Source organism: Gobio gobio (genome assembly GCF_949357685.1).
Source record: "Gobio gobio genome assembly, chromosome: 2".
Classification (NCBI taxonomy): Eukaryota; Metazoa; Chordata; class Actinopteri; order Cypriniformes; family Gobionidae; genus Gobio; species Gobio gobio.
The window spans coordinates 59950353-60020451 of NC_137098.1; the positions used below are offsets into that span (position 1 = coordinate 59950353).

At 39.5% G+C, this 70099-nt stretch overlaps 2 protein-coding genes across 2 annotated transcripts; one reads left to right on the top strand and one right to left on the bottom strand.

The window, feature by feature from the left end:
* Positions 1-4786: 4786 nt before the first annotated feature.
* Positions 4787-8678, top strand: cd248a (CD248 molecule, endosialin a). The gene has a single exon (XM_079803277.1). The coding sequence runs from the start codon at positions 4962-4964 to the stop codon at positions 7125-7127; it is 2166 nt and encodes a 721-aa protein (XP_079659403.1). The 5' UTR covers positions 4787-4961; the 3' UTR covers positions 7128-8678.
* Positions 8679-36618: 27940 nt separating this feature from the next.
* sstr1b (somatostatin receptor 1b) lies at positions 36619-37737 on the bottom strand (the record flags this gene model as incomplete). Its single annotated transcript, XM_079810903.1, has 1 exon — positions 36619-37737. One exon carries the CDS (start codon positions 37735-37737, stop codon positions 36619-36621), a length of 1119 nt encoding a protein of 372 aa, XP_079667029.1.
* Between the last annotated feature and the right edge of the window lie 32362 nt (positions 37738-70099).

Below are 70099 nucleotides of genomic sequence, written 5' to 3' on the forward strand. Positions count from 1 at the left end.
TGCAGCCATTATTTCACACAGTGGGACTTGGAGTGGAGGGGGTTGTTTTCCTGCTCTGGATAGTCAGAGCTCTGGCCCTCAGGGGTGTGTAGGGGAGGGTACACAAATACCCTGACATTTCACTCACCCCAGTGTTAATCAGACTTTCTCCTCACTCCCTTAACCAGGGCCAGACTTACTACGGCATCTCGCATCAAAGCCACTCTGCTTCTTCGTGTGTGTTCTGTTCGAACTTGGGCTGACTGCGAAAAAGAGCCTGTTTTGTCCCTTAAACCATAACGACTGGTTTCCCAGACAAAGGGTGTTCTGAGTTTACTACTGTATGTAATGTAATTTGTCAACAGGGTTTAATCAAAGCTGTGGAAATCTGCTCAAAGAGAGTACAAACTTTTTAAACTAAAGCCACAACACAACGGTTGTAGCTTTATTTCATTGCGTTGTGAACTTATATATGCTTTTTTAATTCCTTTGTGTTGTGCACTCCTGGGCCAAAGTACTTCTGTCCTGATTTCTTCGAGGGAGGGTCTATGGGTGGGTAAATGTATGGGCTTTTTCAGATCTTATGATCTAATGGACAAAATTTACATACGAACGTATGGACGTCTGAGATGTACACTGAGAGTATGCAGCAGCTTTCATTTCTGCTCTGACAGCTGCAAGATCACGCCGAACACTGTGAGTGTGTGTTAGAAATCAGGACAAAATCAAGTACTTGTTTCATCTTCAAATCAAACTTGGGTCTTCAGCCAGTAAAGTTTAAATCCCTTCTGGTTTGCGCGCTTTCCATAATGTTTACGCATTAGGTCAGTAGGCGTCTTTTGTGGCTGTTTGAACCACATGAGCATTTCCACTACGAAAGCAATTCGGTCGAATGCTTTTTCAACTACCTCTGGAAGTGGTCGGAATTGGACAAGCTGAAAACGTTTAGACCCCATTTACACCTGTATTTAGCGTCGTCCACTTGTGATCGGATTGACCAAAACGAATCTTAATACCAGGTGTAAACAGGTCCTAAAATACAAGTTGATACCAGTAAGGAGGACAGTGTTTATATCTGTGCAAATTTATTGTGCCTTTCTAGCATTCAGATCGAGTCAGCCTTTCATCTGAATCAAAAGACCTCCCAATGCTGTAATACTTAAACACAGACGTTACGCACAGTGTCTTAACGCGATGTATTTGATCCATCCAGTGTGTCTGTATGCTTGTGTATGTAGAAGTAGTTCCTGACCTAGAAATGTATCTTTGGGATGACCACTTCAACTGAATTGGATTTGAGAATTATGGTTCAGGGAGAGGACTTTCCATAAGTGCTCTCAGAGACTGAATTATGAATTTTAAATATGTCAAACACAGCCGCATAAGACTATACATCCTGCACCAAAATCCTTGTTTCCAAACACAGCTGCGAATGTTGATTGGTCTGGTCATTGTAAATAAAACAATATTTTTTTCTCTCTTTTTTTTTTGTGGAATACTTTTTTAAGACTATGGAATTATGTGTGTTTTAGAGTTTGTAGTGCTCTCTGTATGGTGAACCATTCGCTTCAGTATCTTAGAACTAATAACATTAGAAAATGATTTCATTTTTAACACGGAAAAGATACAAAACAAAACAAAAAAATGGCTTTAAAGATGTATATTTTGCAACAGTATTTACCGCTGTTAAATGCGCTCGTTGTATGTGCGTACATGTGATGGTATTTTTATCAGCTGAGAACTCGAGAAGAGCTTATAAAATGTGAAAAAAATGCAGGAATTCCACCGTTGCACACAAATGAAGATCTACTGCAAGGAGACGGCGTTTCCGATGCCTTTACTGAACTGTAATGGGCAATGTAGCCTCTATGACGAGAAGAACCAGGCATGCTTAAGCATTTTCTCCTTTTTAGGGTCATATCTCGTGACATTACATCCAGTTTTTGGTTCGTTTAGATGTCTTTCGTCTGTGTTGCGTTCATATTTCAGTCGAACCGCACCAGAGTTTGTTTGGAAGCGCACTGAGACCCATCTTTTTAGCGGTCTCTGTCTTTTTGTTTGATGCACACCAGGGTTCGGATGGCAGCGTTCACACTTATTCAAATGAACCACACTAACATAGCAATCGCACCATGCAGGTTCATTTTAATCGAATCAAACTTGGCAAGTGTAAAAACACACTAAGTCTGCTTTTACTTTCCAGAGGTCCTAAACCGAAGCAAACAAAACTTCTGCCAAGTTTCTTGACCACCGCCAACATCATGAGAGTACAATAGCAAGACATGAATATCTGTTGTATAACAGCTCATTATTATCTTCTCGGCCCTAATCACAGCTCTAATTCATATAATTATCACATGCAAGAATTAGAGACACTGTTTACAGAGCAGCTAGTGGGTAAACAGACTCAGTTCTGCATGATATGACAGGGTGACGGGGAGCAGCTCGAGACCTGACAACAATATTAAGAACGAGGGATCTTGAGGCCGGAAAAGAGCAAATGCGATTTACAGGTGGTGGGCGGACTGTTCCAGGAAAAAAAGGCAAATAAATGAAAGAAAAAAATACCCTGAGGATCTTCTGTGCTGTCCCGAAGATTTGACCTTTCTTCGCCTCAGTGTACCTGGGAAATGGAGTTGTGAGATGATTGTTTTGTGCATCAGCGCTGATGGTGAGACGAAAAGAAAATAGAGTGGTAGCAAATTTAGTAATCAAACCTATGCTGTTTTCTCACTATTATCATGACTTTCAAGTCCGCCACGTTCTTGAAATCTTGTAACAAACACTTCTTGGAACATGTTTTCTTCTCTTGATTCTTGGATTTGAATTTATGTTTCATTTTGCTAAAGATGCTAGTGTAGATATTACATGGATCCAGGATTGTATTTTTCACATTGAGTGTTGCCATGCTAATGATTAATATGTTCTTGTACAATATTTACAGTGTATGAACAGATTTGTCCAAGCTATAGGATTGTCACAAGTATCTTGTCTAACAGTGAGTTTTGCATAGATGTGCATCATTTTTTGTGAAAAAAAAAACTTTAACCTTTAGACACCTCTCCAAAAAGTTATGATGTGAAAGCTTTGCTTTTAATGATTGCACAACAGGAGACAAATTGCTTGGTTTAAGGTTATGTCAAGTTTTGTGAGTCTTTCTCCATGTTAACAGACAATAACAATAAACTCTCAGAAACACTGATGCAACTTCTTGAAATACTTCACTTGCATGAAAAAGTTATCTTATCGGTTGTGTTAGGCGTGTGCTTCTTCTGTATTTCATTCACAAGAGTGAAATTTTAATGATCTTTTAGAAATCCAGCCATTTCCTCCTCAGGCTGCTCCTGTGTAACCCCCCACAGAACCGTATCCCCATTACGACCACATACAGACTGAGACCCGCACCTCAGTTCCCCCCCCCCCTTACTGTTTTCTTAACAAAACAAGATCTGCTTTTGTTCCTTACGATTGTAGATACTTTAACCTCCAGCATAACTAGGTCTGTTATTGTTCCGGTGCACAGTGATTGTTGATGTTGCAGGGTTTTCACAGGCAGCTGGCAGACTTCAGGTAATTTGAGTTTTGCTGTGCTCAGTAGTCAGGTATGGACAATACTTGCTTCATTCATCCAGGTTTCTAAAAAAGTGTACATTTGCACATTTACATTAATTGAAGATTGTATATTTATAGTATTATATATTCACAAAACAATGTCCATTAGACATTTTGAAACGCATATAAATGCATATTTTTTTACATAACATTAAAAAAACATTTGTTTAGCTGCTATAACAATGTGTGTGTAATTCATTCATTTAATACAATGTATTAGTACAATGAAGATTCATACTTTATTTGAATATTAACATTTGTCTTCATAGTTGGTAACACATATTATCTATTAACTACGACTTTTGCCTCAATAAACTCCTAATTTACTGCTTATTAATAGTTGGTAAGGTAGTTTTTGTAGCTTTTAGGTATTGGGTAGGATTAAGGGATGTAGAATAAGGTCATGCAGAATAAGGCATTAATATATGCTTTATAAGCACTAATAAACAGCCTAGTATTATGCATGCTAATAAGCATCTAGTTCATAGCGAGAATTGAACCCTAAAGTAAACTGTCACCGGCCAGTTTTTAGAGAGGTGGGGAACATTTGGAAAATAGAAAGCTTAAAAACACAATAGCTTTTACATGGCATGAAAACACACATTTCCCACAGCTCCAGTAGAACCAAAGAGAGACCAAATGCCCAGAAATACAACAGAAACAATATGAAAAACTGGAAAGACCAGAGAAAAGCTGGAATAAAAAGTATTGAGAGATGGGAGTGGGACTGTTACAGCAGACACAGTCTTTGTTTAAAATCTCTCTAGTTTTTGTTTGCTTTTTATGTGGGTAAAATATAAGCATTACAGTTATAACTTATCCTGCATTGAGAGTTTGGTGGGGGTGGAGAGTCACATGGGGTTGCGGGGGGTTGTACAGCAGGGGTAGAGTCCCAAACCATTTCCATACATGCTCTTATGAGAAACATACGTTACGTTCTGGTGAAAAGGCACAGAGACTGCTGCACTTCCCCCCCAATCTCCCCAAAATACACACACACACACACTGGCCCTGCCTGTGCCAAAAAACATCTTTTTCGTCTCCCCCTTCTCTTCAGTCACTCCTACAATTCTTCCATCTCTCCAACCCTCTCTCTCTCTCTCTCTCTCTCTCTCTCTCTCTCTCTCTCGCTCTCTCTCTCTTTTGCTGGAACGTCAAGGGTGAGATTGTAAGTTCTCAGCTTAGGCACAGATCTCTACTGGACAGGACAGAGAAAGGAGGGTGGAGAGAGAGGAAAAGAAAGAAGGGAAAAGTTTAATACAAGTACAAGAAAAATGGGCATCTAGGGCATTAAAGAGTATTTTAGCACATTGAAAGCCAGCTTAAAAAAGGGAAAGAGAATACAAAGGAAAATAGAGTAGGTGTGAGGTATGGGCTGTCCGGTTGTGTGTGTCATTCTGCTGTCCTCACTACTGTGCCTCTACGGCGTGCAGACTCTGGACTTGAGAGAACGGGATGCGCTCTGCAGCGAGGATGGGTGCTATGTACTCTACTTTCAGCGCAAGATCTTCTTGGACGCCTGGCGGAGCTGCAAGGAAAAAGGTGGGGACCTGGTCACCGTCAGGCATCCAACGGAAGCAGAAATGGTGAAGGAGCTCTTCTCCAATGTGGAACTGAGACCACACCACAGAGGCAAGGCAAATATCTGGATTGGCCTTCAGAGACAACCCCGACAATGTTCTCCAACCCGACCCCTGCGTGGCTTCTCGTGGATCACTGGAGATCAGGACACCCAGTACACAAACTGGCTAAAAGAGGATTCGGTCAGTACCTGCTCTTCCCCACGATGTGTGGTGATGCCCTACAGCACTGCAGCCCATGAGCAAGGGGATAATCTAAAATGGAAGGACGGACCATGTTCGATTTCAGTGGATGGCTACTTGTGCAAGTACAACTTCCAAGGCATGTGTACATCTATTGCTAGTGAGGGAGGTGGGAATACACTTTATAGTACCCCCTTTGACCTGCTGAGTACCCTCTTAATGCATGTCCCATATGGATCAGTGGCAACTGTACCATGCCCTACGATGGATGACCAGATAGTTCTGTGCACACGAAAGGAGGATGGAACTGTAGGTTGGAACAGGGATCCTCCATTTTGCTCTGATGTGACTAAGACAAGCTGGTGTGATAAGGACAACGGAGGTTGCCATCACTTCTGCATTGAGGATGACTCGCACAACTACTGCGATTGCAAAGAGGGCTTTCTCCTGGCTGAGGATGGGGTAAGCTGCTTTCCGTCTGACCCTTGCAATGGGGCTCCATGTCAGTTTGAGTGCTTGCCTGTAATGGACGGCTACCGCTGTGCTTGTCCCGATGGCTACATGCTGGCACCTGATGAACGGAGCTGTGTAGATGTCGATGAATGCCTACAGAGTCCCTGCGAGCATATCTGTGTAAATGCACCAGGAACCTTTGAGTGTCGCTGCCAGGATGGATACCAACAAGATGAAGAGGGTGTCTGTGAAGATGTGGATGAGTGTGCGGATGACCCATGTGAACATGCTTGTGAAAACACATTGGGTTCTCATATTTGCCACTGCCATCTTGGTTTTGCCCCATTGCAAGAGGACCAGAGTCGCTGTCATGATGTTGACGAATGCCAAATTGAAGGAACATGCGAACAGATGTGTATCAATTACGAAGGAGGCTTTGAGTGCTACTGTGAAGAAGGTTATAATCTTCAACTTGACCAATCTTCCTGCATACCCATCGGGGAGGACCTGGAGACTTCCACAACAACTGTCTCTAACCCACTGATTACTCATAACCCCGTTTGGGAACCAGAGGATCCTGTCTACCCTTGGACCCCTCCATCTGAGTCTGATTGGGAAATACCTCTGAACTGGCAGACTGAGCTGCCCAATGTGGAGACTGTTCCGACAGACCTGATTTGGACGACTGAAGCGGAACCTGAAACGACTACACCAACTGAAAACTCCCCTGAGGTCATTAATGTTGATGGTCACCTTAATCCAGAAAAATCAGTTCCTAATGCCTTTTTTCCACCAACCATTTCGACGCACACACCAGACTATTATGAGGATGAGAGCACCACGGTTCCCACAGACCTCCCTTCCTCCACAGCTTCAGGCGGGGCCTGGAATAGGCTCTGGTTCAGCTCAACCCAAACAAAGCCTGAGACACAGGAAACTGCTAAGAACCCTCTTGACCTCCATGGAGATTTTGAGCCTTATGACCCAGACCATGTTAATAATGACAGGTATGATTATGAATCAACCACCTTTGGTCCAGGGCAGCAAACTTCCACCCTGTTCCCAATGCAGTCACGAGGAATAGAGGAGGTCATCGTTGAGGATGAGCCGAGCCAAGGAACCAGCTGGTTGCTTGTTGGACTGCTAGTGCCGCTTTGCATTTTCATTGTGGTGATGGTGGTCCTGGGCGTTATCTATTGTACTCGCTACACAGTTAAACCACAGAACAAGAACACAAGCGATTGCTATCACTGGATTGCCGGTGCTGGTGATAAAGCGGCTGCTGACATATCTGGTAGCGGAACTAAGTCCCATGTTTAACTAAGTAGGACTGTGACTGGACAGTGTGAAAATGTAAATAAACTTTTTGTAACATCACAGTAGTGGGAGTTCCCAGAGGATTTTATTGAGGATAGCACCCCACCCTTTCCCTTTGACATATTTTTATCCATAATTATTTGTGGATGTTTATCTGGACAGTTTGCTATGAGGAATAGAGGAATGACTCTAAAACCACTAAGCCTTATTCTCTGCTTTCCTCCCAGAGGCAATCAAAATTGTTCTACTGTTGCTCACACTGATCTCTTAGTTTGCGAAACAGTTGCTTAACAGTCACATGGCAAATAAGAGAGCATACTTAATAGATGAGGATACTTGCTTAAGCAATGTGTGTTATTTATTTTTCATTTGAAGGAACTTTCCATCTGAAATAGCTGTGCTTGTGTCATCCAAGATGACATGTGCCTAATGAGTCATGTCTTCAGAGATTTGTTCTGTAAGGAGCCTTAACTTCAGTCCAGTTTGATAATGTTAAGAAATTGTTTTCCCTGTGGTGATCCAGACCAAGAAAAAGGCTTTCTATCATATGTGTTAAATGTTGTTGCCACCAAACTGTGCCTAAAAAATGCTTTTTAAGCATTTTGTGTTTAATGACAGTAATTGAATTGCTCTTAAAAGCAGTGGTTTTTAATGCTGCGTCCCAATTTGCCTACTACGCCCTAAAAGTATGTATGCTCTTTTTGTGAAGAAAAAGTACATACTTTTGAGCGTGTAGCAAAAGAGTTGACAAGCTTTGGGACATACTATCACCTCATACAATTGTGTCTTTATGTCTCTGTCGCATCCTGCCACCGTAAACTGGCCTGTCAGTCATCTTGTCACAGTTAAAATCCTCCACATTTCATTTCATTTCCTGCTGTATCGGAGAGAAATGCAATAGCACATTGTTATTGCAGATGAAATATAACACCTTTTTTTATCAGGTTAAGCTGATTATTAGTCACTCAAACCTTTATCACAGTCGGTCATGCATATCCACCATATTTTGTAGTTTTTTTAAACACAACGTGTTTGTAGTTCTGAACTGAATCCTCCTCCAAAGCACAATGGGTTGTGGGCAATATTAGCCTTTATAGTGTGCACGGATCACGGTACCGGAAATAGTAGACCATTCGGGGACTTTTGATGTACTCTTTTCAACGTACTATGCTTTGGGAGACACTTATTGTAATCTCACATACTATTTAGGATGGACAGTATGGACATTGGGACACAGGGCTGGTCTGTCTCCCTAGGAAAGAGGAGGACCAGGATTGAAAACCACTGCTTTAGAGGTTAGCATGCATGCAGACAGTCTGGTCATAATGTCACATTATGATAGTGAAGTTGGTCATAATTCACAAGCATTTTAAAACGTCAGAACAAGCAGCCAGACAATGGTGTACCAATGACTTTTCTATGATCAGTTTGTAGTGTCATGTTTTGATATGCCAATTGAAGGTGAGGTATGGATAAACTTGTTCAAACCATGACATTTCCTGCTTTAACTACTTCTTGATTTTTTAAAAAACTTTATTAAAGTACTCAGTAAGGCTTAAATGTTTGTGTCTTTATTTTTTGGGACATGCAATACTTTTGATGCCATGGCTTATACATGCCTAAAGAAATGTTGCTGTTTAATGTGTAGTATTTGCATCTTTTTAGGGTCAGGATAAAGATAGGGCTTACTCAGTTATATAAAAGTGACTATGCCTCCATCTTCTCCTTTTCACTCTTGATCCATGTGGATACTGAAGGGATTTTCAGTGACTGACAGTGGTACTATGGAGGTATACAGAACACATGTCCTGTACTCCGTACCTGCTGATTATCCAATCAGATAAATCTGGACAGACATCAGAGGGCTTCTTACTGTCATGCTGTGTTGTGGATAATTGGCATACTCAGCCTTCACATCATCACAGGAAAAGCACTCTGGTGTAATCGCTCGAAAACTGACAGCTTCCTACATGTTTTACTGTTGTGGTTACAGTTCTGTGTGAGATGAGATGACCTTACATTCATCATAGTTCAAAACTGAGTTCGGTAAGATTTCTTCTTCTTTTTTTTTTTTTAAGAAAATAAATTAACACTTTTGAGCAAGGATACAATATATTAATAAAAAGTGACAGTAAAGACTTAAACGTTGTTTAAAAAAATCAATTTCAAATGAATGCTGTTCTTTTGAGCTTTGTTAATCAAAGAAAAAAAATTACGGTTTCCACAAAAATATAAACCTCCTTAGCTCTGGGACCATTTTCAGGGATTTCTGCATGGATTTGGCTTACCCAAATTGAAAAGCTTCCCATACCCACATACAGTGGTCTAAATACACAATTTTGGTGTCATTCTACAGGAAACCCTTTGAAGTTACATAAAACACTGTTTAAAGTTATAAACATTTAAGTTTATGTTGTCTGAGCTGTAATAAACCAACCAAAAAAGAGGCGATTTTTGTTTTTTTGGTTATAAATTCATTTTTGAATGAATTGTGCTCTAGCACCCTGCAGACAGTTTTGGCTGTTTCCACTAGATGGCGGCAAACACTGGAAAAATAATTTTGTCTATATCATGTATGCAAGATTTATTCAAATGTATCTGAAGGGAGGAATATTACCTTTTTTTATGTAATTTCCGCCTTCCCAAAGTCTCCCAATATACAGTGGTATAAATGCAATATCCCAGTGTCACAAAATTCTTTTTTCCAGTGTTCCAGTGCTTCCAAAATGGTCTGCAGGGTGCTAAAGCTCACAGGGCCTGAGAAATACACTTTCAAAAATAAATTTTATAACAAAAAAATAAAAAAGCGCCTCTTTTTTGAAGGGGTTTGGGTACAGCTCAGACAGGATATACTTACATGCTTATCACTTTTAGCAATGTTTTAACTTCAAAGGGTTTCCTGTAAAATGACACCAAAATTGTGTATTTAGACCACTGTTTGTGGGTATGGGAAGCTTTTCAATTTGGGTAGGCCAAATCCAGGCGGAAATGGTCCCAGAGTAATACTGTATAATGTAAATAAGTTACTTTGTGTAAAACAAATGCCAAAGTGATGCATATAGAAAGAAGACATTCTAAGCTTTTAAATGGTACCGCATACAGTATGAGGTCAGAGCTCCTCCACAGACATTTCAAATTTAAAGTATATATTTGATGACGCCATTCCGGACCCTTATCAGGGTGCTTGGAGTTTGCACAAAACTGGTTTCATCACTGATAATAATAATAAGAGTGGTAATTTTTAGTATTTAAATAAATGCAACCTTCTTTAAAAAAAAATTAAACATTTAAAAATATTTTACGATCCCCCAATGTTGAGCAGTAGTATACTGTCACAGTGGCCTCCCAAAACTTACTTAAATCACGCTTAAAATCTTTGAATTTCATGCGAACAAGCATCTCCTAACAAATGATGCCGACTATTTTCTCAAAACTGACACATTTTTTGCTGTTACATTTGACCAAGTGGTTTTAAGGTGTCCTTGCAGAGTAACCAGAAAGTGTCAAAAAAATACTTATATATTTAGTATTTTTCTATTTTTTGCTTAAAAAGTGCATCTTATGTTGCTTTAAAATAAATGCTGCAATACTTAAATGACAATCATAAGTGTCCAAATACTTTTGCTCAGATGTTGTAAAGAACGAACAAAAACTGCATTATGGCTGACTATCAGTATCTGATATACTTAATTGTCTGTATGCAAATTAAAAGCATCATTTTGTAATTATATTATTTCTTAGGAAATATATCAAACCGTTTTATAGCCACATGCTAATAATCATTATATGTTCCCTTGAAGGCATTTAAGTAATTCTTAAAATAATCCCTTTAAATATTGTAATCAAACGTCATAATAATTAATGTGCGTTTAACAAATGCTTGCGGTAATGAGTTTTATTTCAAAGGCTTGCAGATTGTTTGTGTTTGCTTGTGCCCGCTGGCACTCTCACTTTCAGCCCAGTGATAAGCAGCTGGCTAAAGATTTCAGCAACAGACTCTTCAAAGGAACATTTTGGAGTAGCCTATATTATGGCCTTCCCTCATTCCACATTCCACAGACGCCTCTTTTAAATTCAGCAATGCATTGGGAGGGGGGGGGGGTGGACCGATTTCTGTTATGTATTCCAAAGAGTGTTCACCATCACTGGCTTAGCTGTGTGTCTGTGTGCGTTTGACTGCATGCATAACCAGTCTCATGCTTCCCTGCCTTTCCCGATAAACAACCTGTCAGCTATATTAATTAAGGAAGATTTATTATTGGAGCACCATTCCTACATTCCATGCAACATATAGAATCCGAAGTCAATTTTATGCCTCGTTTCCAGCACCTATGGACGCTGATATGGCTCATTAAAAACATCCGTGATTTCACTCTGACATTCCATATCCCGTCAGACATGGAATATTGGCAAATGCGCTTAGCATGCCTTAGTGTGTTGGGATGGACAGAGAGTACTAAAGTTTTATTTATTTGATTTTCTCAGTATCGAGAAACCTAGCAAGCTTCGCTCCCTACATGAGCTAAATTCCAATATTGCCATGTATTATGGAAGAACATTAATGTGGTATTGATGAGTGTGTTTGACGTCAAGGTGTTTTCCTTCATTCTGTTCATTTTCATCATTCCAGTTATTGATTCATATGTGAATGTTCAGTTCAGCTATAGGACTTTTTGGCCATTTGAATGAATCACGTACAGGCGGGTGTCAGCTGGATGTTTCCAATACAAACAAATCTCTGCAAGTATCCTTATGGACTCACTTGGCTGCCTGCTGTAATGCTTGTCCTATGGTCAGTCATGTGTGAAAATGCAATGTGTCAGAAGTTTGAGGAGGCAAAGTGCGAAGAGAAAGGAAGATCTGATGGCCAGGGAATCTAAGAGGAGATTCAGAGAAGGAAGGAGAGTTGTGTATTTTGCTCTTCTTAACCTAGTTGCTGTAATATGGATCCAGGCTGAATATCTCTGCATGCCTGGCTTCTAGTATATTCGTTTGTTTCATAGCTTTCAGTAAATTATTCAAAAACGATAAAAATTTACATTTCGGCAGATACTTTCTTAACCAAAGGACTTTTACCATCATGCATTATGTATATGAGTAAATGGAGCTATAAAGGGGCTGCAGAAATAAGATGAGATGTAAAAAAGAGAAGTATCTCTCTGTGAATGTGTGATTTGTGCATTCATGTAGCATGACGTGTGTTGAGACTTAACTAAGACTAAACTGGAATAAGGTTGATGCTGTTTGGTGTTCAGATACATTTTCTGTGCATAAATGTTGTAACAATAAAAGACCTTTTGACATAATCTACGTGACAAAACAGCTAGACCTGTCGGACGTGTCTGCAAGCTCTATTGATTTATCCAAATGACTTTCTGTTTTGATATTTGTATTTACAAGCAGGCATTTTGACATAAAATGGCCACTGAGTATTGAATGTCTGTCAGCAAAGATCTGTTGGAGTGTAAATGTAAATGTGCGGGTATGTGTGTGCATTATCCATCACTGATTTCCTGTCACCCTTAAAAATAAAGGTGCCAGGAAGAACCATTTTTGGTTCCCTGAAAAAGCGTTTTGTGATTTATTTTTTTCTATCCATTTTATAACCTTTATGCACTACAAAGAACGTTTTGTGCAATGGAAAGGTTCTTTGGACATTAAAAGGTTCTTCATGAAACCATACACCCCGCCAAAGAACCTTTCTTTTTTAAGAGTGATAGAGTTAAAATTGCTCAAAATGGTGGAATTTTACAACCTCATAATCTTATCTCAAGTGAATCTTTTCTAAATCTCCTAAAAAGGCAGACCATGTTTCTGATGTAAAATTAAAAATTCATATGCAGTTAAACTATATAAATATCCTCCATGCCCAAAAACATCATCAGTCAGTTGTAGGAAGTCTGAAACATTTCATGCTCCTGCAATTTTCCTTTCAGAAAAAGGCAGATCAGACAAAATGCAGTCATGCCCTATTTTTCTAAAGCGCTTGGATTACTCGCCAAGATCATGAAATTCCTTCTGAGTAGCTTTGCTTTGATCCGACACGAGCATCACTTTCTCTCTCCAAGTCACTGAGGACTGCCATTTTCAAAGCTTTTTTTCTGTTTTCAGGAAAGTCAACCGACACCCCAATCCCAGGATCTTTATTTTGGTTTTGTTCTGGCTTCTTAAAGTGCTAATAACACGCCTCGTGATGCCTTGTGTTTATGGGACAGAGGATTTTAAAGATTTACAATTAGATATTTTGAAGATCTGGTTCATGCCATTCAAGGTCTATCTGTTTTCACAAGCTGCTGAGCAGATGTGTATCATGGGGGTTCCCAAGCAGACGCCTTTGAACTGTCAATCAACCATAAAATCAGCTTGATTTTCCATGACACATTGTGTAGCAACAGCAATTTTACAAACAAATAGGACATGACTGCATTTTGTCCGATCTGATGTCATTTGTGTGTGTGTCTCTCTCTCTCTCTGTGTGTGTGTGTGTGTGTGTGTGTGTGTGTGTGTGTGTGTGTGTGTGTGTGTGTGTGTGTGTGTGTGTGTGTGTGTGTGTGTGTGTGTGTGTGTGTGTGTGTGTGTGTGTGTGTGTGTGTGTTTACAGCATATAAAGCAGCAGCTACTTGCAGTTTTAGCATGTCATGCTTCAGGATATGAATATCATTGTTGTTAAATATTAATACTATACAACCTATTCAGGAAGCAATCATTTTCCTATACTGCAAATTAAGACCATGTTATCCTAATTGCATTGACATATACAGTATGTAGAAACAAAGTTTAGAATCTCTTTTTTAATGAATAACTACACAGGAACAAATGAGTAATGCACTCTAGTAACTACTATTAACTAACAAGAAATGTTGATTAATATATTAGTAAGTAATAGAGCTCAGTTGAATGTGGTAGTTTACTCATCAGCAACTACTATTTCTTTCCACACCTATCATGAGGACTAAAACTACTACAGGTTCATAATTAACATTAATATTGCATAATAATATATAATTAATTCTAATGTGAAGGTCATAGTAACCCACTAGTAATGACTCAAGTGTTACTACATACTTCTATAGGAATTACTAGTTATTTGGATCAGTATTCTAAAGTGAAGATCATGATAACCCACTAGTAATTACTCAAGTGTTACTATCCAAAACCTTACAAAAACCTCAAAAGCTTACAATGATTTCAGTAATTACTACAGAGTTATGTGTTTCACTCTAGAATACTGATCCTATCCTTTAGAAGGATGTAGTAACACTTGAGTCATTACTAGTGGGTTACTATAACCTTTACTTTAGAGTTAATTATACAGTATATTATGCACAGTGATGCCAGTAACGTGTTACTTTGTAACGCTTTACTCTAATCTGACTACTTTTTCCAGTAACGAGTAATCTAACGCGTTACTATTTCCAAACCAGTTATCAGATTAAAGTAATTTATCCAAGTCACTGTGCGTTACTATTTTAATAATTTTCCTTAGTAAAACTATATATTTTGTCTTTATAATTTTTTTTTATTAAAACATGTTTTTTTTTAAGGAAATATTTTTTAATTTCAATTTAAAATGTCAGGAGAAACATTGTTGATGTTACTGTTAAAAATGCACTTCCAATAAAGTGAGTGTTGGCAAAAACGGTTGTCATTTTTATGTTGAGGCGGCAGGGGTGTTGTCGGCAGCTGCTGAATGTAACTAATAAAGTAACTTGTAATCTAACTTAGTTACTTTTAAAAGCAAGTAATCTGTAAAGTAACTAAGTTACTTTTTAAAGGAGTAATCAGTAATCAGATAACTTTTTCAAAGTAGCTGTGGCAACACTGATTATGCATTATTCATGTCAATTATGAACCTGTAGTAGTTCTTATATGCGTTTGGGTCATGGAATGTCTGAGCAGTGCGGTATGATTTTCCAACAAACTCTGACATAATCTGACCTGACGATGAGGCAACTCCCTTGCACCCAGTAGGTGCTGGGTGTGCTTAGTAAATTATCCTTGTTGTGAAAATGGCAGGTTTCTGGACAAATCAGAAGACAATTCTAGAGAAAGATCAAGAAGATATTCGCAAGAGAACACTGGACAAAGTTTGAGCGCCCACGCATGGAATCTGAGTGAGAGCAGAGCCATATTTGAAAACGCTCGTCCAGTAAGTTATGTGCTGTAGAGTGAAAGAAATCCGCCTGCGAGCGGAGAGATTCGTTAAGGGTTCCCATGGGTCCTTGAAATCCTTGAAAGTTTGTTAATCTGGAAAAAATAATTCAAGGCCCTGGAACGTTTTTGAAAATAAACATACATAGAGACAGGCTTTTGAAAGTGCTTGAATGTATTTTGTGCAAGAATTTTTCTGGGAAAAATTCCATATTATTCCCATGTCCACTAATGTGTTATTTCGACAACACTTCGTGGCCTATGCATACTAGCTTGCTTGATTTACGTTAGTTAAGCGCATTTACGTGTTACGTTAAGTGTTTCCCGCGTGAGGTACTTTGGGTTATATGTTGCATTACGTTCACTCGCGCACAAAACTACTACGATGGTACCTTAACATTTCAGTGCTTACACCGAACCCAAATATGTTAAGCTCTTTTCAATAAAATCCATGCAAAAGTTAATATCAGATCATTTTAGAATACAGTATAGGATGTACTGAATATTCTTCAGTTTTATGTAAAACAGAAATACGACAAATAGAATATCAGATCTCTGTCATATGGCCAAAAATAAATGCAAAAAAAGCTTTTTTGCATAGTTGTGTTTGACACATGAAAACTGTAACAATGTATCTTACAAGGTAACACAATGTAACCTTGCTCTCACTTGAAATGTGTCCCCACATTAAAGTATGGAACACACCAAGCCGACGGTCGGCCGTCGGGCAGTTTTCGTGCGACGGCCAACTAAGTTTTCTCGGTTGGTCCTCGTCGGATATTTTTCAGCCGATTCGACATGTTGAATCGGCATCGTCCGCTTGTCGGGCCATCTGATCGTTCTGATTGGCTGTTCTGCTAGCAAACCAGTGCACGAGAAAAAAAACTAAACAGAAGGGAGCATCTGTGGTGAGCGAGATTATGAGGTGCTTTGTTTATATAGGGTATATAGGGTAGCTCTTCCGGTTTCCCGCTTTGAATAACGAAAACAGACTACTGCCACCAGCTGGTATGGAAAGCTATTTACTCTTACGCAGGTGCAGAACAGACGTGCTACTTGCCCGTCGGATGTTGAGCCGACGTGTAGCCTGGCTCCCCCCTCCTACGTCCTTCCGCTCAATTTTCATTTTCCTTCAGTACTCCGTCTGGGACTACGGTATAGCCTAAGGTTTTCTCCAAACTAATTTTTACCGGTCCAATCAGCGAACAGAGGGAGTGGCTGAGAACGATGACGTTGATGTCGTGCGCTAGTTTGAGTTGTAGTTCAGTAATGGCGGTGGAGAAAGATGCGAGTGAAGCCGTTCATTCCGTTGTGGCACCGCTGCCCAATATCCAGAAGTTAAAGCCGGAGCAAGAACAATCTTTGCTTTGAGTTTTTTTGGTGGCCATGTTGTTGTGTCCCGGGAAAAGTTCGATTTTCCGCTCCGTTAGTGGTGAAGGAGTTGGCTGAAGCCCCGGTAATTGTTTCGCTTGCGGTCGGAATGTATTGTCATCATTTACAGGAGCTAGTCAGTGATTTTATTGCCATCCGTCTCCCACCACCCGCGTAAAAATCCCAGGCCGAATTACCTACTGGTTTTGACAAACACCAAGGTCGTGTGGTAATTTAATTGCTGTCCGAATCCACATCTCTGAGTTTTCAAGAATATATCACTTCAAAATGCACTGTTTATATCCTTTTTGACCACTGCAGAGCACCGTATGGTTGCGCTTCGCTGTAATTTGGATGCATTTCTAGACTTGTATTTCTTTAAATGCTGGCAAGTATTTTCAAGAGCAGTATATTTCATCACGTTAAAAAAATAAAAAGGAAGAAAAGCACGTAAACATTTGAATTGGGCCGTTATTTACGGCAGCATTAATTCTTATCTCCCCTCCACCGTGAATAAAGTTTTATCACTGAGATGGCTGCACATTTATTTTCATGGATTTCCATGTTAGAAATAAAGGCGAACGGCGCATGACATACGTCACGACCAAACGTTAGCGATTGGTTATGGCAGATCCAGAGTGTCTCTGGGCAGATCCAATAGTTTTAAACTTCAACAGAGTACCCGCCCTCAAGGAAGTAAACGCTTGTCAATGGAGAGTGGCCAGACTCTCTGTACAAATGAAATGTACGAGAGTCTGGTAGGACCAGGCTACCGACGTGAGCCAACTATGCTGTCTGCTTTCGTCGCTACTAGTTGGTCGGCGTTGGTTTGGTGTGTTCCTTGCTTAAGTCCTTGAATTTGAGGGTACAAGTCCTTGAAAGGTTCTTGAATTTGAAGTTAGGTGTGGGAACCTTGTTTGTTACATGGATGCACTCTTGCGTTACAATAATGTGCTCTCGACATTCAACGCCATAGATATGGCCTCAAATGAACTATAAAACAAGAAGAAAGTCGTGTCTGAAAGCTGCAATCTTTTATTTTAATTGGTTAAAATGAATGGAGAATATCTCGTGTTTTTCCGTGGGTGCTCGAGTTTGTCTGTGTCTGTTGGGGCAGTGTGAACATGACATTTATTTTTCATAAAATTCTAAATCCAATGGCCAACTTGTTTGTTGGTGTTAGTTGGCGTTTGTCTGTGCAGTGTGAATTGGCCTTTATTGGACTTGCCCTTTAAGAATCATGGCAGCAGATTTTCTGATACAGTTGTTTATTGAACTTGATTGATGGACAAATAGTCTTGGATTCAAAGGCAAAAGGTTAAGTGACCAAATGACCCTCCCCTCAAACACAAACCGCTGTAGTTTAACTGTGAGAGATAATGAGATCGTAAGATTGACTGTTCTGCCCTTGTGCTTCTGTATATATTCTGAATGTTTTCTGAAAATGGAAATAGAAAACAAGAGATTAGAAACTAGTGTGATGATGTGAGCTAGTGTTTAAAAATAGCAAGAAATATGTATTTAACATTCTTCACCATGACATTTTCTCCTACAATCCCCAGTCTTGGTGATTTGAGTTGCTTGGGAGCAATTGTGAATTCATTCTATTGTAATTCTTGAATCTTCTCTTTGTGAATGAGACCCAGGGGATCCTCTTCTATCCTGCAGTTATCAATCCATATATAAAGCCAGATATCTGATTGCATGCTAGTCCGGTTTTTTTTTTAATGCTTTTGTCTGGTTTATAGAAATATTTTTTGGTAACACTTTATTTTGATGGTCCCCTTTCTGTAACTTTGCACCTACATGTCAACTAGCAGTCATTAGAGTATTATCAGACTGTCTGCTTAATATCTGCTTACACTTTGTTTTGATGTTCCCAAACAGACATTATACGGACTATAAGTAACTTTGCAAGTACATGTCAACATATTCTACTAACCAGTCTACTAATACTCTACTAATACTCTAATGAGAGTCAGTTCACATGTAGGTGCAACGTTATAGTCAACAGAATATTTAAAGAGGACAATCAAAATGAAGTGTAACCGATTTTTTAATAATTTATAGCGCAGATTGTTAAAGTGAAGCAACATCTGTGGTGTAATCTAATATTTCCTGTGCAGATTTTCCCCCTTCAATTCCTGTCTAGACAATCACATAAATGTAGCTGAGGTGAATCCTTGGGAGTTTTTGTCTGAGCTACAACATATTCTATTTATTAATGACAAACCCAGATGTATTTTTCATTCTTAATTGAAGTCTTTCGTAAATACAATATTTATATCATTATGAATAAGAAAGGAGACGAGATGCAGAACGCTAATGGACGAATATCATGAATAATATACCCTCAGCGATTTCTTTTCTTTAAGCCAAGCTGCTGTTCTCAGAAAGAATTTGGGAAATTCACTTCCTCAAAAAGCCTGTGCTTCGAATCAAAAAGATGGCATACAAGAGAGAACAATGAAGTTGTGATGAATAATTGAAGTTAAATTGTGACTAAACAGAAATTGCGCTGACACAAATGGATACAGTACATTTTGCTCAAGTCCTTTTGTTTCCTTCCGTAAATCATCAGAATATTAATTTCCAATCAACATACATGTTTTTATGTTTTGCTTAAATAATTTGGTAACACTTTAGTTACTCTATTAATACTCTAATTAGAGTTAGTAGACATGTAGGTGCAATGTTACTTATAGTCAAAAGAATTTGTTAAAGGGACCATCAAAATAAAGTAAAACCAAAAATTGTATTATATACAGGTGCTGGTCATATCATTAGAATATCATCAAAAAGTTGATTTATTTCACTAATTCCATTCAAAAAGTGAAACTTGTATATTATATTAATTCATTACACACAGACTTATATATTTCAAATGTTTATTTATTTTAATTTTGATGATTATAACTCCAAATTCAGTATCTCAGAAAATTAGAATATTACTTAAGACCAATAAAAAGAAAGGATTTTTAGAAATCTTGGCCAACTGAAAAGTATGAAAATGAAAAGTATGAGCATGTACAGCACTCAATACTTAGTTGGGGCTCCTTTTGCCTGAATTACTGCAGCAATGCGGCGTGGCATGGAGTCGATCAGTCTGTGGCACTGCTCAGGTGTTATGAGAGCCCAGGTTGCTCTGATAGTGGCCTTCAGCTCTTCTGCATTGTTGGGTCTGGCATATCGCATCTTCCTCTTCACAATACTCATAGATTTTCTATGGGGTTAAGGTCAGGCGAGTTTGCTGGCCAATTAAGAACAGGGATACCATGGTCCTTAAACCAGGTACTGGTTGCTTTGGCACTGTGTGCAGGTGCCAAGTCCTGTTGGAAAATGAAATCTGCATCTCCATAAAGTTGGTCAGCAGCTGGAAGCATGAAGTGCTCTAAAACTTCCTTATATACGGCTGCGTTGACCTTGGACCTCAGAAAACACAGTGGACCAGCACCAGCAGATGACATGGCACCCCAAACCATCACTGACTGTGGAAACTTTACACTGGACCTCAAGAAACGTGGATTGTGCGCCTCTCCTCTCTTCCTCCAGACTCTGGGACCCTGATTTCCAAAGAAAATGCAAAATTTACTTTCATCAGAGAACATAACTTTGGACCACTCAGCAGCAGTCCAGTCCTTTTTGTCTTTTGCACAGGCGAGACGCTTCTGACGCTGTCTGTTGTTCAAGAGTGGCTTAACACAAGGAATGCGACAGCTGAAACCCATGTCTTGCATACGTCTGTGCGTAGTGGTTCTTGAAGCACTGACTCCAGCTGCAGTCCACTCTTTGTGAATCTCCTCCACATTTTTGAATGGGTTTTGTTTCACAATCCTCTCCAGGGTGCGGTTATCTCTATTGCTTGTACACTTTTTTCTACCACATCTTTTCCTTCCCTTCGCCTCTCTATTCATGTGCTTGGACACAGAGCTCTGTGAACAGCCAGCCTCTTTTGCAATGACCTTTTGTTTCTTGCCCTCCTTGTGCAAGGTGTCAATGGTCGTCTTTTGGACAACTGTCAAGTCAGCAGTCTTCCCCATGATTGTGTAGCCTACAGAACTAGACTGAGAGACCATTTAAAGGCCTTTGCAGGTGTTTTGAGTTAATTAGCTGATTAGAGTGTGGCACCAGGTGTCTTCAATATTGAACCTTTTCACAATATTCTAATTTTCTGAGATATTGATTTTGGGATTTTCCTTAGTTGTCAGTTATAATCATCAAAATTAAAATAAATAAACATTTGAAATATATCAGTATGTGTGTAATGAATGAATGTAATATACAAGTTTCACTTTTTGAATGGAATTAGTGAAATAAATCAACTTTTTGATGATATTCTAATTATATGACCAGCACCTGTAATTATATTTAGCAATATTCATCAGTTAAATGTAGAAGTAACTGTCATAATAAACACTTATTCCTCCAAGTAATAGTTCATTAGTGCAACTGTAGGCTGTTTACAGTTACCAGGCAACAACTTGGCGCATTCAAATTTAATGTGCAGTCATGGGTGTACGTTTATATTCACTGCAGCTTTGAATGTGACTCGTCCAAGTTGTAACCCACTGTTTCATAAATACATGAGGATTTATGGATTCAAGGCCAGCTGCTAAAGTGGTAATGTGGTTTCGCAGCCAAAAATAAGCGTCAAAAGGACACATATGTGACCCTGGACCACAAAACCAGTCATAAAGGTAAATTTTTGGAAATTGAGATTTATGCATCACCTGAAAGCTGAATAAATTAGCTTTCCATTGATGTATGGTTTGTTATGATAGGACGATATTTGGACAACTATTTGAATCCAAAGGTCTGAAAAAAAAGGCCTTTAAAGTTGTCCAAATGAAGTCCTTAGCAATGCATATGACTAATAATAATAATACATTTTTATATATATTTACGGTAGGAAATGTACAAAATATCTTCATGGAACATGATCTTTACTTAATATCCTAATGATTTTTGGTATAAAAGAAAAATTGATAATTTTGACCCATACAATGTATTGTTGGCTATTGCCACAAATATACCCGTGCGACTTATGACTGGTTTTGTGGTCCAGGGTCACACAACTGGGTTGTTAGTTAGTATGGGTCGAAATATTTCCTCAGGTGTCTTTGTGTGTATGTAAATTGCATCCGTCTCAGCTAGTGTGGGAAACTGAGCTCCGTCATTTAAAAAAAAATCTTATTTGGGAAGTCGTCAGAAAATGAGATTCTGTTTATTAAATGAATAGCTCGGGACAAATGTTCATTCAGCTATGAATGAGCGATGAACAATAAACAGTATCTAAACTATGGAATTATGTAGTGAACCAATCATGAGGAATCACTTGATTATCATGCGCCATTTACGCTTGGAATGTGACTATGTGTAAAGTGAGTGGTTTCTAACAGATATAGCCTGACTGGACTATCTTACTTAGGAAAGAATGTTTAAATCATATCATCCTTCCAATTCTATCATCCGAGATTTAAACACAATACGTTACCCGTGTGTCTCCTAATTGGCTCCACTGAGGCTGAAAATGAGAAAAAGATTCTCTTCACTTTATATTTAAGGCAGGTATTTGGATTCACTCCTTTTGGTGGAGGTCCCTAGTTTGTCTTACTAATTCCTGCTAAATGACTCTCTGGAAATTTCACTGGAACATAATGGAGGGTTATTAGAGCTGTAGGTGAAACCAGATGTGGGAGGGCCATAAAAATCACCATTTCTTTAAACGATCTTCTCCTGCGGCACTCCTTGCTTTGACCTCGCTTTCCAAGAAAATGCTTCAAACGGGAGGTCCGTCCATATCCTAACATTAATGAAATAACGGAAATTTGATGTGAACTCCTCTTTAATCGTGGTCCTGTTTACAGCACAGGAGGGCCTGTCTGAAATTGGGGTTGCTGCTCTCATTTCTGTGCACCGTTTTATTTTTAGCATTCTCTATCAATCACAGTCATAATCTGCCACCTTCCCTGTGATCAATTTCTCAACCTCAGGGGTCTCAGTGAGGTCTGCATTTTTCTATGGACAGAAGCCAGATCAGGCAGCTTTTTTTCACCCGCATACCTCTGGCAGAATGATAAGGACATGTACAAGAGTTCCTACTTGACCTTTATTCTAATAATATTACTAGGCGAGGCGCTTTTGTTCTCGCTCTGTTTTAGATGGTGTCATGTTGACAGTTTGGAAGAAGGGTCAAAATATAGCATGGAAAAATATGATTGCGCCCCAGAGTTTTAGAAATTGCTGTCGTATCTAATCATTTGTGCTGAAAACAATGCTTGCGGCAAGCATATACAAAGCATTTTTGGACACATTTTTTTGTTTCAAAATACACACAATAGACATTAGTAGCATGACAGATGCTTAATGGTAATGTTGTACACCGTTGAAGAAATGTCACTGTGATTGACCGAGTCTTGTGTTTCCTCCATGTGGCCCCTTGGGGTTGTGCATCATTTCATTCAGCATTCAGCATGAACAAAACTGGATGGAAAAAAGACAAGGAAAATAATGGTCTCACATTTGAGCAATATTATTATAAAAGAAACAATCTGGCCTCACATTTAAACTTCATTACCATAATAAAGGCAGAGGAAGATTAGTGTGGACAGTAATTAAATGACTTGCCTCGCTTGGGATATCACAGATCAGTTTTGGTTGAGTCATTAAAACTGAAGCCATTGCCATTACAACTCCACATCAAGCACACGGCCTTCGTGAACATGAAAAGTGATTTTCTTTTCATTTCTTATTTTTGTAGTTGTGGATGTTGCAATATATAGATTTTTGTGAAATATAGAGTTTTGGGTGGTTGTTTTGCAGCACATGACACATCCTCCATAATATTTCTGTCAAATCAAGCCACATCAGAACTCTCATTATAAGAGCAGGTTTGTGTTTTTGCAGTCAACCTAGTTGTGCTATGGTGATTCTAGTCCTGTTCAGTTTCTTTTATATAAGGAAATAATGTTGTCCACTTTTATTTAATGCTTGCATAAATGGCGCATTAGTTGCTTTCACAACACACTATAGATCATTCGACAGTGAGCGACAATATTTGCTATAGAAAATAATAGACTCTTATGATGTCATCTGTAGATATTTTTAGTAAATTACATTTGAATAGAGTGGTGCAGGTATGACGTCACTTTGTAGGCCAACTGGCAGTTCTCATCATGCTGGTTCCTTTTATCGCAAAAAAAAAAAACTCTGTGATGAACAAATGTTTATTATACTTACATGTTTTGTCCATCAAGATAATTTTCACAGATGAAACAACTTTTATGAATTTTAATGTCTAAATGCAGTTGCCAGAAGTAAAAATCTAAAGGTAGGCTATAAACGGACTACACCACGGTCCCGCAATTTCAACGTCACCATCACTAAGCTTCTGACAACTCTTTTTCCCAGAATGTTTGAGTTAGAATAGTTTATAAGAGCACAATTATGAGCATAATAAGGATGTAAAAGCGGACTGAGTTTACCTGTTCGACATGATGACGTTTAATCTCCTCAACTGCCTCTGTAGTCCCATTTAACCACTTGTTAGCAACCGCCTTTTTCAAGACACTGATGTAATACTGATGACCTTATTTCAGCTATTTAACCAAAATCCCATTAAAACCTGTCTTCGGGATAATGGAATCGGAAATGCTAAAATGTAGACCTCATGTAGCCCCGCCCCTTTTCAGTGCTGCGCTCGTTGTGTTCTGTCTTCCGGTTTCTGATTTCCACAGCATGACGGTAGGACCAGAGATTGTCTTATTATTGGGGAGATGAGAGGGTCTGTATCTCTTACTATTGAAAAAAGCGTAACGTGGATCACGTGAGTCACATCAGCCTATCGTGTAATGGCAGGAATGGCAGTCGGTTACAGTTTGCGTTAATCAGTTTCAACAATCTTGTAAGCCAAAGAAAGAAATCAGTATTTTTTACTTTCTTTAGACAATATAACAATATCAATATTACTATGAAATACTATGGTAATGCCGTAAATGAGCCCTACCTGTCGCAACATTCCCTTCTCTGCCTTCTTCTCGTTTTGCTTTCTCTTATAAAATAACGTTTTTATCATAGTAAAATCCACATACTGTTCCCAACAAACACATTGTTTAGCGTAAAACATGTTGAAGATTAGTAGACATGCAGTTGATTCATTAAATGATAAGCTGTTTCTTCACAAAAGCGGTTTATTCAATGTAGTGAAGCCTCTTCTCCATTGACATCCATTAAAAAAAAACGGCCTGTTGTCTCCTTTCCTGCGTACCAGCGTTAGCATTAGCCGTTACTCTTTCGGCTAAATGTTACAGGCTTGCCTTCCAGTGGCTTTGGTAAGATCTAACGGATTTATGAATGAATCTTTCCGGTCTACTGACATATGACATCCTCTTCAAACATTACAATGCTCATGATAATTTTCGTTAACAATAAGTAAATCCACATCACCAGCTAATTACTCTTCGACAGCGATGCCATAGAAATATACAGAGCTGTCGCAAAAACTGAAGTTCAAAGACAATATTTTAAAGATGGCTGCGCCTGGTGATTCTCAATGTGTTCCATTTAATTCATAGCGCAAAGAACAGTTGTTAACCGACTGAAGGGGATCATAGTTTTCCGAAATCATGCTCAGGAAAGCTTAACATGCTCCTGAAGGTTGCTAAAGGGCTAATGCATTAGAATATGGATTTTTGTGTCTGTTGAATTAATATTCAGAACAAATAGTGTTGAGAAGGCCGCTGGCTCATTTGACTCCATTAAGTCTGTATTTCTCCAATTACAGTTAAGCTTTAGAGACTCTGTAGCCTTGGGACTGAGCATCTACATGCTAGCAGATAAATTCACTGACTCAAGCTCCTTTTGTTTTTTGTGTTGCTGTGTGATTGGCTTGGTAATGGACTTTGGCATTGATTCAAAAATTCACTCAGATACTGTGGAGACCTTATTTAGTTCTACTACATCTCCAAGGTACACTGCATGCTTTTCACATCCATACACTAAAATTTGTCCAGGCTGTCTATAATTTGTCTTAAGTTAAAAGGCTTTACCAACCTGACCTTTCTGTGATTGAGGGCAATAAGTTGTTGGTCAAAATATATGCTCAGCACCGTGGGTATTACTTTGACAATCCAGTCACCCAGTGTGGGTTCTTCAGGGGATTCAGTGTGATTAGTTCTGTCCATCTTGATCAACAGGGAAAGGTTTCAGTAGCAGTGCTGAATATATAATTAGCACCATCTTGTCGCGTTCAGCCTCACATACAGTTCTGCTCATGAAGGCCTATTTGTTGTTTATGTACTGCATCAGTCAAATATTTAGCATGTAAATATTAAATTCTGTCATTTTCTCACCCTCATGTCGTTCTAAACCTGTATGACTTACGTTCTTCCGTGGAACACAATAGGAGGATTTCTGAAGAATATTCACAATATAAAGAGGACTGGAATGGAAGATTACACTAAATAATGACGTAAACATTTCTAGTCTGTTTCCCACAACCAAAGAGTTGACGGCAGCCATTGACTTCCATTGTATTTTTGGATGGGTGCCGTCAACTGTTTGGTTCCTAACATTCTTCAAAATATCTTCTTTTGTGTTCAGCAGAAGAAAGAAACCAGTTTGGAACAATTTTGAGGGTGAGTAAATTATGATAGCATTTTCATTTTTGGATGAACTATCCCTTTAGGGCAACCCAGACATAAATCAAGGCTATAGTCATTGATTCATAGAGGCATCATATTATATTAGCAAGGGTGTGAAAACTTCAACAGGATAATTTGTGTAAATATTCAGTCATTTTTAATGGAATATATGTAAATATCAGCTATGTTCAACAGTTCCATCAGTATCAAATTAAATGTTGAATTAAACGTTAAATGTCTTGCCGTTTCTGTAACAGAACTGAATGTCAACCCAACACATGTGGCATGAGGAAAAGGATGAATGAATCTTTTATTTCGGTTTTATTAATTCACCTCAATAAAAGTAGTTCAGCTGTGATTTCCCAGAATCAAAGAAACTTTTATTTGAAGCAAAGTTATGTAAAAGTGAACGTCTTGTTAAAGTTTGATAGAGGTTGCTCAGAGGTTAGTCTCAGCGGTTTCACTGGCATAGAAATTGAATGAGGAAAACTTTGACAATGGCAGTGAATTACAATCAGAGTTCTGTGTGAAAAGATGTGTAATGCACATATAGAGTATTTTAATGGCTGAGAATGCCATACTACTCTTACTATCTGCAGTATACTATTATATTCTGTGCTCAGTATGCACGTTTTTTGTATGTCAACTCAAAGTTTTTTTTTAAATTAGTACTTTTATTCGGCTATAGGATGCATTAAAGTGATCATTAAAAAAATATTTTAAATAAACACTGTAACTTTCATCAAAGAATCCTGAAAAAAACCCTGACGGTTCACTCCTATTACTCATGAATGGGAGCAAAGTGCATTATGGCGGAATAGCCCCGCCTTCCAAAGTAAAAGAGCCAATCGCTGATTGATAAAGTCATTGCGTCACTGCAGCTGCTGTTAAAAATCCCGGTTCCCAGAGAAACCTGAGACTCGCTGCACCACATTGGCTCGTTTAGCCTGGAAAATAAGTTTTTTTAACACTATTTGAGAATAAGAAACAACATTTATGGGACTGTTTATATCAGATTTTGTTGCTGATTTGGAATGTGTTATTTAATTGTGAGTTCGGCAGTTTTTGAGATTGGATTCTCCCCTTCAAGTAGATAGGACTTGGTCTTGAATGCCCAAAATTGCTGCCCGTATGGCATTGCAAACATGGCCGCCGAGTGAACAGACCTTACTTCATAGAGACTTTGATCATGGACGGTTTCCACAAAAATATTAAGCAGCACAACTGTTTTCAACATTGATGATAAGAAATGTTTCTTGAGCAGCAAATCAGCATATTAGAATGATTTCTGAAGGATCATGTGACACTAATACTTTGATCACAGGAATAAATTACCTTTTAAAATAGAAAAGAGTTCAGATGTGTCTCAAATGTTTTAAATTTTAATAATATTTTGATACTACTGTTATATTGTGTTTGTGATTAAATAATGACTGAAACATTTACCTACAAGGCTTAAGCCTAGTCACAGACTAAAATGCATGTTTGAGCTGTTTTAACTGAAAGCAACTTGCACTGATATATCTTAAAATAAGTGCCATTGTTTTTGTCTAATATGGAAGCTTGTTTCCGCCACAGAATAAAATTTTTTAAAAGATAATTGTGACTCTTTTTACATCTCGCAACTCAGACTTTTTTACCTCAGAATTGCAAGATATAAAGTCAGAATTGCGTGATATAAAGTTGCAATTAGGGATGTGACAAGTACCGGTACTTCGGTACCAAGTCGGTACTGAAATGATAAAAATGTGATGATACCAGCATTTCTGTAATACCGGTAGTACCGACTCCCGAGTGTATTCAGTACCCGCAGCTGCGTTCAGTCACTTCCTCGTTTATCTAAGCGTAGGGCTCCAGACTGTAGCCGAATATGTACTTGTGTCTGTGAATATTAAACTGCGAAAAACTATTTAAATATTACTCCTGCATACGTCTCTGTGTGAATGACGGGCGGTCGGGCGATGCGCGGGCGGGAGTGACACACATAGACACACACACACACACACACACGCGTGTGACACTCCCTCGCTGTCTTTGTAGTCTCTGCCGTGGGTCACTATATGAGGACACGAATGCATAAACCATCACTTCATGATAATTTACCGTTTGCAATTGTGAGATATAAAGTCAGAATTGCGAGTTATTAAAGTCAGAATTTTTTGCAATTGCGAATTTCATCTTGCAATTTCAGAATTGTGTGATATAAAGTAGCAATTGCGAGTTATAAAGTCAGAATTTCGAGATATAAACTCGCAATTCAGATTTTTTTTCGCAATTGCGAATTTTGACTTTATAATTCGCAATTCTGACTTTATAATTCACAATTCTGACTTTATAATTCACAATTGCGACTATATATCACGCAATTCTGACTTAATAACTCGTTTTTGTGACTTCATATCACGCAATTGCGAGAAAAAAGTCAGAATTGCGAGTTTATATCTTGAAATTCTTATTTTATAATTTGCGACTTTATATAACGCAATTCTGAGATAAAAGGTCATTTTTTTCAAGATGTAAATTCACAATTACAACTTTATATCACTCAATTCTGACTTTATAATTCACAATTCTGACTTTATAATTTGCAATTCTGACTTTATAATTCACAATTGCAACTTTATATCTCGCAATTCTGATTTATATCACACAATTCTGATTTTATAACTCACATTTGTGACTTCATATGACGCAATTCTGAGATAAAAAGTCAGAATTGTGAGATATAAACTCGCAAATTGTGAGAAAAAAGTCAGAATTGTGAGATAAATTCTGAGAGAAAAATTCTGAATTGCGAGTTTATATCTTGAAATTCTGAGATAAAAAGTTAGGATTGCAAGATGTAAATTTGCAGTTGCGAAAAAAAAGTCAGAATTGCGACTTTATATCACGCAATTCTGACTTTATAACTCACATTTGTGACTTCATATCACGCAATTCTGAGATAAAAAAGTCAGGATTGCGAGATGTAAACTCCCAATTGCGAGAAAAAGGTCAGAATTGTAAGATAAAAAGTCGCAATTACCTTTTTTTATTCTCTGGCGAAAACAAGCTTCCATAGTCTTAAGATGCACACCATGTAATGTTTTTTTCTTGGGCATGTTTATAAATGTTACTTTAAATGTCCTATTTGAATTATAGGCCTAATCCTGGCTTAATCTAAACCCTGTCTGTGAAACTGGGCCTTCTATCAGTTTCACATTCTATGTATGTAGAACATAGCAAATTTTGACCGGGGAAAAAAACTCAGCTGTGGTGAACTGTACGCATCTGGTTATTGTCATAATAGTAACATCAACTGAATTAACTGATTTTTCTGAATAACAGCAATACTACACAGTACTGCAGAATACACAATGAAACAATGTATATATATTTAAATCTGTTCCATCATTTTTTAAATATTCACTCGCTATTATTTTCATTCCATTTTTTTCTCTCTCGCTCATCTCCAGTAATGTATTCACTTATGTGGCCATGTGTCTTATTACTGGCTTTACAGATGCTGACATTAATATTAACACTGTGATTTGAGCCTGCTGCAGCGGATGATTATAAAAGATTCTGGCTTATATTTAATCTCGCGGCTGTGAAGGTCAGCTCAGTGTTTAGAAAGAGCATTAAAACAGTGACATTGTGCTTGCGAAACATAATTGCTACGAGAGGGAGGCAGTAAAGCATGTGTTTCTGCTCATAGAGGTTCATTTGGGAACACTAGGTCTTCTGATTGATTCTATAGGGAACTGCTCACAGTTAGTTGACTTCTATTTTAAGAATTCTTGCGTGCATGCTTTAGTACACAGATAGCTTGTTTGCAGTTATTAAATGCTAGCATTCAAACTGGTATATATCGCGAACTCAATATATTTGTATGGCTGCATTACCACACAAGAAACAACTAGTCACTGAATGCAATTTAATTGGACTCAAAATTGATGTTGGAAGTTCACATCCTTTCTTTGTAGATGAAAAACAATTCTGGACCATGCAGACAAAAAAAATAGATGCTTAATCCGTCTTCTCATCATCATGGGAACAATGCGTGTTCTGGCATGTGTTTTTTATTTGTGTATTCTACTTTCCTGTGATTTATTCATTTGTTTGTGGCTTGGCCTGATTTATTAGCTGAACACATGGTAAAGTCTCCAATAAAAACCTGCATATCCACTTCTACATTGTCTCTTTAGGATGTGTTTGCTTTGACCATGAAAAGTTCTTATGGTAAAACATGAAGTTACTACACTTCTGTGTCTATTTCTTCGTAGTTAAAGGGAGCTTTGCCTGTCAGGAGATAAAAATGAATCATATGTCGCTAAACAAAACCAGCTGTTTTTACTGGATTTACAGTGTTTCTGTTTTTGTGTGAGGAAACTTTCTAAAAGAAGAGCTAATGCATTGAGCAGACTAATGTCATGAGGTTAAGAGAAAGGAATGGGCAAACTTCCACATCTGCTGATAAAAATGATTCTGTGGTGAAGTCAATACTACAGATAAAACAAATAAAAGTAAATATCAATGTTATAAAATTAAGTAACTTTTCTGATACTGGTGCTCCCATCATGCACTGGGGCATGAAAAATTAATAAGGTTGATTTTTCGCAGTTTTCCAGCTGTATTCACACTGTTTTATCATTGCTTTTGATGTTAGGTTTAATAGCTTGCAATTTTGTGACATTTGGGGCACTATCATGCACCCAGTGCAATGCAACACCAGATGTGATGCAAGTGTTTTTTTGCTAGTGTCAACCTGACGCAGTTATCATTTTTCACTCTCCTGTGCCACGATGTTTAAATAGCAAGTGCACTCGCGTCCATGTGCGCCCTTGGGCGTGCTGGTCTGAAAACAAGATGTGTTCAGGGCTTCAGCCGCATTGTTTGTAAGTTGCTATTTTGAGGCATCTGGAAACGAATGCGCCATTGACCAGCAAAAATCTGGTCTTAAGTCAATAGCTCAGTATTTTTTGTGTTATTTTGAGGGCGTGTTAGTAATATGCGCCTATAGTCGGGTACACAACATGCATACACTCTGATTATTACACACACAGGGACGCACACAACATTTTTTAAATATTTAAAAAGCGTTCAGCTCGCAAATTCCGCCATGTAAAATAGTGAATCCACCATGGGGCAAGCGCATCTGGCTTTTAAAGGGAATGGGAGATGAGACTCTTGGTTTATTGCACGTTACGCCCAAAACACACCCATGACTCTTTAACTCTTTCCCCGCCAGCGTTTTTAAAAAAAAGTTGCCAGCCACCGCCAGGGTTTTTGATCATTTTCACAAAAATGTAATGGCCATGGAATATTTTGTTGTATGAATATCTGAGCTTGCAATATATCAAAAGAAAGAACAGACCAAAAAAAAGTTTTATTCTAGTTTCATGCATTCCTTTTTTATCAACACTTAAATATGGGTAAGTTTCATAAAACAAGCAACATTTTGAACAAAAAGCTGAGAAAATCATGTTTTTGCCAAAGACTACATCCAGATCAGAATCAGAACGATGATCAAACACAGATGGAGTAGATCGAGTCCATCAACACCCCCAAAGCTTCACTGTCCTAATGCTCATCCTGGGTCCACATTTCATTCATTCCGTATCATTAGGCAGTTTTGATTTATATGATGTTTAATGTTGATGATCACGTTATTTTACATATGCATCTGCTTATATACGATCGCTTGTTGTTGTTTTTTGCGACTTCTTCGCCTGTGTTTTGATCAGGAGATTCAGTACTCACTACATTTTTTTACTAAATATCCAAATAAATCTAATTATTAAACTATATTAACCATATAAATTAAATTACTGATCTAATTACTGATCTGCCCACATTGTCACTGTATGATTATTGAAATGAACTGATGATATCACCGTTTTCTCCGGATTGAGATTTTATTCTTGGCTGAACAAAATTACTTTGAAACAATTTGCATTGTTGAAAGCGCTATATAAATAAATTTGACTTGACTTGACTTGACCCATTCAGAAGATGCTTAATAGCGCCCCCTAGCGTGTAACAGTGAAAACACTGTTTGGCAGGGAAGCGTTTTCTCACAAATATCGGAAAATTATGTGTTTGGCGAGGAAAGAGTTAAGAGACTAGGTACAACCCTTTTAGATCATGCGCCGACCATTTTTTCCGTCAATAAACTAGCAAAAGTGGAATCGGACACACCCTAAGAGCACCTGTGTCAAAGAAAAACGTATTTTTTCAGTGTGTCATTTCAGACGTCATTATATTAAAACCTATCCATGGCTTTCTTATGTTATTATGGCTAATGAATTGATTGAGCTGATGGAAGGGCTCAAAATAATAGAAAAGGATGCAGAAAGCACAGAAAACATTTGTTTTAGTGAGTGGTTTGAAAGCCGATAGACTTGTTTTTCTCCTGTCTGGAACTTGAGCATCTGTCTGTGTCAAGTTCAAGTGAATTAAATTACGATTCCACCGAGCACCTTGCTCATAGTGCCGCTGCAACCAAAATGATTCTTCAGTATGTGATGCAATAGTGCTTCTCTAGACAATCAGCAGACGCCTGACTAGATTCACTCAACTTTTTTTATTTACTTTAAAATATCAACAATTTGAACCCACAACACAATTTTAAAGCAGGGTCAACTGAATCAAATTCGGCCATTTCCTCACAAACATAACAAAGAAAACTATTTAAGCAAGAACTAATGTATTATTTTGTTATGGGTGATATTGTGCGTTTAGGTACGCATTCAAAAGTAGATTCCACAAAGTAACCATTTTAACATTTGTTTCATATAACATTGATCTACGATTAATCTACAAATAACATTATTACATAAAGATCACAAACGTAACATTATGGGGGATAATTGTTGTTCATTATAAGATTTTCTGGGCAATCTTCACATACAGTTTTTGATGGAAAGTCAGTAGTGTGTTTAAGGCAAACTTAGATATAATACATCCATATTCTCTCATAACTTCATCTTGAGTACCAAATATTCTGACCTCACTCTCCACTGTGCTTACTATAAGGGTGCAGTCACATTAGCAGTATTTCTGCAAAATTTCTCAGGCAAAAAATCAATATTGTAGGAAATTAATGCATGAAGCTCCACTCACACAGAGGTCGTGTTCAAACCAAGCAACTTTCTGATGGTCAACACAGCAAATTTGTGTAACCAACTTGAATCCGATAAGTCTACACGGGGGAAACGTGAGTGGGTTTTGAATGTGAAATCATGCAGAGCAACAGCAAATGTGACCACACAATGTGACCAAGAGGTAAATCATGGATCCTAATTACCACATCCTATTTATGTTGTTAACTAATCCCTTAAGCTCATTTGAATTAAAATAATGTCAACATCAATTAGTAATGAAAGATATTTAGAGATTGAACATTTGGGTTATCTATACAGATGCACAGGACTGTCTCCTCTCTTTAGAAACATATTAAAGACAAGAAATGTATGATAACAATGCATGAATCTGTGACTTTTCTCTTATTGACCTTATAAATAAAATAAGTTTTACATTGAGAAACTTATTACATTATAAACTCACCAAAGTCATATTGTCATAATTGTAAAAATATTAGTATTGCTTTACAGTACATTTGTAAAAATCTAAATCCAGTCTTAAACTACCTGTGAAATGCAACAGATTTAAATATTTTGTAGCAGATACACACTCACCTCATTGCTATATTGATACTGTAAGGAATTTTTTTTTTTTTTTTTACAAAATGTGTACACATTGTTGGTATTTAACACTGTTTGTTAACAGTATGTATACTGGATTTAGATGCTCTATGTTTAATAAAAAATATAATAATAATAATTGCATGTATATTTAAATGTTGCGTTTCACAGGTAGTTTAAGACTGGATTTAGATTTTTAGAAGGGAATACTAATAGTTTTATGTTTCAAAAGCTATTACAATTATCACAATATGACAATATGTCTTGGTGAGTTTATAATGTAATAAATGTCTCATAATGTAAAAATTGTTATTACATTATGAGCTCAAGATTTTATTACATTTTGAGAAAATTATTACGTTATGAATATTTTATTACAATAACAATATAATACTTATCACACCATTTTGAGTTGCTACACAGCCTTAAGGAAATATTAGGGCAAAGTAGAAATTTGAACTTAATGTAAATGCAATTATTTTTCTTGTATTAATTTGACCTTGTAATTGTGCATACAATCCTAGGTGTATATGGCATTCTTCTTTCAGCCGAACACAATCAGAGTTATATTAATAATAATCCTGGTTCTTCCCAACTTTATAATGGCATTGAATAGTGCATCCAAAAAGTGCATCCATTATAAAAGTAATCCATACGGCTCCAGTGGGTTAATAAAGGCCTTCTGAAGCGCAGTGATAGGTGTTTTGTAAGAAAAATACCCATAGTTAAAACGTTATAAACTATAATCACTGGCCGAGTCGAGTTCTGGCGGAAGGGTGACCTCTGACTAGGGTTGGGTATTGTTTGGGTTTTTTACAATACCGGTGCCAAACCGATACTTTTAGAACGGTACCGGTGCCTGAACCGATACTTTTTTTTCTTTTTTTTTTAAGAGCCACAAAACGAGGAGGAGATTAAAGAATGGCTTTTTTTTATTTTTTTTTATTATTATTTAAATTGAACAATTTATTAAAAGTTTAAAGTATACATAAACATATAAATATAAATTAATACAAAACACAATTTACTTCACAGTAAAACCTAAGCCACCTAAGGGCCCGGGATCTTGTGCTACGCTAATAACAGCAAAGTAGTTGGTATTCTTGGTATGCTGCAAACCAGCTTCAAGGTTCAGCTTTATTTTGAAATATGACCATATTCTCTGGCTAAATATTTTAGCCTTATTGTTTCCATGGCGACTCGTCATGCTTCTCACATGACACACAGCAGCCGCAATAGCACTATATAACAGCTGTATCGGTTTTATTTGGATTTTTTCTTTTTTATTCAAAATATTCACAAACTTGTTAACTATCTCATGAACTATCTGATATTATGATTTTCAAATATGTGTAAGTGAATGTGTGTTAGCTGATCTATAATGCGCGATGGGCGCCGCCATGTTAGTTTGCGCCTCAGATAATTGGATCTGTCAGATTTATAACACGTAAATTCATCCACGTCTCACGAAATACATTAAAGTAAGTGACCGTTGAACTGGGAGAAGAAAAGAGTAAACTACATAATTACTATATAATGTGTATCTGATGTGAATAAAACACGTAGTCAAATTATAACTGTCTGAAAGGATTGTTATTGCCGCTTCCAGACATCAGTGTGTATTTGTTGCTAGTACTTATGAGCATTTAAATGTCTGAAACCTAAAATACATATTATGTGGTTGAAAACACTGAATAGTTGGGATGTGTGACGAGCGCTGATCACATGTCTGGCTCTGGCTCGGCGCCAGCCAAAGAAACGTTTTAATTTAAGTGGCACCGAAATGAGGAACCGAAATCTGCGTTCTGATTCGGTCCAGTTACATACCGGTTATATAGGTATATGGCAGGGGTTTCGGTACCCAACCCTAACTCTGACCCGACATATGACGTATAGGATGTATGTCGTAGCTTATGCTTAGATGAGAATTGACGAATGTGGAAGTGCCGAGGTTAGAGCAAAGGCCACTTCCCTCCTTTCAGAGGATTTCGATATAAGAGAAGAGGAGCCACATCCTACCTCATACGTTGGGTCAGAGGTCACCCTCACCTCACCTCACCTCGTCTGAACTCGTCTCTCGTGAAAGCGCGTATGGTCGTCGCCGGAAGCCAGTGATTATAGTTTATAAGGTTTTAAATATGGATATTTGTCTTACAAAAACCCATCGCTGTACTTTTATAATGGATGGATGCACTTTTTGGAGCTCCAAAATTCAATGCCATTACAAAGCTGGGAAGCTGGGATATTATTAATATAACTCCGATTGTGTTCGGCTGAAAGAAGAATGTCATATACACCTAGGATGACTTGAGGGTGAGTAAATGGGATTTTGAGATTTTGGGGTGAACTATTCCTTTAAATAATAATGGTATGAGCTTTCAGCCAGTGTAACATTCATTTGCCAATTGGTACTGCACTCTATGTCTCAATGATGGTAGTAATAAAGGGATAGTTCACCCAAAAATTACCGTAATTGTTTTGGTCCAGGCAATGGAAGTCAAAGGTAAGTAAAAAAGATTCTTCATCTGTTCCACAAAAGAAAGAAAGACATACAGGTTTGGATTGACAGGGAGGATGATAAATAAATGTTCTTTCTTTTCTTTATTTGGTGAACTATCCCTTTTAAAACTCTCTCTGAATAGCCTCTCACAGAGTGGTTGTACGGGACGTGCAGGTTCCATTACGAAACACCATATCGGAGGCTAAGCACTCCTTTGGAAAGTTCGGTGGGTGACCACATGTGGCCTGACGCCGTAGGGCCACAGCACAATAGTCCACCTGCTCGGCATCCAGCCCGTTCTCCAGCCAGCGGAAGCAGATGATACGCTGGAACGAGCGGCGGAAGTTGTCAGACACAAACCCGTAGAGAATGGGGTTGGCGCCACTGTTAGCGTAGCTCAGAATGACAAATAGCTGAGTCACCATGGGGTCCGGCGGCTTGCGGAACACACTGATCAGCTGCACAATATAAAACGGCATCCAGCAGAGCACGAAAACGGCGACCACCAGCAGCACCATGCGGGTGATCTTCTTTTCAGAGCGCCGCCGCTGCAGCCAGCCCGCTTTGAGGCCCACCGCCCGCATGCGCACCACGATCAAGCAGTAGCACAGGCAGATGGCCGCCACTGGGAGCAAAAAACCCAGCAGGAATGTGTAGACCACAAACGCTTCCGACCACGAGGCCTCGGGCCATAGAAAGTTGCAGTCCACTCCACCGTCCTGCGCCGGGACCGTGTCCGCAAAGATGATGATGGGCAGAATAACAAGCAGCGAAAGTCCCCACACACAAACGTTGACCACTTTTGCGACGGTCGGGCGACGGTAGCGAGCCGCTTTGATGGGGTGCACCACGGCGATGTAGCGGTCCACGCTCAGCACGGTCAGGCAGAAGATGCTTGTGAACATGTTGATGCCGTCCACACTGAGAACCAAACGACACATGAGCGAGCCAAACGGCCAGTGATGCACCGCGGCCGAGGTCGCCAGGAACGGGACGCTCAACATGAAGAGTTCATCCGCGATGGCCAGATTGAGAATGTAGATATTGGTGGCCGTCTTCATCTTGGCATACTTGAGGATGACGTAGATGACCATGGCGTTGCCCGTGACGCCGACACAGCACACCAGTGCATAGATGGAGGGGATGATGATCTTGCTAGCATCAGGTTCAGCTTCATAATAGTCATAGTCTCCAGTAGAGTTGAAAGGCAGACCGGTTGAGAGCATGAAGCTCTCGCTGCCATTGTATCCAGCAAGCTCTGCCATTTTAAATTGTATTGTGTTCGATATGTGTTGTACCCAAATTGAGCCTCTTGGTTTGTGATTTCCAGTCAATCAGTGTCTTAATGGTGTTGTAAAGTCAGACATACTCAAAATGTCACAAATGAAAGCAACCGAATATCTCCAAGTATTGTTTTCGTCAACCTTCAAGTGTCCGTGACATTTTTTTGCGCCAAACCAATAGTCAGGTCCTTGGGTTGACCCAGCAGTCTCATCTCCAGCTCCTAAGCGACTCGGCTTCAGAACTCAGAAGATCTGAAGTAATGAGCAGAAAAATTGAAATCCGAAGGCTAAATTGTTGCATCTGCAGAATTCTAAGTAGGAGCATTCCTCTTCGATTCCTACGCAAACCTGTGCTCGTCTATGAGTGTGTGCAGGTGTTGAAGGGCATGGCTCACTGAGCATCATTCAACTTCTCATTCTTGGCAGGGGAAAGGCATTCCAGCTCATTAAAAAGAAATTGAGTCTGTGAATCAAAGTATTACGATGTTACTCTCCATGTGCTCTTGCCTCAAGAACAACCTCCCAGTGGAGAACTGATCCACAGCTTATTGTTGAATCAAGATTAGTTCATCTGGAGTTAAAGCTGTTCCATTGTACCATCATAAAATAGATATGAGTTTTAGAGCTCTATCACAGTTTGCTTGGTCTCGCTGATGTTTCTTGCTCCAGGTGTCATTAAGACCTATAAAAAGAAAAACCTTGTTAGTTTAAAGGCAATGATGACAATCCTAAGGTCTATACAAGGGACATCTGCTCAGTTAAAAAAGTGAAAATATCGAAATATCCTTTAAACAATAAGTTTACTTAGGAAGACAAAAAATGACTTTAAGGGCCAGATTTACACCAGTGCAAACCCTCTTTTGGCGTTAAAAAACTACTGTCAGGATTTACTAAAGACACTTCCTTTTTATTTTTTGAGCGTGATGAAATATACTGCTCTTGAAAATACTTGCCAGCATTTAAAGAAATACAAGTCAAGAAATGCATCCAAATGACAGCGAAGCGCAACCGTACGGTGCTCTGCATTGGTCAAAAAGGATATAAACAGTGAATTTTGAAGTGATAAATTCTTGAAAACTCAGAGATGTGGATTCGGACAGCAATTAAATGACCACAGGACCTTGGTGTTTGTCAAAACCAGTAGGTAATTCAGCCGGGGATTTTTACGCGGATGGTGGGAGACGGATGGCAATAAAATCACTGACTAGCTCCTGTAAATCATGACAATACATTCCAACCGCACGCGAAACAATTACCGGGGCTTCAGCCAACTCCTTCACCACTAACGGAGCGGAAAATCAAACTTTTCCCGGGACACAACATCATGGCCACCAATAAAACTCAGCAAAGATTGTTCTTGCTCCGGCTTTAACTTCTGGATATTGGGCAGCGGTGCCACAACGGAATGAACGGCTTCACTCGCATCTTTCTCCGCCGCCATTACTGAACTACAACTCAAACTAGTGCACGACATCAACGTCATCGTTCTCAGTCACTCCCTCTGTTCGCTGATTGGACCGGTAAAAATTTGTTCAGAGAAAACCTAAGACTATACCGCAGTCCCAGACGGAGTACTGAAGGAAAATGAAATTTGAGTGGAAGTACGTAGGAGGGCGGAGCCAGGCTAGCTAATTTGCGCTGATCTTGGTAGATTGTGTTAGTCATTATGGAAATGTGTTCTTTAATTTGTGCGTTGTCAGTAGATCATGTTTAGAACTTTACACTCCCATCTGTACTTTGCACTCTCACGCTTTAGTAAATCTGGCCCTTAGTTGAGTATTTTTACCCCATTTGCTATTCGTTTTTTTTAACCATAAATCTTATTCCACTTGGTGAGGTTTATACTTAGAACTTATAATTATTTGCCAGATTTACCAGAATGAATTGAAATTTAGGTAACATTTAATTTCGATGGTCTACTTTAGACATTCTACTAACCATAAGTAACTTTGCACCTACATGTCAACTAGCAGTCATTAGAGTATAGACCGTCTGGTTAATATCTGCTAACACTTTATTTTGATGCTCCCCAAAAGACATTCTTCCGACTATAAGTAACTTCATAAGTAACTGCATGTCAACTTATTCTACTAACACTAACTTAGCAGTCTACTAATACTCTGAGACTGCAACATGCAATTGCAAATTAATAAGAGTTAGTTGCAAAGTTACTCATAAGCCGCGTTTCCACCGCAGGAACTTTCCCCAGAACTAGGGACTTTGGGGTGGTACTCTGTGTGTTTCAGGGACCATAGACTATATTTATATTTATGTATTTGGCAGACGCTTTTGTCCACTTATTACAGGGACAATCCCCCTGGAGCAACGTGGAGTAAAGGGCCTTGCTCAAGGACACACTGGTGGTGACCACTGGGATTGAACCAGCAACCTTCTGCATATCAGTTCAGTGGTTTAACCCACTGGACCACCATCTCACTAAATGAAGTTCCGGGTAAAAATGTCCCCCTCAGAAAGTCCCTGCTCGCGAGGTAGTACTTTTTCAAAGTTCAGGAACTTTCAGGGGTGGGACTTGGGCGCTGAACATGCTGATTGGTTGAGTTCACGCAGCATTTTATTTCAACCATAATTTTTTAAAAGCCTGTTGCGGTGCTTGCAGTAAGAGTCGTTTGCTTTTCGAATCAACAATGGAGTTTAAAAAATACGACCGATGGACAGACGGCGAGGTTCAGGCTTTATTAAGCTTATATGCGGAGGACGAAATCCAGCGGGAACTGGAAAGTCACATGCAGTCCTACATCACCGGACTAATTTGCCTAATCTTTGGTACTTTAGACTGCAATGGAAATGTAGACAGCAACAGGGGGGGAACATTTCCAGCAGGGGGGGACAAATTGTTCCAGCTAACTCCAATGGAAATGTGGCTATAGATAGTAGAATGTCTAAAGTGGACAATCGAAATAAAGTGTAACAAATTTTATAGTAAATAAATAGTAATTTAGAATCTCATTTAGTGATGTTTAGGCATTTAAATTGAAAAGATAAATTGACTTATTAAGAAAAATATAATTAGGTTTTGAGACACCATTTCATCCATGTCTGACTGTGTGTGTCTACATATCTATTTGCTCTGGATATAAAATGGATTTAGAGATTAGACGTGAGATATACTTTTCATCCTTGTGATTGTGAAATGCACGAGTGTGTGTGAAGGCTCTCTCAGCCATCCCCCTGTTCAATTAGAAGACATGAAGATGCCGAGACACCTTTGACATCAATCTGTTTGCTCACAAAGAGCAAACATCCTGCTGTAGGACTCGGCCGTGGTGATGCCAACTAAATGAGAAAGTAATGAAAAGGAGAGGACAGAAAACACAACCCCCTGCACCTCCTCACAGCTCGAGTTGTGCAGCCTCGTGCCCCTGATCATCCAAAAGGCAAATGCAGTGTTAAGCACAAATCTGGCAAGCTAATAATATACCAATGGTTGGAATACAAATGGCTTTGTGCTTGCCTTAGTAGTGAATAAAAACAGCGAATGCTGGAGAAAATAACAGAAACTGCATGCGGGCAGAATTTTGAGCACAGAAAATAAATAAAGCTTGTCTTCTCCCCTGCCATTCGATTGTACTGTTGCGAACCGAGAGATAAAGATCTCCATTTAGAAAGATGGAACGTTTTGCTAGATAAGTCCAAGCTAATAACAATCCATGTCATGGTGTGTTTTGATCCAGGGGGCATTTTTCAGTCATTTTAAGCCAAAATAGGTCTAAATTGTACCTGTATTTATAGCCCAAATTTTTTTTCCTTTAGGAAAATTACCACCCATCAGGCCCTCATCTCTGCTTTCAATATTTTTCAAAAAGAATACAATGTACAGACTTTGCGGCACTGACAGTTACTAAACTAAATTGAACCAACATTGAACTGACTTGAGCTGAATAATAACAATATTGTCCTCTGTAGAGTTTCTTTATAGCTAAACTGAAATTTTCATTATTGATGAATTTTGCAACATTAAAGGGTTAGTTCGCCCAAAAATGAAAATTAGCCCATGATTTACTCACCCTCAAGCCATCTTAGGTGTATGACATTCTTCTTTCAGACGTACAAAATCAGAGTTATATTAATAATATCCTAGCTAATCTAAGCTTTATAAATGAATGGGAGCCCAATGTGTAAAAAAAAAAAAAATCTGTTTTTACAAAATCTGGCTTCCTTTTATTTCTATATTCCAGTTTACTTCCATATTTATAGCTTCCTTTTGCCTTTCATATTCAACTTATGGAAAAAGCGTAACTGACACGACTTCAGACGTAACGTAACATGAGAGGCGTTACACTTTCTTCATAAGTTGAATATGGAAGCCGGTCTGGCAGAAGCTAGATATTTTACTTTATAAAGTTTAAAATATTTTATTTTTCTTACACAAATGCATCGCTTCGCTTCATCAGAAGGCCTTTATTAACCCCCCAGAGCCGTGTGGAGTACGTTAATAATGGATGGATGCACTTTTTTTGGGCTTCAAATTTTGGGCTGCCATTATAAAGCTTGGAATAGCCCAGGATATTTTTTTATTTAACTCTGACATATATGAATATGAATATAAAAACGGAGTGTCTATTCACACCAAGTGCAAATTGCGTGCTTTGTTGGCATGTGCTATTCGCAGCTCCGCCTAACAATGCCTTGTCGGGCCAAACAACATAAAAAAACGCTCATATTTAAACATCTTCAGTGGCGCAATCAGTAAAGCGTGAGGCTTAAGGATCTTGGTTTTGACTCGATCGACCCCGGGTTCGAATTCACCTTTTGCAGAGCTCGCTCTTATCCCTTTTCTCATCACAAATCACATCGGAAAGTTACATCGGAATACTTAAAAATTAAGAAAATGTTCTAAATGTGGAAATAAAGTGCCTAACGAAATGTTTATTATTAATAATAATAATAAAAGCGTTTATTGTGTAGGGTTAGGGGTAGGTGTAGGGAGGGCTTTTATTGTCCCATTAAGGCAGCATCCATTTAATAATTTTAATAAATATAATAATTTACACTGTTATTATTGCATCCTGTTAATGTACAACAATACTGATTTGCAAATAGTATGTATCTGTCAAAATAAAGTATAAATTGCATGTAATTACTATTTACACATATTGCAAAGAACTGCTACTTTTATATGGTGTAAATAGAATATATTATACACTATTTTCACTTAGTAAATAGCATCTAGTTATTTGCCCTTAGTGTAGCTAAATATCATCTATCACTAAGAAAATATGGTATTTTCATTAAGTGTAAATAGAATATTTCATATTAAAGCTGCACTATGTAACTTTTCCACTAGAGGTCGCCTATTCAAAACAAAGGCGTAGTTTGATGACGCCAAGTTTGAGCGCAGAATCTTGGGAAATGAGGTCTTCACCTCACAGCTGGTGGAAAAGAATCGGGATAGGACTCGGGCAGAAATCATGTTCATGGATGCGATTTTTAACGTTACTGTAGTATGAAGCAGAAGCAGTAGCGATTGTTAATAAGAAGTGCGCAACACAAGCCTTGCGAGCAGCGGGACCTTTATTATGGCATAGTCGCCGGCGCCATTTCCGCTTTTCCGGCCATGAGTATGAGGTAACGCAGCTCTGTTTATCATTATTAGATACATCTTAGTGTGTTGAAAATGATGATATGACGTTACTACATTTGTTCTGCGGCTGCTATGACACTCGTTCACACTGCAGTGAGAGTAAAGCGTTTCTGCAAAATAAAACCGTAAACGCAGATATGACGCAGTTGGCAGGCGACTCCCTCACACGTCCCGGTTCCTTGGTTAGAATAGCAATTTTCTTACGATTTACAAATAGTTGGAAAATTTGGGATATGCTAAGTACTCAACTGAACAAAATATATAACACTGACCTAGTGGTTTTTGGATATCTTACTGAAACTTTTTTACATAGTGCACCTTTAACACTTGGTGTAAATATCATCTATCGCTATTTGCACTTAGTGCAAATAGCCACTGCCATATACAAATGTCATATAAGGTACACCTAGGATGGCTTGACAGTGAATAAATCATGGGGTAATTTTCATTTTTTTTGGTGATCTAACCCTCTAACACTGTTTTTTTTCCAGTTTTTTACTGTGAAGCTGCTTTGAAACCATCTGTATTGTATAAAGTGCTACCGTATATTAATACATGTGAAGTGTTTTTCAATTGAAAGGACTTCCTTTCATTAATGAAAGTTCAATTGAAAGCTTAATGCACATATTTTTATGCATTATAATAGCTGCTTCTTGTTTACTGAGAAATGTATAGTTCAGCATACAGATGTAATTATTTTAGCACATAAAAAGGTTCTGTACTTTAAGTTTAATAATGCATACTTAACCGTTATTTATCAAATGGAGGAGAAGAGAAATTACATTACTTACAAACCATTTATAGCCTGGTAAGTGCATTGACTGCTGTAATCTCCATAAGGGTATCTGCTGCTGATGCCAACGCACAAGCCTTTTCAAGAAGCAGTGGGCATTTCATGTCTGTCTGAGATGTGTTTTTGGTCATATAGGAGAAGCAAGAAGGCTTAAAGAAGCATGGGATGGAATAGAAATGAGGATGACACTGGAATGAGGAGGAAGAAAGAACAGTTGAAAAGGAAAGAGTGACGGGGAAATGGACCTTGAACAGATACACAAAAAGCGAGAAGCAGCAGGAGCAAAGAACACAGTGAAATAAAAAAGAAGGATTGTGAAAGAGGAGCAGGTCACAGGTGGACCGTCTCACACATACAACCGACTGTGAGTTAAGACATGCTGGAGAAGCTCCTGATGGAAGATAGAGAGGGAGATCAAGGGAGTGAAAAAGAGGGAAAGAGAATAAGTGAGAATGGGTTCACAGTGGAGAGGGACACTCCATCACTGTTCTCTGACATTTTCCTCAAGCTTCTCTCGCTCTCTCTCTGAGGTCACAGTAATGTCTCAAATAGTGGCACAAGCTAGAAATGTGACTGAAAGAAGAGGTAGGTGAAAATTGGGTAGCTGGTCAATGACAGGATGAATGAGATTATCCAAAAAATTTGTTTAAAAGTGCAAAGACTTTTATACCATTTTCACCAATCTTTTCAGGTAAAAAAGCCATTACCTTAAACCAATATATGGTACATCTTAAGTAAAAAAATATATATATATATGCTTGATCCAATTAATCACTATCACATCTACCATTAAAGTTTGTGTTTACATAGTATATGTATGTGTGTATATATATTATTACATTTATATCCAACATATATGTATGTCTTGCTTTCTATTGCTAGTCAGATCTATTAGTGAAGGGACGTGGTCAATCTAAAGAGCCTTTTATTGATAAATATGGATGAGTGATATACATCATCTGAAAGCTGAATACATAAGCTTCCATTGACGTATGGTTTGTTATGATAGGACAATATTTGGTCGAGATGCAACTATTTGAAAATCTGGAATCTGAGGGTGCAAAAAAATATTGAGAAAATCGCCTTTAAAGTTGAAGTCCTTAGCAATGCATATTGCTACTACTAATAAATGTTTGATATATTTATGGTAGGACATTTACAGAATATCTTCATTTAACATGATCTTTATTTAATATCCTAATTATTTTTGGCATAAAAGAAAAATCTATTTTTTTTGACCCATACAGTGTATTGTTGGCTATTGCCACAAATATACCCGTGAGACTTATGACTGGTTTTGTGGTCCAGGGTCACAAATTAACATGACTGTTTCAGAAATCGCATTTTCGCTATGGATGGTGTAGTTTACGTTGTAGAACAAGACGTCAAAGTATCGTCAAGTTATGTTTACCACAGGCTTTATTTCAGTCATAAATTGGAAAAAACCCATTATGACTTCTGGGTTCTGACGTCATACCTGCACCACTCTATTAGAGGAGTTATTTGTAATGTAATACTTAGCCTTAGAAATTAGAGTAAAGAGTTTAATAAATGCATGTGCTGAAGACAATCTGTATAAAATTAGATTTTGCAGTGAATATAAAGTGAAAATTATATGGCAAGCTAAGCAAATTGGTTGCAAGGGTTTTTGTCACAATTAATAGGCCTGTTTCTAAAGCATAATTTACAAATGCACCCTATTTGTGTCACCCTCCCACAAATGCACCGTGTTTTGCAAGAATGTGACATTAGTTGAAGCACTAACAGGAATGTAATAAATGGTCTGAATACAATTGAGAGTACAAAACACAGGACTCATTTTTAGACAAATGCGACTGATGCTTTTAGCACCTTTTACTGAACACAAAGAGCGTTAAAACAAGAGCGTGTTGTTATAGTATCTGAACAGGCTGTATACTCTTTTAAAGTCCATTTAAAAAGGTGATGCTGTATATTTTTCGGGTGTGTTTGTTTCATTGTATACTAAAAGGGCTATAAACAAAGACAGTGCTTCACACCATACAGTGCATCCAGTATTCACAGCGCTTCACTTTTCCACATTTTGTTGTTACAGCCTTATTCTAAAATGGATTCAATTCATTATTTGTTTACCCTCAATTCTACAAGCAATACCCCATAATGACCACGTGAAATAAGTTTTTTTGAAATCTTTGCAAATGTATTAAAAATAAAAAATGAAACAAATCACATGTACATAAGTATTCACAGCCTTTGCTCAATACTTTGTTGAAGCACCTTTGGCACCAATTATAGCCTTAAGTCTTTTTGGGTATGATGCTACAAGCTTGGCACACCTATTTTTTGGGCAGTTTCTCCCATTCTTCTTTGCAGGACCTCTCAAGCTCCATCAGGTTGGATGGGGAGCGTCAGTGCACAGCCATTTTCAGATCTCTCCAGAGATGTTCAATCGGGTTCAAGTCTGGGCTCTGGCTGTGCCACTCAAGGACATTCATAGAGTTGTCCCCTAGCCACCTTTGTTATCTTGGCTGTGTGCTTAGGGTCGTTGTCCTTTTGGAAGATGAGCCTTCGCCACAGTCTAAGGTCCAGAATGCCCAGGAGCAGGTTCTCATCAAGGATGTCTCGGTACATTGCTGCATTCATCTTTCCCTCGATCCTGACTAGTCTCCCAGTTCCTGCAGCTGAAAAACATCCCCACAGCATGATGCTGCCACCACCGCTTCACTCTAATGTGGCGTTCACACCGGACGCGTGTACATTTTGAGTTTACTCGCGCGAATCGCGCGTGACATTCACTGCACAACAGACGCGAATTCGCATCATGGGCGGGGCTTCTGCCAGCAGCTCGTCTCGTTGAGAAATGGCTGACATGGGCTGTGTTTACATGTCTTTTTTTTTGCTAAAATCTACTGTTAATGTGTGGCAAAACGTAGTTTTAAGACTTTTTCAGTCGATAATGTAGTTGTTTAAAGCTCAAATCTGTGGTTTATTTATATAAAGAGTGCCTATTTGAACATTTTATCTGCCGTTTTCGGAGTTGTGAGCTCCAGCGGACAGCGGCGAGGGCAACCTTTCCTCAGCCAGTCTTTCTGCCGTCTCCTGCTGGCTCTGATGTCTCTGTGGTGTCTCGAGCTATAATTCATCTTGTAACGGCCGATCTTTGGTCTCATGGATCTATAATTTGTTCCCTGGCAAATCATTTAGGCTGAGGGCAAAGATAAGTTTCATTACTTTATATTTTTAGGCTATAACTGTACGTTGCAGTTGTAACGTTAGCCGACTAGCACTGACTTTGAATGTTTGACTGCATTGCTTGCTTTATTTCATGTATAGCTTGTTATACATTACGTATACTTTTGTATTATTGATCATACATAAACTTGCATTTAACAAAAAGAGACTGGGTTGTGTTTCATGTCATTTAATGTCATCACAGTGATAATCATATTGTCTGAACCAGATATTAATATACAGATTTTCTCCTCATTGTTGTCACTACTAGAGCAAGCTCCTGATTGGTTGACGCGGCGCGAAATATCCGCCAAAGTTCAGATTTTTCAACTTGAGCGATTCGCGTGAATCGCGCATTCAAAACGCTCAATTCGCGTCCTTCGCGCCGCCTCAATCGCGCGAATCTCGCCGCCTCATTCGCGCGAATCGCGCCGCAGAATGCCATTCCGCGTCTCTGCATTGACTTAACATGTAAATCACTCGCGCGAATCGCGTCCGGTGTGAACGCACCATAAGGATGGTATTGGCCAGGTGATGAGCGGTGCCTGTTTTCCACCAGACATGACGCTTGCCATTCAGGCCAAAGAGTTCAATCTTTGTTTCATCATACCAGAGAATTTAGTTTCTCATGGTTTGAGAGTCCTTTAGATGCCTTTGGCAAACTCCAGGCGGGCTGTCATGTGCCTTTTAATGAGGAGTGGCTTCCATTTGACCACTCTACCATACAGGCCTGATTGGTGGAGTGTGGCAGAGATGGTTGTTCTTCTGGAAGGTTCTCCTCTCTCCACAGAGAAACACTGGAGCTCAGTCAGAGCGACCATCGGGTTCTTGGTCACCTCCCTGACTAAGGCCCTTCTCCCCAAATTGCTCAGTTTGGCCAGACGGCCAGCTCTAGGAAGAGTCCTGGTGGTTCCAAACTTCTTCCATTTACGGATGATGGAGGCCACTGTGCTCATTGGGACCTTCAATGCTGCAGAAATTGTTCAGTACCCTTCCCCAGATCTGTGGCCGATACAATGCTGTCTCGGAGGTCTACAGACAATTCCTTGAACTTCATGGCCTGGCTTGCGCTCTGACATGCACTGTTAACTGTGGGACCTTATATAGACAGGTGTGTGCCTTTCCAAATCATGTCCAGTCAGGACTCCAATCAAGCTGTAGAAACATCTCAAGGATGATCAGTGGAAACAGGAGCACCTGAGCTCAATTTTGAGTGTCATGTCAAAGGCTGTGAATACATATGTACTTGATTTTTTCGTTTTTATTTTTAATAAATGTAATAGATTTCAAACAAACTTCTTTCACATTGTCATTATGGGGTATTGTTTGCAGAATTGAGAAAAAAAATGAATTTAATCCATTTTGGAATTAGACTGTAACAACAAAATGTGGAAAAAGTGAAGCGCTGTGAATACTTTTCGGATGTACTGTATCATGTAACAGGATTGGTGTGTGTGTGTGTGTGTGTGTGTGTGGGTGAAATGCAGCTTACTCAGTTCAACAACAGCAGAGCCATTACGTATGTTGAAAAGGACATCGTCTGGTCATCATAATCAAAGCAAGTTTCTGTGGAGATTGAGTATCAGCCTGCCTTTGTTGAGTATCGCTGTTTCTCACTCACACACAAAGACACACTCTGGGTGTTTGGTGATTTTTAAGTGTCACTGTAGTTTGAAAGAAAATCAACATTTTCACACTCTGTTGCAGTGATTTTTTGATTTTCTGAAGGAAATGTGAGTGGTGCTTTTTCCTTGTTCATGATACTACACTCTTAAAAGGTTCAATGGGTTTCTATATAAAACCGGTTCTTGCTTCAGTTTGAAAGAACCCTTTATGCCAAATTTTTTTTAAATGATTGCACAATACTTTCATGATTATTTCATTTTCTTTTCTATTGATAAAATATGTTTATGAGCTGTTCATAAAAGTAATTAAATAAAATACAATTCATAAAATGTAATAAAAAATTGCCACATGATGGAACCCCTAAAATCTTCTATATATGAAGTGCCTCATAGATCCCTTTAAGGTTGTTATGTGTGATTGTTCTGTTCTGGGTGGTTGCTAGGGCATTGCTAGATGGTCAGAAGGGTGTTCTGGGTGGTTGCTAGGGAAGGGTGTTCTGGGTGGTTGCTAGGGCATTGCTAGATGGTCAGAAGGGTGTTCTGGGTGGTTGCTAGGGCATTGCTAGATGGTCAGAAGGGTGTTTTGGGTGGTTGCTAGGGCATTGCTAGATGGTCAGAAGGGTGTTTTGGGTGGTTGCTAGGGCATTGCTAGATGGTCAGAAGGGTGTTCTGGGTGGTTGCTAGGGCATTGCTAGATGGGCAGAAGGGTGTTCTGGGTGGTTGCTAGGGCATTTCTAGATGGTCAGAAGGGTGTTCTGGGTGGTTGCTAGGGCATTGCTAGATGGTCAGAAGGGTGTTCTGGGTGGTTGCTAGGGCATTGCTAGATGGTCAGAAGGGTGTTCTGGGTGGTTGCTAGGGAAGGGTGTTCTGGGTGGTTGCTAGGGCATTGCTAGATGGTCAGAAGGGTGTTTTGGGTGGTTGCTAGGGCATTGCTAGATGGTCAGAAGGGTGTTCTGGGTGGTTGCTAGGGCATTGCTAGATGGGCAGAAGGATGTTCTGGGTGGTTGCTAGGGCATTGCTAGATGGTCAGAAGGGTGTTCTGGGTGGTTGCTAGGGCATTTCTAGATGGTCAGAAGGGTGTTCTGGGTGGTTGCTAGGGAAGGGTGTTCTGGGTGGTTGCTAGGGCATTGCTAGATGGTCAGAAGGGTGTTTTGGATGGTTGCTGGGGCATTGCTAGATGGTCAGAAGGGTGTTCTGGGTGGTTGCTAGGGAAGGGTGTTCTGGGTGGTTGCTAGGGCATTGCTAGATGGTCAGAAGGGTGTTTTGGATGGTTGCTGGGGCATTGCTAGATGGTCAGAAGGGTGTTCTGGGTGGTTGCTAGGGAAGGGTGTTATGGGTGGTTGCTAGGGCATTGCTAGATGGTCAGAAGTGTGTTTTGGGTGGTTGCTAGGGCATTGCTAGATGGTCAGAAGGGTGTTTTGGGTGGTTGCTAGGGAAGGGTGTTCTGGGTGGTTGCTAGGGCATTGCTAGATGGTCAGAAGGGTGTTTTGGATGGTTGCTGGGGCATTGCTAGATGGTCAGAAGGGTGTTCTGGGTGGTTGCTAGGGAAGGGTGTTATGGGTGGTTGCTAGGGCATTGCTAGATGGTCAGAAGGGTGTTCTGGGTGGTTGCTAGGGAAGGGTGTTCTGGGTGGTTGCTAGGGCATTGCTAGATGGTCAGAAGGGTGTTCTGGGTGGTTGCTAGGGCATTGCTAGATGGTCAGAAGGGTGTTTTGGGTGGTTGCTAGGGCATTGCTAGATGGTCAGAAGGGTGTTTTGGGTGGTTGCTAGGGCATTGCTAGATGGTCAGAAGGGTGTTCTGGGTGGTTGCTAGGGCATTGCTAGATGGGCAGAAGGGTGTTCTGGGTGGTTGCTAGGGCATTTCTAGATGGTCAGAAGGGTGTTCTGGGTGGTTGCTAGGGCATTGCTAGATGGTCAGAAGGGTGTTCTGGGTGGTTGCTAGGGCATTGCTAGATGGTCAGAAGGGTGTTCTGGGTGGTTGCTAGGGAAGGGTGTTCTGGGTGGTTGCTAGGGCATTGCTAGATGGTCAGAAGGGTGTTTTGGGTGGTTGCTAGGGCATTGCTAGATGGTCAGAAGGGTGTTCTGGGTGGTTGCTAGGGCATTGCTAGATGGGCAGAAGGATGTTCTGGGTGGTTGCTAGGGCATTGCTAGATGGTCAGAAGGGTGTTCTGGGTGGTTGCTAGGGCATTTCTAGATGGTCAGAAGGGTGTTCTGGGTGGTTGCTAGGGAAGGGTGTTCTGGGTGGTTGCTAGGGCATTGCTAGATGGTCAGAAGGGTGTTTTGGATGGTTGCTGGGGCATTGCTAGATGGTCAGAAGGGTGTTCTGGGTGGTTGCTAGGGAAGGGTGTTCTGGGTGGTTGCTAGGGCATTGCTAGATGGTCAGAAGGGTGTTTTGGATGGTTGCTGGGGCATTGCTAGATGGTCAGAAGGGTGTTCTGGGTGGTTGCTAGGGAAGGGTGTTATGGGTGGTTGCTAGGGCATTGCTAGATGGTCAGAAGTGTGTTTTGGGTGGTTGCTAGGGCATTGCTAGATGGTCAGAAGGGTGTTTTGGGTGGTTGCTAGGGAAGGGTGTTCTGGGTGGTTGCTAGGGCATTGCTAGATGGTCAGAAGGGTGTTTTGGATGGTTGCTGGGGCATTGCTAGATGGTCAGAAGGGTGTTCTGGGTGGTTGCTAGGGAAGGGTGTTATGGGTGGTTGCTAGGGCATTGCTAGATGGTCAGAAGGGTGTTTTGGATGGTTGCTGGGGCATTGCTAGATGGTCAGAAGGGTGTTCTGGGTGGTTGCTAGGGCATTTCTAGATGGTCAGAAGGGTGTTCTGGGTGGTTGCTAGGGAAGGGTGTTCTGGGTGGTTGCTAGGGCATTGCTAGATGGTCAGAAGGGTGTTTTGGATGGTTGCTGGGGCATTGCTAGATGGTCAGAAGGGTGTTCTGGGTGGTTGCTAGGGAAGGGTGTTATGGGTGGTTGCTAGGGCATTGCTAGATGGTCAGAAGTGTGTTTTGGGTGGTTGCTAGGGCATTGCTAGATGGTCAGAAGGGTGTTTTGGGTGGTTGCTAGGGAAGGGTGTTCTGGGTGGTTGCTAGGGCATTGCTAGATGGTCAGAAGGGTGTTTTGGATGGTTGCTGGGGCATTGCTAGATGGTCAGAAGGGTGTTCTGGGTGGTTGCTAGGGCATTGCTAGATGGTCAGAAGGGTGTTTTGGGTGGTTGCTAGGGCATTGCTAGATGGTCAGAAGGGTGTTTTGGGTGGTTGCTAGGGCATTGCTAGATGGTCAGAAGGGTGTTTTGGGTGGTTGCTAGGGCATTGCTAGATGGTCAGAAGGGTGTTTTGGGTGGTTGCTGGGGCATTGCTAGATGGTCAGAAGGGTGTTTTGGGTGGTTGCTGGGGCATTGCTAGATGGTCAGAAGGGTGTTTTGGGTGGTTGCTAGGGCATTGCTAGATGGTCAGAAGGGTGTTTTGGGTGGTTGCTGGGGCATTGCTAGATGGGCAGAAGGGTGTTTTGGGTGGTTGCTGGGGCATTGCTAGATGGTCAGAAGGGTGTTCTGGGTGGTTGCAGAGTGGTTGTTTACTGGTACAAGTCAAAAGAGTGCTACTCAAATTTCTATGACATTCATGGCCCTGGTTGTCATTCATATGCCTCATTCAGTGTAAACCTATAGGATTTTTTTTTTACCTGTTTTATCATATGGGTTGTAAACAAAATGCTTATAAAATTTGATTTGATTGCTTAAAAAAATTATTAGATGAATGAACATTTGCATATTTATGCTGATGCTTCAAGCCAACATTTTGCTACAGCCCATTTTTTGAGTTTTTTTCCCCTGTTAAAGGTCTGCACCTTTTCTTCTCTGAGGTCTTGTGTTGTGATGTTAAGCTATTACTTTTTTGTCTTTTGAAATATTTATGCAATTTCCACACGCCATTAATAACGGAAAGGCCACAACTCTACTTCTTATTACCATAATAAAACAATAGTTGGGGCAATTTGTGGCGCACATTGCTAAAAAGAAAAAAGAGTGAGGTAGTGTAGAAAAGAGGTACAAAAGGAGAGCAATGGCTGCCACGTTTTGTAGTGTTGCTTATTTGCACGGCAGTATTTGACCATCGTAGAATGAGTGTGAAAATGTGAGCTGCATAGAGGAATATTAAAAGAGCCCATCTCTGTATTTGTACTCCTCTCACGTCTCTGTTGTACAGTGCCTCGTGTTGAAATCACACCGCTCAACTCTTGTACTGTCTGCGGTAGGGAGTGTGTTTTATTTAGTGAGTGTACAGTTACAAGAGAAAATGAAAGTGATCGATGAAACCACATTCTGATGTGCATTTAAATAGAACGTTTGTTAAGAAAACTCACAGTCTCCACCTTGTGGCAACATCAAGAGGTCTTTACTGTGTTGCAAAAGTCATTCAAAACAAGTGAATTGCTGTTTTACTAACATTACGTACACTATAATAAACGTAATATTGATTTTAATATTGTTGGGTCAGTGAAGTTTATTTTTTACAGAGCAGTGAACTACAGTATAAGATCTACAATATTTTATTTTATTTAATCTGTTGATAGATGCTGGTTGACTTATTGTACATTGATAATTATATATATATATATATAGTGTGTGTGTGTGTGTGTGTGTGTGTGTGTGTGTGTGTGTGTGTGTGTGTGTGTGTGTGTGTGTGTGTGTGTGTGTGTGTGTGTGTGTGTGTGTGTGTGTGTGTGTGTGTGTGTGTGTGTGTATACAGTATATATATACAGTATAGGCATAACATTATGACCGGTGAAGTGAATAACACTGATTATCTCTTCATCACGGCACCTGTTAGTGGGTGGGATATATTGGACAGTAAGTGAACATTTTGTCCTCAAAGTTGATGTGTTAGAAACAGGAAAAATGGGCAAGCGTAAGGATTTGAGCGAGTCTGACAAGGGCCAAATTGTGATGGCTAGACGACTGGGTCAGAGCATCTTTAAAACTGCAGCTCTTGTGGGCTGTTCCCGGTCTGCAGTGGTCAGTGTCTATCAAAAGTGGTCCAAGGAAGGAACAGTGGAGAACCGGCGACAGGGACATGGGCAGCCAAAGCTCATTGATGCACGTGGGGAGCGAAGGCTGGCCCGTGTGGTCCGATCAGTCAGACGAGCTATTGGAGCTCAAATTGCTCAAGAAGTTAATGCTGGTTCTGAAAGAAAGGTGTCAGAATACACAGAGCATCACAGTTTGTTGCGTATGGGGCTGCATAGCCACAGACCAGTCAGGGTGCCCATGCTGACCCCTGTCCCCCGCCGAAAGCACCAACAGTGGGCACGTGAGCATCAGAACTGGACCACGGAGCAATGGAAGAAGGTGGCCTGGTCTGACGAATCATGTTTTCTTTTACTTCACGTGGATGGCCGGGTTCGTGTGCATCGCTTACCTGGGGAACACATGGCTTCAGGATGCACAATGGGAAGAAGGCAAGCCGGCGGAGGCAGTGTGATGCTTTGGGCAATGTTCTGCTGGGAAACCTTGGGTCCTGCCATCCATGTGGATGTTACTTTGACACGTACCACCTACCTAAGCATTGTTGCAGACCATGTACACTCTTTCATGGAAACGTGGTGGCTGTGGCTCTTTCAGCAGGATAATGCACCTGCCACAAAGCAAAAATTGTTCAGGAATGGTTTGAGGAGCATAACAATGAGTTTGAGGAGTTGACTTGGCCTCCAAATTCCCCAGATCTCAGATACCAAAGCAAGCCTTCAGGGGTCTAGTGGAGTCCATGCCTTGAAGGGTCGGGGGCAGCAAAAGGGGCACCAACACAATATTAGTCATAATGTTATGCCTGATCGGTGTATATATGTTTGTTTGTTTGTGTGTGTGTGTGTGTGTGTGTATGTATGTAATGTATGTATATATATAGTAGTTCTGTCAAATTGATTAATCTTGATTAATCAAATCTAACATAAAAGTTTGTGTTTAAATATAAGCATGGTTTATTTATCTAGTGATTTTATTTGTCTTTGTATAAAATATACTTGGTCTCCTTTATATGTACAACAATCTGTATTCCAGATAGAAACGTTTGTCCAAAACACATAATTTTTTCTTCCTGTAAGCTTTATATAGTGCACTCATGTTTAATCAGGTTGTTGTCCTTGGATCAGATGATTACTGAGATTCATGGAGACACCAGATAAATAGATCAGGTAATTCACTGCTTTGTTTTCTCTGCTTGTATTGAGACGTCTGAGTCTGATTTTATCTGTCTGTTGAGGTTTTACTGACACAATAGATTTCCATTTTCACCGTATATCAATAGTCCCTTGTCTGTTTGTTTTAAGAGATCTTTTCTAGTTCAGCGTAACATCAGAAAAGGGTCGATGTGAGCCAGTTTGTACACAGTTATTCAGTCTAATGAGACGTTCAGTTAATCAGGCTGGCCAGACCGCCCGTGATTCAGTAAAGGACACGTCACATTTATATTTTCACGCTTCCTTTAAGCAGTAACAGATATTTATTCTTCAGCTTTCGAGTGCACTAACAATTTTATATTGCGAACTTGTTCCTAAACTGAACTAAAATAAAGTTTGAGCATGTCTGTCAGTTTTAAGCGAAATCACTTGACATTGACATTTAAAATGAACTACTAATGAACCACTTAAATTTAGACAAGAACTGGTTTTAAAATATAGAATAAAGTCAATATCAGGTTGCTATTGCTGAGATCTTTTTTTTAAACATTAAATATACTGACAGATTATCTCTTTATAGATTCAAACTTTGAAAAAGTCTTCATGTTTAAAGTGAGTGGCTGCACGTATAATAGTCGGCTAATATAAAACATTTAATTTTCCTTCAAGTCTCCCAGACAAGTATCTTACAAAAAGTCAGCAATATCATTTTCTCTCAGCGGCTGGAGCATATGAACAGGTCACATGAACCTGTTTAAAACAGCTGAGAGTGACACATGAAAGACACTGTCCACAACCAGTACTGGCGATTCACAACCAGGGCTACACGCAAGGGGGCTACTCAAACATTTTCATTTGTAAAAAAAGAAATGATGACTTCAAATAAAAATGCAGGACTGTAAGCAGATTAAAATCATCTTGAATAATATCTCTCTCATCTTCAACACAATGTCATAAACGGTTCCCGGCAGAACTGTCAAATAATGCGAGAGACACTCGTGAGTCATATATTTGTCAGTTTACAAGTGTAATAACGGCCACTTCAATAATAACGCTATATGATATCCAGTAATAATATGAGTTAAAAGAAACATTTCTGGTCTCATTTGGTATTAAAGAAGTACTTGAGACATGCGTGTTTGTTTTTGACACAAATTTGTATAATTACACGGGTATTACACTGGTATTACGACGTAAACATGAAAAATGAGGACATTTCATACGTCCTCATATTTAAAATACCTTTAAAAAAAAAAAGGTATTCATACTAAACAATGTTTTATTAAAAATGTAAAAAAGCAGAATGTTTCCTCTGATGGGTTTAAAGGTAGTGGTAGTGGGATAAAATGTACAGTTTGTACAGTATAAAAACCATTACGCCTATAGTATGTCCTCACTTAGATAGCAAAGCAAACGTGTGTGTGTGTGTGTGTGTGTGTGTGTGTGTGTGTGTGTGTGTGTGTGTGTGTGTGTGTGTGTGTGTGTGTGTGTGTGTGTGTGTGTGTGTGTGTGTGTGTGTGTGTGTGTGTGTGTGTGTGTGTGTGTGTTTCCAGGTGTATCTGTTTCTGATGGTTTTGCATGAATGAAGGAAACTGCTTGCGCTCTCTCCCCTCCTCATACACACACAGGTCTAAACCATTGTGTCCTCTTATATTGCTCTCAGATCAGTCCATAGATATAAAATCAGCATCGTTCATAAATGTTTTTCCCCTCACATGCAAGTTTTTTGAGTGATAAAATCAATACTAAATTGTGTATGCCTTTAAAATCACGGATAGTTCACTCGGCAATAACTCAAAAATCTCCATTTCCGTTTAAAGTAGATCATGTAACAGTAGTTTTTTTTACCTGGTGTGATCCAGATGAGTAGAGTTCTGATGGTTTGAATCAGGAGGAAGCGGCTGATGTGTCAGTCTGTTTGTGCAGGTTGCTCTGTATCGTCCTTATGATGCTGGAGAGACACTGAAAAAGCTGAAGCACCTTCTCGTCTCCAGCTCTTTCATCCGTCCACCCGCCAACCCTCTATTGCCTTTCTGTCTCGAATTCTCTCCGTCTCCTTCTGTCTGTTTCTCTCTCCCTCGTTCATGAGCTGCCTTCACATATTCTCCTTGATTCCAGTGGCTGCGCTCTCATATGTGCTCTCTCTCTCTCTCTCTCTCTCTCTCTCTCTCACTCACTTTCCTCCCTCTAATCTTTCTGTCTCATTACATACACATTTATTCTATTTTCAGGACAAACACAGCAAACTCTCCTATCTTTTCGCTCTCTAATGCACTCTGACTTCTGCGCTGTATCTGTCCAGAAGGATTCTCTGATCGATCGTCTACCTTCACCTGAAACCTATCGTGCCTAGGTGCATTATAACTCTGCCTTCATGTGCTATCGGACATTTCCTACTTCCCACTTCTGAAGTCGTGATTTACGAGCTCTTCACATTAAAAGTTAGACTTGAGAGGACGTTTATGTCCAATTTTTTAACTAACTACGACAAATCCGATAACACATGAAGGCGCTCTAACTCATGATTTGAAAGCTTCAAACTCCTTCTTCTTTCGCTCGTCTACAGCATGTAACAAAATGGATCAAGATAATGACAGTGGGCGGCTGTGGACAGTTATTGAACTGTGAAACTTGTGCTTATTCTGTCAAAATGATGCCAGTTTTTCTTTTTTTTCCATTTGCAAGTCTACTCTTACACTAAAACGTGGTCATATGATAGCAGACTTATTTGCAGTTTGTGCATCATGCAATGCTCATCGATGGAATGGTTTCAGTAAATTATATCTTATCTGATATATATTTGACATGAAATAATTGAAATGCAGGATACAAGCTGTGTTGGAGCTAGGTCTAGTTGCTTTGTTTGCTTTGATTCACAATCTAATGTTCATCAAACATTGAACAGAATTTCAATTAAATGAAAACTTTATGAAGCACAAAGTGCCTAGATCTTTGTGTCTGCATTTAGAGCATTGACGTTTTCACATGCATTGCTTCGTGCGTAAATGAAAAGCGTTTAAAAAAAAAAAAAAAAAAACACTAATTCACTTTCCACTGTCAATTCAAGGTCTGAATTTAAAGAAAAAGAAAAACTACTCAAGCCTTTAAGATCCATTAAAAAGGATTGAACGCTATATTGCTTTAAAAATGAATGGCTTATATAATTCACAGGTTTAATGAGGTATATTGTCATAACTAATGAAGTTAAATAGCTACAATTCATCATTAATTCATAAAATAATTCTTGGCATATTTGTACATATTTTCTAGACATAAGTTAATGTCTTAGAGACTCTGCCTCAGGCTTATAGCATTATTAGAGCTGCGCCCAGGGAACATAATTCATGTTTGTGCTTACTGAAATAATAAAAGCAAATACATTAGATTATGCTCAGCGGTAACCTTTCAGAATTCCTAGAAATGCATGAAAATGTCAAGGATTTATGATTCTGCCTAGATACTTTAACCAAAGCTGCATTAGAGACACCGAGTGGTACAAATATAAATACTAATTCAGGCGTATTTGTGAGAAGAGCAGATTTTCTCAGATGACTTTTCATGTCCTGTAATTGTGCCGTTGAAGATTATAGATATGCAGGAAACCATTTGAAGCACTCCAATTGTCTTCTTCCAAAAGTATTCTGCTGTCATCGGTATGTTTAACATCAGCCTGCACTTGCATGAATCAACCCTCTTCAATCGAATGAATCTGTTATATAATTGAAGAATATCATTTCAGTACAAGAATTCTGTCTTTCTCGTGACGGCAATGCTTTTGTGGCTGATTGGATTTTGTTACCAATTTCAGATAAACGCTTGTCATCCATTTTCATAATCTAACTTGGTAAACAACCTCAATTCGTTCTTACTTCTACCGATTTTGTATAGTACTGGAATTTCAATGAGCAAATGCTTGTGTGCGGAAAAATGGGAGATTGTATATTGACAAAATGCTACAAGTGACAACCTAACAACCACCTCGAACACGCCAAAATACATTAGCAAACAGATTGAGGTGGTAAGTGCTGCGATGTAGAAAATGTAAAAATCTGGTTGTTGTTTTTCTTTAAGTCCATACCCTTAATCATTTGCAATCAGTTAGTTGGACAGTATCTGCTAAGTTCATTCAAAATACTGTCTTAGGAAACAATACAATCTCCTCTTTCACTGATGAGTGTTTATTATTTGGTTCCATGTACTAAAAAAGCATAAGCATAAGTGTTTCCATCCAAAGTTGCGGATTTAACTTATGCACAAAATTGGAATATCGCATAAAACATTTGTGAATAAAGCAGGGTTTCCATCCCAAACATCACTAATTGGCGCAGAATATCTGTAATAAAAATGGAAGTTGGTGCAATATGGGAAGAAACTGTAGGCCGTTTTTTCCTCCATCATAAATGACTTTCGTCGCAGAGCGCGCAGACGAAACACAATAAAGGCTGTCATGTTATATTGCGTTCAGATGCTGGTGTTTGTGAACAATCATGTGAGACGCTTCTGGGAGGGAATTAAAGGGATAGTTCACCCGAAAACGAAAATTTGATGTTTTTCTGCTTACCCCCAGGGCATCAAAGGTGTAGGTGTCTTTGTTTCTTCAGTAGAACACAAATGAAGATTTTTAACTCCAACCGTTGCAGTCTGTCAGTCGTATAATGCATGTGAATGGGGTCCAATTCTATTAAAGTAAAAAAAACATGCACAGACAACTTTAAATTAAACCCTGCGGCTCGTGACGGCACATTGATGTCTTAAGACACGAAACGATCAGTTTCTGTGAGAAACCGACCGGTATTTATGCAATTATATCACCTCATATCAGACGAATATCATCAGCTCTCCAGACCGCCATAACTTCCTGTGAGTAAAGTCAAAATACCAGCGCGATCATAGAAATATATACGTAGATTCCTCATCCGCCCAGGCACTAATGAGGCATCTATGTATATATCTATGACCGTGCCGGTATTTTGACCTTATTCGCAGGAAGTTATGGCGGTTTGGAGAGCTGATGACATTCGTCTGATAATAGGTGAAATAATAGCATAAATACTGCTCGACTTCATTTGTGTTCTACTGAAGAAACAAAGACACCTACATCTTGGATGCCTTTGGGTTAAGCAGAAAAACATCAAATTTTCGTTTTTGGGTGAACTATCCCTTTAAATCATTCTGATGACAGACTTTGGTTCAGGCATTTCAGAATGTTCAAACCAACACTTGAGATGCTGTCCGCATGATACGATTGGTCCACTGGTTAGTCCAGTTATCTAATCACGTCCACTGTTGAGTCGCATGAGTTTTTTGTTGCACAACGAGGGATTTTCGGTAAACATGTTTCCATCGGAGGCGGAAAAAACGCAGACTTGGCAACACTCCACGTCTTCTTATTGGATAAAAAATGTATCCACCACAGTTGAGCGCATAAGTGTTTTATGTGGATTTTATCTTGGCTTTTCAATCCAGCATTTTTATGCAATATCCCAAAATGCGCATAAAATTAGGTGGATGGAAACAGCTATTTTTCCCCTTCATTAAATGTAGTCCCAATTCAAAGGCTGCATTCTTCAAACTGAGCGTTGTTAAAGGATTAGTTCACTTCAGAATTCAAGTTTCCTGATACTTTACCCCATGTCATCCAGTGAAAATAAACCTCTCATGTCTTTCTTCGGTCGAAAATAAATTAAGTTTAGTTTATTTTAGTTTAGTTTATTATTTATTTGACAGGGACCATGTGCAAGTACATTAATCTTACAAAAGAAAAGATGCTTTACACCAGATTTAGCTACAGCTAATTTCCATCCGCAGTCCTTGGGCAGATAAAACAATAAAATATATAAATCTAAACATCAATAACTCACTATCTATTTACAACCCCATTTACATTAACACTTCAGCCTAAGCTAACCCTGTACATACCGTCTAAAATCAACCTTTTAAAATTGCTACAGTAAAACCTTACTAACCATTCATTTAATCAGTGCTGACATTGTTGGTTTTCTAATAATACCTTTCTAACATTTTGAGAGAAATTCCTCAGGTCAGAGGATAATTTCAGACTATCTGGGAGATTGTTCCATTCTTTAACAGCTTTGAATGAGAAGGCTGTCTGTGCAAAGGCAGAGCTTCTTTTGGGTAATCTGCAGTCATTTCGATTTGTGGACCCAGATGTCCTGGTAGTCTGTTCTGAGCAGAGCTGTACAAATCGCCTCAGTGGTGGAGGTGCGCTGTTATTGAGGATCTTAAAAATTAACCGTACATTTGAGTACACAATTAGATTCTCGAAATTTTATATATTTAACCGCCTAAAAATTTGACAATGATGAAGTCTTAATGTTTCTTAATACTTTTACAGCCTGGTTATAAAGTGATTTTAATGGTTTTAATGTTGTTTCACTTGTTTGAGACCAACAGGAAATACAATAGTTAACATGAGAAACAATCATTGCATCCAGATATATTTTTTGCTGCATCATAAGTGAGCATATTTAGAATATGTCTAAAAACTGAGATATTGTCTTTTAAAATATTAGAAATTTTTTTTATATGCTTTTTAAATTCAAATGTTGGTTCCAAATTGACCCCTAAGTATTTGAATTCATCTACTACTTTGATCTTTTTTCCTTTTACAAAAAACACATGGAAAGGTCGTTGGTTTTCTAGTTTTAGTAAAATACATTTTACTAAAACTAGATACATTAAGTTTTTTGAAGAAAATATTCCATGATTTTTCTCCATATAGTGGACTTCAATGGAGTCCAATGGGTTGAAGGTCCAAATTGCAGTTTCAGTGCAGCTCCAAAGGGCTTGACACGATCCCAGATGAGGGTCTTGTCTAGCAAAACGGTCATAAAAAAATATATACTTTTTTAACACAAATGCTCATCTTACGCTAGCGACTTAACGCATTACATAGTCACGTTGGAAAGATCACGCGTAGGTGGAAGTACCGTCCCAGTGTTTACACAGTGAACGTGCAAAGACTAAGTCAAATGCCCTTTACAAAACAAAAAAGGTAAAACAACGATGTCGGACGAGTTTGTAGTTGGAGGAGAAAATGAGATGACGTTTTTCGCCCTGCCCTACCTATCTACACTCTTAAAACTAAGGGTTCTTAAATAGTTCTTTGGCGGGGTGTACGGTTCCATGAAGAACCTTTAAAGGGTAACTAAGGCCCTGTCCACACGAACACGGGTATTTTCAAAACCGCAGCTTTTTCTACGCGGTTTGGCTGTTCGTCCACACGCAAACGCAGTATCCGGTTACTGAAACCGGACTTTTTTGAAAACTCTGGCCAGGGTGAGGATTTTCAGAAACGCCGGTTGCAGTGTTGTCGTGTGGACAGTGAAACCGTAGTTTTTGCCTTGCGACGTCAGAGTGTGCACCGTTATCCGCTGTGTTTGACGTCAGATTGTGCGTCGCTGACTGCTTTGTTGACGGCCCTATGGTTGACGATTCTGTGCAATGGCGGATGTAGCCCACATATTGCTGATAGTAACTGTGCTAACAGGGCTGCTTGTATCATGTACACAGATACATGCTCAGATATATTATTATATTGCGGAACAGAGGCGTCAGAATGAAATTCTACGCAGGGCACTGGTAATGACAACAATCCCGCGACACAGACAACGTGTAGTGTTGGGTGGAAATGTGGCAGGTGTAGTGTTGGGTGGAAATGTGGCAGGTGTAGTGTTGGGTGGAAATGTGGCAGGTGTAGTGTTGGGTGGAAATGTGGCAGGTGTAGTGTTGGGTGGAAATGTGGCAGGTGTAGTGTTGGGTGGAAATGTGGCAGGTGTAGTGTTGGGTGGAAATGTGGCAGGTGTAGTGTTGGGTGGAAATGTGGCAGGTGTAGTGTTGGGTGGAAATGTGTCAGGTGTAGTGTTGGGTGGAAATGTGGCAGGTGTAGTGTTGGGTGGAAATGTGGCAGGTGTAGTGTTGGGTGGAAATGTGGCAGGTGTAGTGTTGGGAGGTGGTGCAGATGCATACACGTGCCCATATGGACCCCTGGTTTGGTATGGTGACATGTTGAATGGTTGTGGTGGTGGAGGCATTAGAACTTGTCTCAGCAGTGAAAATCCATCTGCAATTGAGCTTGTCATACTCTCAAGACTACTAGATAATTTTCTGAAATTTTCAGATGCTTGCTTCTCTGACGTCTCCATCATGTCCAGAATTCTTTTTTTCATCTGGATGTCTTCCTCGGCTGCATGCAACAACTGTGTCTCAGCTGGAAGCTTTCTTTTAAGTCTGTCCTGTTTGTGTCCTTTGAGTTTTGCCAGTAAAACAGTAGATTAAAATAATTATTTCAAACTTACATAAGAAAGTTTCAACTAAATAGCCAAAATGCTAAAATGTTACAACCAAGTTAGCCACATGACCAACAGAACATTGGTGTTATAAAGCTAAGTACATTTACATTGTACTTAAGTCCAGTTTTGTGTAACTTATGTTTTGAGTATTTCCAATGTCCAGTACTGCAGTTTTAGATCATCAATACCCACCAGTATATAAAGTACTTGAAGTTCACTTTAAATGAAAATTCTGTCATCATTTACTCACCCTCAAGTTGTTTCAAACCTGTATGAATTTCTTTCTTCTGCTGAACATAAAGGAAGATATTTTGAAGAATGTCAGTAACCAACTAGTTAACTGGAAACATTGACTTCCATAGTAGAAAAACAAAATTACTATGGAAGTCAATGTTTCCAGTTAACTAGTTGGTTACTGACATTCTTCAAAATATCTTCCTTTATGTTCAGCAGAAGAAAGAAATTCATACAGGTTTGAAACAACTTAAGGGTGAGTAAATGATGACAGAATTTTCATTTTAAAGTGAACTATGCCTTTAAAATTATCCCTGCCTTTACCAGTTGTAACATTAACATGATGAACACATTAACACATTGATAAGTTCTCCAGTAATAAAATATCTGTTTTCTGAAATTAATTCATCATTTTTTATTTTGGTACTTAAGCCTTTTCATGGTTTTGTTGAAACATATATGCTTATACTTTTGTACTTTTATGATTTTTAATACAGGACTTTTACTTGTAACAGGGTACCTTTCTACTGTGCTATTGCTACGTTTACTTAAGTAAATGACCCGGTACTTATTCCACCACTGCAACAGACACACCGGTACCGGTGTGTATATAGAGTTAATCTACATTCTACTTTTATAAACAAAATGCACTTCTTAATGGTCAACGAATAAGGATACATACATTAAGTAGAGCTCTCCTCTCCTTCACCACTGAGGGGGCCAAAGTGCTGCCATCAGAGTCTTGAAGTTGATCAGACACAGGAGACATTTCCGCAGCCGAGAGATCAAGTGTAGAAGATGCAGAATCTGAACTGTGATGAGAGGCCGTATCAACATCCGTCGTTTCTATACCGGATGGAATGGTTGTCGTTGCAGGAGAACCACCCCATATCTGCTCACATAGTTCAAACTAAAGTAGAACCACTCTGCCATGGCCGCTTTTCCTACCGGAATCCACCGCTTGCCTGTATTTACCCCGGCTCGCCTTAAGCTTGTTGGTGATGATGGTCCTGGTTATATCCTCTTTACGATGAGGAAACTCTTGGGACGTCTCAGAAGGGTACTGCTCTAGGAACAGCGCTAGGATGTCGGCGTACTTGGACTGGCAAGACTCCCAGTCCACGTTTTCCTGAGTTTTGCTAACTTTGTATTCAAGTGTGACAGTAAGGAACAATTGAACTTCATCATCACTCCAAATATATGACTCCCCCTTTCCTCTGTGCGCCATGTTTGTTAGCCTACCGGAACTGGTAATAACTTTCTGTTAGGCTTCTGATTGGCCAACATGCCTTACGATTAGGGTGATATCGCCGCCTGCTGGTGTGGCATGCTCTTGACAGCGCTTGATAGCGGGTTTTTGCGTTTTCATGTAGACGGAGATTTCTTTAAAACCGAGCATGTGTGGACGGGATTTTTTTTAAAAACACAGGAGGAAAAACTCCGGTTATAAAAATACCCGTGTCCGTGTGGACTAGGCCTAAACCCCTGCTCAGAGCTTAACTCCACCCACTGGTAATTTTCAAAAAATGCTGGAAAAGTGGGCAGAGCCCGGCGGACACAGAGGGGACGAACCGAGGGCGGGACTGAGCGGAGGGCGTGCACCTGAGACCCGCAGTGACGGATTGATTGACAGCTGTCTGACTCGCGAGTCGCAAAGATGGAGAATGACTGAAGTGACGCCAGCTTTGCAACAGAGCGGTCATTTCTCCTACCTTCACCTGAAGTGGAGGAGGGTGGATTGTCTGTAACAGACACAAACCCGGAGCCTTATCAATGCGAGCCGCTGCTCAAACTGCGTTAACTCCCGATGCCGACGATGCTAGTGAAGCAGCCGCGCAAGAGAACTGACCTAATCTATCTGCGTCCGCGGCAACCACTTGCGTGTCAGGGTTTGAAAGTGCGTCTCATGTATGAAAATTATCTGTACACATGACGGGCGGCAATAATATCGCAAGAAAAGCCTGACGTGTACTGACAACTTCATTATTTAACCGTATTTTCTTCAATACAATGTTAAAGCAAGTGTCAAGTGAGTTTCATTCATAATGTTTACTTCATGTAACATGACAGTTCATACTGGAGTGAAGCCGTTCTCATCGTGTGATTGGGGGAAACATTTCTGAGGGCGTGGTGAGCTCGTGTTAGGGGCGCGGATAGTGAGCCGTTGGAGGTACCATCCTACGTCACGATGTACCACAACGTCCAATAGGAAAATTCAACTGCAGTAGCCACCGTTCAACCTTAAGAGGGCAGCACTTTGGCGGTTTTACACCATATTTTATAGAATTAAAACACTTTATACTCAAGTGTCAAAACATTTACTCGAATCAATGAACAGCATTAATAAAGCCCCATTATTACAGATCATTAACAAAAAAAAGTTGGTTTAGGGTTTAGTTACCCTTTAATTTCCAAAGAACCTTTCCATTGCACAAAGGTTCTTTGTAGCGCAAAAAGGTTCTTAAGAATATAAAATGGTTCGAAAAAAACGGTTCTTTAAAGAACCTTTCACAAAACGGTTCTTCGGGGAACCAAAAATGGTTCACTTTGAAAACCCCTTTTTGGTTCTTCCTGGCACCTTTATTTTTAAGGGTGTAGTACACAGACGAACTCTATATCACGCATGACCTTTCCAACGTGACTGCGCAATGCGTGAAGTCGTGGACACTAGTGCAAGATGAGCATTTGTGGTTAAAAGGTATATACATTCATTTTTTAATTTTATTTTAATGACTGATTGTTTTGCTAGATAAGACCTTTATTCCTCGTCTGGGATCATGCAGAGCATTGAAACTGCAGTTTGGACCTTCAACCCATTGGACCTTGTTGAAGTCCACTATATGGAAAAAAATCCTGGAATGTTTTCCTCAACCTTCATTTCTTTTCGCCTGAAGAAAGAAAGAACAAAAGAATGAACACCTTGAATGACATGGGCGCGAGTAAATTAGCAGGAAATTTTAATTCTGAAGTGAACTAATCCTTTAAATGGGACGGAGGACTGTTTATGTCGCTTAGCAACTGTGACAGCTCCCGTTGATGAGTGACAGTAATCTGTGTAGACTTTTCTGAAAGCTATTAAATTGTTTGAAAACAAAACAGGGTTCACAAATGTATGTACAGTATATAATAAAGAGTATAAACTATATATAAATGCATCTTAGTAAGATGCCAACATTTGAACCACTTTAAAGTTATCTAAATCACAAAAATGTTGACTAATGGTTATGTTTTAGTTAACTGGACAATTAAATTCTTTTTTTTGAATTTACTTGAATTGGCTTAACCAGTGAAAAGAAGTTGGTTCAACAATCGTTGGACCAACCTAGTATTAACCACATTTTTCTGAATGGTTTCATGCATATAGTCATGTTAATAGTGTCCTATGTGAACATGTTCTGCATTTATTTCCCCAGGTTTTAGTTTTTTTCTTGAAAATCATATTTGAATGTGCGCCAACTATAGTTGCCGCAGGGCAAATATGTTGTATGCACCCCTTCAATGTCAAATTTGACTTGGAGGAAAACATTTGGCATCTAACTCAAATAACTGCTTTCAACAGATCAATCTTTATTCATAAACAAATTTATTGTGTATAAAAGTCGAAGAACATTCGATGCAAACTCAAAAAGCTGCATCTATCTTATAATCTGTTGAATATGAAAATACAACAAACAACAAATACATTTGTCTTAAAATGGTGGAACATAGTGCAGAACAAAGTGCAGTTCAGTTGCCCTAAAAGGGCATTGTGTATCAAAAAGTTAAAGCTACACTGTGTGATATTTTCCCCCATCTAGTGGTAAAAATGTATATGACCATTCAGTGAATTTTAGTTTCTATTCCTCTCAATTCCGATTTCGTTTTAACTCCTACGGTGGCCGATTTAGTCCAAGATTAACATGACTTCCAGTTCGAACTCGTCCACATTCGACACGGTGCAATCAAGTTAAAACGCGAAAGGCGAAGCTTGAATTTACGGGTATGTCCCTCTTTGGCTAATGTACTTTCAAGATGGAGGGGCAACATGGCGACCCGCATTCGAACCCATTACCGTATGTGTTACGACCGCAGCCATAACACAAGAGAGGACATAGACAACACGGCTCGTACAACAGGGGTTTATTAACAAAATGATATAGACATAACGGTAGGAAAATGAACCGGGGTTAGACACAACAGGAGAGCACAAAGAACCGCCGCCGAACACCCCGCCCGCCGCACAGGTTTGGCTGCTTGGACTTCTTATGCCAAACAAACAGGATCCACAGGTGCCGGCACTCAGTCCCTAATGAAAACAAAGACACATACTCGCCCCCTTGAGGACAGTCAGATCGTAACAAAACAAACAAATCACAAATACATGAATATGTAACACCTTCACCCCCCAAAAATGAACCTTCACCATTACAGTACCTTCTAGCTTATGCCCCACATCTATATCGTGCTCTATAACAGACGTTTGTGTAGGAATGTCACTAAACAACATCGGGAAGTTCTTAACTAATTCCAACATGTCAGTTTGTTGCTGAGGAGATAAATTTGACAGTTGACTAGACAAGGTTAGTAACGCTTCAGAATTTTTCAACCGACCCTCAACTACACACCTAGAAGGTCCCACCTCTTCATACAATGGTTCCGGTACAGCCAAGCATACAGCAGTAGTCATGTCAGCTGGTCCTGGTTTAATACTGGGAGGAACACATTTCAGAGACTTCTCAATACTCAACTCCCTCTCATGATAGGTCTTAATCATGTTAATATGGAAAACTTTGGAACTTTTACGGCGATCTGGGAGATGAATAACATAATCACGGTCGGAAAGTTTCTTTTCCACTACATAAGGACTACTATACCGGGCTTGCAGCGACCCTCCCAGCACAGGTAACAAAACCAGCACTTTGTCACCTGGTCTGAAACTTCGTTCTCTGGCTTTCTCATCATACCAGACCTTCATTTTACCTTGTGCTTTTTCAAGATTTTTCCTAGCCAACTCACGGACTCTATGAAGACGGGTACGGAAATCAGTAACGTACTCAGGAAAAGATTTACGTTTTTGATCGGATAGCCAACTTTCTTTCAGGACTGTCAAAGGTCCACGCGGAGTATGGCCAAAGACCAAATCAGCGGGACTAAACCCGAGTGATTCCTGCACTACCTCGCGTGAAGCAAAAAGTAGCCACGGAATTCCCTCCTCCCAATCTCGTTCCAGCTCGAAACAGTAAGAGCGAAGCATAGATTTCAAGGTCTGGTGAAACCTTTCTAAAGCGCCCTGACTTTCAGGATGAAAAGCAGATGAAAAATTATGTTTAATGTGGAGACGGTTAAGCACTTGCGAAAACGTACGAGAAGTAAAATTAGTACCTTGATCGCTCTGGACTATTTTCGGTAAACCGAACAGTGTAAAGAACTTAACAAGTGCTTTAGATATCGATCTTGCCGTTATAGTACGTAAAGGTACCGCCTCAGGAAAACGTGTAGTCGCGCACATTATGGTCAGCAAGTATTTACAACCAGACTTTGACCGAGGAAGAGGCCCAACACAATCAATGATTATGTGCTCAAAAGGTTCAGTCACCACAGGAACCGGAAACAATGGAGCAGGAGGAATAGTTTGATTAGGCTTCCCAACCATTTGACAAGTATGGCAAGTTTGACAATAGCGGGACACATCTTTCTTCAAACCAGGCCAGTAAAAGTTACGCAAAACTCGATGGTATGTTTTTCTTACACCCAAATGACCAGCTGTACCGTCATGAGCCACACTTAATATCATGTCTCGATATCCCACTGGAATCACAATTTGATCAACAGCATCCCAGATATCAGACGAGTTAGAAGGCACCCACTTTCTCATCAATATCCCATCTCTGAGAAAGTAAACCTGGGGTGCATTCCCAAATGTCTGTTCTGTATGAACTACTTCAAACAATGACGCAAGCGTAGGATCTGACCTTTGAGTGGCAATTAGTTTGTCAGAAGACAGAGACGAATCACCAAGAAGTTCAAAAACGTTTTCAGCACTCAGAGGATGCGAATCCAGTTCCTCCTGTGGAGCAACAGAAGACAAATTGGTTAAATCAGGATTCTCAAACCACAAACCACTTAAATCCACCTCCTCTGAGAGGTGAACATCCGGTTTAACCATAGATCGTGTAACCGCACATTCTGAAAACACATCAGGGTGCTTTACAGCACACTCATCAGAAGAAGCAGCAAGAGGTGACATTACAACTTCAGGTGGCACATTTGAACAGCCCCACACACTGCCTCCAGCCAAATCGTTTCCCAGGATGAAAGTTACGTCAGGAATGGGCAAAGACGAACGAACACCTACTATCACGTTCCCCGACACCAATTCGGAGTTCAAGTGAACACGGTGTAACGGAACTTCTATAACTCCCATTTCGA

Bases quoted from the DNA above. Each gene is read 5' to 3' on its own strand.
- cd248a (XM_079803277.1), top strand. From the start codon at position 4,962: ATGGGCTGTCCGGTTGTGTGTGTCATTCTGCTGTCCTCACTACTGTGC.